We start from the raw sequence: 72,089 nt of genomic DNA on the forward strand, positions 1-72,089 counted from the left end.
AACTGTATTTAATTTGATAATTTAACAACTGCTTATTTTTTCTTAAATATATTTTCATAGAGAGTATTCATGTTAATCAACTGCTCTTATACAAGTCAGGAAATCAAAACCAATGACAATCTGATGACAGAACACAAGGACGGAAAATGAAGCAAAACACCCACTTTCAACCTTCGAAGGTAGATAACTCCATCAGGCAAGTTGTGAATGGGAATAAATGCGTGATCCATGTCATTTGACACAAAGTAACATTACTAACAACGATTGTGAAATATGTTTTTTCATTGCCAACAATTTTACATATGTAGGAAATGAATTACTTTGTTCACAAACGGATAAAAACGTAAAAAAAACAATTTTCATAAATAGAAATAACAACAGTGTCTTCGGTTTCGAGGCCTTGACGTTTTGCCAAGATCCGAGATTAACCATTTAAAATTCCCGCCACTTGCAATATTCCACCAAGGAAAAATGTGAGTGGATGCATTCATAAAAACATTGCAAGTAATTTGTCAGCATATCGCCACTTCTAATACAACAAGCAGTATGAACGAACCTTACAGAAACTGAGCTACCGAGATTGTCGATAGGGCACCTGCTGATAAGCTGTTGACATCAAACTTTCACCATAGTAAAATACTGCAAGGGAGGTAACTCTTCTATACCGGTGATTTTGTAATTTGTTCCCCATACAAAAAAAGTTATATAATTATGACTCCTTTAACTTTAATTATGACTCCTTTAACTTTTAGTGAGAGAACGGAACAAAGACATATAGTCTTTTATTACTTACGAATTGAAAACAAACACTAAATAGCAGGCAGCGCTAACTGCAGACACCGAAGCACAGACATATGCTTTGTATTTTCAAAACGGTCAGCATACGGCCGTTTATTATAATAAAATAATAATAATAATAATAATAATAATAATAATAATAATAATAATAATAATATGATTATACGATAGTATTTGAACCGGATAGATTTATATTGAACTCAGATACACCACATTTATTTGTTTGCACTACTAGTTTGTCGTGAGTTAGTGTTTAGACAGGTCTTATGCTTTTGTCTATTGATTTTAGTAAACTAATATCAGTAGTGACTTAATTCTACATGTAATTAAGATAATGCACAACGCGCTCTTGATATTGACTGGGCGCCTTCATGAATGAAGCTTGCGGCGCATAGCAACAGCGGAGACAGTTTATTCGTGGTAATATTAGTCTTTGATGTCGCGTGATTATTCCCGTCTGTGTTACATGTTACTGTTGACGTCAACACTAGCCCAGGTTGCATATATTGAGGATGTCGGTGGTTGACGCCGGTACTTTGACGGCCACACAACTATGTACACTGTGAATAGGGGGAGGCAAGACAATGGGTGCTGGAGGTGCGGTGATCATGTTGATGCACAGTGTAAAACATTCACCCAAACTAGTGGTTTGTTTGTTTGTTTGTTGTTTAACGCTGCACTCAGCACTAGTATTCCAGCTATATCACGTCGGTCTGTAAATAATCGAATCTGGACCAGACAACCCAGTGATTGACATCATGAGCATCGATCTACGCCATGGGGACACGATGACATGCATCAACCACCTCTGTGTCTGATCATCCGATTCCGTTAGTCGCCATGGGTTACTGAAGAAGACCAGGTCTAACCCGGATGTTCTCGGGGTTCCAAAATGAGGGCAGGTGCCACAGACTCAATGACAACGTTCACAACCACCCAGACGTCCCAATCGTTCTGCACGATGCGTTCAAAGCGAAATTAATCAGCAGATTTCTTAAAAGAAAACCCCCCAAAAAGTTTCCACCTCTATTCGTCAGGATAAAAACATGGTGTGTTGGAGTAGAACTCCAGAACACACACATCCTGATCGAAATATAAATAAGGAAGAAATAAAAAATACAGGCTGGTTCAGGCGATTGAACATATATAAATACATTGTATATATTATGGTTAAAATATTAAGATTATTTGGATGATTATCATAAAACTTTTACACCGGTTTGTTCTATGAGAGGTGTATGAAGCAGTAGACACGGACTCGTAACAGTTGTAAAAAACAGGGTCACATTTGAGGAGGGAAATCCTTTTTGCAAGCTCTTGACCAGAAACTCGATACAGTTTAACACACACCCTTCGATAAATGACACTCCAGTTTTTTTATTAATTCCAACTTGATTACAAATTCTGGTGGACAGTAAATACTGACAATCGAATCTGGACCAGACAATCCAGACAATAATATATTTGTTCCAACTTGATTACAAATTCTGGTCGACATTAAATACTGATTCATATTACTCCCCCCCCCCCCCCCCCCCACCGCCCCCACAGAAATTATTTATTATTATTTATAACTAAATAACAATAGTCTATAGTGTTGGAAGTTATGAGAATTGAGCCTATTCGCATAGCTTACCTTGCAAATATTCTACAACATTGCCATGGTTACCCTATAGAATATATATGAGTTGATATATTTGTCGTATAGGCGTGGTACTCGGTGCGTATATAACGTGCTGAGGATACTGATAGGGACACATCAACGTTGTACATCCTCGCAACGAACGGCACTGTCCACACGCAAGGTAAGTTGGCCGTAGTTGGACACGGTACGTTTTGTTTCTACCGATATTAAAACCGGTTATTTTCATTTTGTTCTCTTCCTCACAGGCAGTCTGGTTTTGCAATCTTAAGTATTTATTTCTTTTGATTCTGATTTGCAAATTGGGCATGTTTAGATTTTCATTATTAATTTCTGCAATTTTGTCATCTATATTTTGTGTTTACATTACGTTCGGAAGTAGTCGTAGATATTTTTGGATGTATTTAGATTTGGTAAAATCTAGCGCCGTGATATTTTCGATGACCATGCAATTCGGGCTAGAGTAACTCACAGAATTGCTGATTCAGCGAAAAATATGCTTGGCAAGCATCTTTTCAGGAATATTGTTGAATACTAATTATTTTCCGTTGATAAAAACAACAACACTAGGAATAAGGAATGAATTAATTTGTCATATCGGTCTAAAAATATCACACAAATAATTTGTGACTGTTATCATGATCACACGGAAGGCTAGAAAATTGGAGATAATAGTGTTTGTTGCTGGTAAAGAATAGTTTTCCCCCCTATACACTTCGTTCAGTACATGTTCTGTTTAAATGCTGCATTATGTCCAATAGTTATCAATATTTCATTACCAAATATGAATGAATACGTTGCCTAAAGTTTAAAACTCACTGTGATAAAAGCGACGAAAACCTTTCCCTAAACATAGGAAATTTCTGCTAAAAGCAGTGTCCACTGTATGATTCCAACGATGTCATGTTTGTGAACCACCATCAAACAGTGGTGATATCAGGTGTTCGCGAAAAGGTGAACGTATCCTGCCCCACCGGTGGCGACCGTCACAAACACATTCAAAGGCAAGTCAACTGTCTACCATTAAAGTTTTACAGGGGCCTTTTATGTAAGTTACATAACAATAAGGCTTTACTTGTTGTTTACCATCGGCTGGTGGAAGGGGGGGGGGGGGGGGGGGGGGGCTGAGTGTGATGGAGAAAATTAATTTACAAATATAAACACCATTCTACCATGAATTCGGAAATTACTCGTCTCTGATTGGTCAATCAGAGGCTATTAAATCACAATAAACCGGTTACTACACTATTCATAGGATGTGTGGCAAACACGATAGAAATCTACAAAGAGAATATATTTTAAGCTTGGAATTCCCACCCACCCACCCACACACCAACCCTAAAATAAAGTTGGCACATCAAAGACAAAAATGTATGTCTTGAAACGCTGTCACAAACAGAGATCCCATATTCATTCGAAACGCATTTTTGATTTTTGTCCACACGACCCTTATTCAGAGACTAAAAATATTTGTCTATGAAAATGTCCATGGCATTAGTATGCAATATGATTCTACTGACTCAGCAGTATATATATATATATATATATATATATATATATATATATATATATATATATATATATATATATATATATATACACACACACCCCCTAAAATATTGTTTGGCACATCCGATCAAAGACAAAAATGTATGTCTTGAAACGCTGTCTCAAACAGAGATCCCATATTCAGTCGAAACTGTCTATGAAAATGTATGCAATATGATTCTACTGACTCAGCAGTTTATATACATATATATATTAACTGCGCGTGATCAGACTACGTCTACATGACACACACTGGGCGTGGTACCGTATAGCCGTGACCGGTTCACTTTCTGTGCAGACTTGCTTCCTTTAGACATACAAGGGACCTAGGTTTGCGGGTTCGATTCCAAAGTTCACCAATATTACGTTTCAAAGTTTGCCATCACCACGCTCGTGGGTTTCACCAGATTCACCACATCTGACAAGCCGCGCTGTAAGTAAAATACTGTAAGTAAAACCACCCTCACACACTTTCCGTGAACCCTGAAATGGAACTCGAAAATTCCTAGAAACACTTAAACATGCCCCCACTAAGCCAGTGAAATTATGAAAGTATGAAAATATGGACAAACAGTTCATACCTCTACATTCTCCAGGCATTTACACACATTTTCCATGCTGCATAGAACACTGACGATAAGGAGTTTACCATCTCATTAAAGTCAGATTTTGATTATCGCAGCGAGAACTGGGATCTGATCTCAAATAGACTGAAGATTTTATGCCATAATGATTTACAGCCTCTGCAGCCATTTTAGGGACAGTCTTTTCTTTTCTTTTTCCACGTCTTGATATGGCAGGTGCGCAGTGTGTAGCCTCAGCTGTCTTCACTGCCATGTCTGATGTTTTCATATTATTATCAATATCATATTCGACGTAATAAGCACCCAGGGCGCTCTCAAAATTAGGAATAGGGGTCTCTTATTAGAATACTATTTTGGTGAAAAAAACAGAGTTGAAAGATAAATTTCGTGGTTTATAGTGACAGCCTGAAATGTTTATGTACGACAGATATATTTTTCCGGAATTAAATTCCCCATAATTAAGGGGAGTGTGTATTATACGCGAATAAATAAGTCATGTGTACATTGATCAATCGGAAGGGGTGCTAATTGGGATTGTTCACTAGCCAATGTATTAGCAAATATCACCATGGGCGGTTTTTTTAGAGCGGAGCGCTTATTACGTCGAATACGGTAATATTATTCTTATTTCATAACATTATCAACGATTTCTACGTGGAACTATGTCGGTAGGTCAGTAAACAATATTAATTATATTAGTCTGTTCTTACATATTGTGATTGACAGCCAAACTTCGTGAGCGTGTTAGTGCTGTATTCTAAAAAGAACATCTTCTACGTAGATAAAAGTATAATATTTCAGATAAAGTATCATCGACTAGGTGAGGTGAAGGTGAAATGGGGTTTAACGTCGCGTCCAAGTTTATTGCACTTACATAGCGACGTGCATGTACGTTTGTGTGTGTCTTTTTGTACTTTGGCCGGACTGATGCCGATTTATAGTGCTAGCTCACTGAGATACCATGCCGCAGTTTAACATGAATACCCCACTCAGACACATTATACTGACTCCGAGCCGACCAGTCCTTGTTTTAGCCCCTTAATGCCGAGCGCCAGACAGGGTAACAACAAGTACCATCTTTTCACGTCTTTTGGTATGACGCGGCCGGGGATCGAACCCCGGACCTTCCACACTCCGGGCGGACGCTCTACCACTAGACCACGGAGGCGGTCTCGTCGACTAGGAAGATAGTATATATTAGAATGTGTCACTCACTAATGCGCTTCCATACGAAACAGTGGGATGACTAAATATTTCAGATATTTGACACATTATTGTACAGGATATGTTTCCAAATATTCTTTTTATTCAACCGAAAATTCTTTTTACCTATTTTAATGGTTTTTCTCTTTCAGTATATAAAACATTTCCGCTTTTATCTTGTTCTATGAATGATAAAATGGTTTTGTTAATATTTTCATACTAGCATTTGAATACAGGAAATGATTCAGACTTCAGATTATCATTCGGTGCGTTCCAGCTGCGTACATACAAACCACCGGGGCTGTAAATGAGCTGTTGAAAACAGCCCCCACGCTTCAGAATTCAAATGAATGCATTTCAGAGAAAAAAAGCAAATCAAATTTATTTTTTTCTTCTCTATAGGCAAGTGAAATTCTATCACCATGATCGGGAGAAAAAGCATTGGGAAACAAGCAGGAATAAGCCTAGTCAGCGCTCTGGAGCCACAGGTACGTGAGAAGTGACGCCGCTTTTAACAGTTTTCCAGTTATATCACGGCGTGTCAGCTTAATGTGGGATGAAAGCCCGAAGTGATGCAGGTCTCAGACTTTTACCACTTCGGTGAAACCCACGAGCACGTGTATGGTGTTGACAAACCTAGAAACATAATCGGGGCGAACCGGGATTCGAACCCACAATCATAGGTTTCTGGCGTGCCCAAGGGACGCAACTCTGCACAGCGAATCGCAGCGCCTTAGGCGACTGGGCCACCCGTGCCCCCGGTACGTGAGAAGAGCTGTATCACATGCACATGTTATATATTGTGTAATCTCTGGAGCAACAAGTTTCGAGATAAAAAATGTTGTTTACAGAATAATGTTCGTAGTGTATGGGTTAATCATATGTTTATTTCAGTAATATATATGTTGAAATGAGTAGCTGGAAAACGAATTTGATGGCTGAAATGATGACACATTCCTCACTAAAATAACAACCTTTCTTGAAATCTCAATAGATTTGTCTAATGCTAATAGTTTCTGATTGACAATTAACCATCAATTCCCTGTGTAGAGACATTCGGCAATTATAGATTTGAATTCTTATTCAGGATGCTGTTGAAGTTGCTATAGTAGAAGACGCCGTCGGGAATGTCGTGGTCGAGGAAATCAAGAGTGCTGGCTGTGGAATCAAATCAGCGCCTCAGGATGCCGTTGAAGTTGCCGTTGTGAAAGACATAAGCGGAAGAAAAAGCATTGGGAGGGTAGCTGGGAAGAGTATTGGAAAACGTGCAGGAATGAACCTGGTCAATGCTCTGGAACCACAGGTATGCAATGATAGCTATATCCACGCTCTTGACATCTTCCCGAGGCAAGGGAGTTAAATGACTATGAAAGTCCAGTTTCCACCCTTGTCAAACTAAGTTAGAATTCCTGAGCTCGACCGTAGCTCCACCAGTGGTTCTTGCGAGTTACGTCCCTTATAAGCCTCTCCTATGGACTAATCAGATTCCACCTCTCGTATCACTTGCATTTGTTTCAAACAAAATGGCGGCCCCCAGTCAAGACGATCTGATCGATACTCAAGATCTATGTTGTGATAAAACGGGTCTTACATCCAGAAGTGTATCAAATCACGTGTATGGGCGACCATTCGGTCCAAAGTTGAAAAAAAGGACAAATGTACACAATAAAGGTCATATATTTCGAATGAAGAATTAAATGTTTCTAATAAAGGTCAAAATACAAAACAAACAGACGCCGGTTAAACAAATACAAAATTGAAACAAAGGTCGAAAGTATTAATATTAATAGTCAAATGTCGTAAGAAAAGACGTCGTAAGAAAAGAAAGAACAATGTTTTCGAAAAAACGTCAGTGAGCACGAAAGGCCGTTTACAATAAAGAACGTCATTGAGGACGAAAGGACGTTGACAATAAAGAACGCCAGATGGCTATTGGAAATATCTAAAATTATTGTTGAATTTTTATGCAGGATGCTGTTGAAGTTGCCGTTGTAAAGGACATCACTGGAAGAAAAAGCATTGGGAGGGTAGCTGGGAAGAGTATTGGAAAACGTGCTGGAATGAACCTGGTCAATGCTCTTGAACCACAGGTATGTAATAATAGCTTAATCCACACCCTGGATGACAACCAGGTTTCTCTAGAACCACAGGTATGTAATGATAGCTATATACACGCTCTGGATGACAACCTGGTTTAAGTAGGACCACAGGTATTTACGAACAGCTATACCACAAACACATTTTTAATCTCGTGAAACCACGTTATTCTAGACAGTATTGTTACTTGTAAAAATCGTCCTGTTTAACAAGTTTGGGGTTAAAAGAGTGCTGGGCACGGAATTGTGTTCGCTGTACATATAAAGTAATTGCCGTTTCTAACAGCAATATAGTAGAGCTTCTCCAGAACCACAGGTGTGGGAAAGAAGCTATAAAATCCTCTGTTTTCTAACTGAGCCATTTGTGCAGGTGGTGACAGGTTGTGCAGGAATGAACCTGGTCAATGCTCTGGAACCACAGGTATGCAATGATAGCTATATCCACGCTCTTGACATCTTCCCGAGGCAAGGGAGTTAAATGACTATGAAAGTCCAGTTTCCACCCTTGTCAAACTAAGTTAGAATTCCTGAGCTCGACCGTAGCTCCACCAGTGGTTCTTGCGAGTTACGTCCCTTATAAGCCTCTCCTATGGACTAATCAGATTCCACCTCTCGTATCACTTGCATTTGTTTCAAACAAAATGGCGGCCCCCAGTCAAGACGATCTGATCGATACTCAAGATCTATATTGTGATAAAACGGGTCTTACATCCAGAAGTGTATCAAATCACGTGTATGGGCGACCATTCGGTCCAAAGTTGAAAAAAAGGACAAATGTACACAATAAAGGTCATATATTTCGAATGAAGAATTAAATGTTTCTAATAAAGGTCAAAATACAAAACAAACAGACGCCGGTTAAACAAATACAAAATTGAAACAAAGGTCGAAAGTATTAATATTAATAGTCAAATGTCGTAAGAAAAGACGTCGTAAGAAAAGAAAGAACAATGTTTTCGAAAAAACGTCAGTGAGCACGAAAGGCCGTTTACAATAAAGAACGTCATTGAGGACGAAAGGACGTTGACAATAAAGAACGCCAGATGGCTATTGGAAATATCTAAAATTATTGTTGAATTTTTATGCAGGATGCTGTTGAAGTTGCCGTTGTAAAGGACATCACTGGAAGAAAAAGCATTGGGAGGGTAGCTGGGAAGAGTATTGGAAAACGTGCTGGAATGAACCTGGTCAATGCTCTTGAACCACAGGTGTGTAATAATAGCTTAATCCACACCCTGGATGACAACCAGGTTTCTCTAGAACCACAGGTATGTAATGATAGCTATATACACGCTCTGGATGACAACCTGGTTTAAGTAGGACCACAGGTATTTACGAACAGCTATACCACAAACACATTTTTAATCTCGTGAAACCACGTTATTCTAGACAGTATTGTTACTTGTAAAAATCGTCCTGTTTAACAAGTTTGGGGTTAAAAGAGTGCTGGGCACGGAATTGTGTTCGCTGTACATATAAAGTAATTGCCGTTTCTAACAGCAATATAGTAGAGCTTCTCCAGAACCACAGGTGTGGGAAAGAAGCTATAAAATCCTCTGTTTTCTAACTGAGCCATTTGTGCAGGTGGTGACAGGTTGTTCAATGTTGCCTCTCATGACTTCAGTTGTGTGCATGCTTCACGTGGTTTTATTTTTTCCAGTATATCTTGCAAATAGACGGTTCATAAGTTGGATAAAACGATCCTCCTCGGTTTTGTTGAAAAATGTAAAACTCTCGCTCAGGGTTTTCCATTTTTTAAAACAAAATATCGGAGTAACTTCAAAGCTCACACTGGGTTGAAATTACTATAATCGTCTACAACAGTCTTATACATTTCCCAAGAAGATCCGGGTAAGCAACCCATACCTGTCGCACGAGGTGACTAACTGGATCAGCGGACCTGGTTTTATGCATGTCACCGTATGCCAAATGCACAGATCAATGTTCTTTTTGTCAATGGCATCCTTCCTCTTACTAGAATTATGCGACGTATATAAATTGTCCCATATTAAATCCATCCATGTATTGCCAATAGAAAGACATACAATTATTATTGAACTTTTATGCAGGATGCCGTTGAAGTGGCCATTGTAAAGGATGTAGTGGGAAATGTTGCTGTCGAGGAGATCACTGTTGCTGGCGTAAAAGGATGTGGAATCAAATCAGCGCCTCAAGATGCCGTTGAAGTTGCCGTTGTAAAGGACATCGGTGGAAGAAAAAGCATTGGGAGGGTAGCTGGGAAGAGTATTGGAAAACGTGCTGGAATGAACCTGGTCAATGCTCTGGAACCACAGGTATGTACTAATAGCTATATCCACACTCCGAACGACAGCCGTGTTTCTCTAGAACCACATAAAGTACAGGTATGTGATAATAAACTGTATCCATGCACTGAACGGCAACCAGCTTTTTATAGAACCACAGATATGTGATAATAGCTATATCCACGTTTAGAACGGCAACCAGGTTTTTATAGAACCACAGGTATATACTATAAATAGCTATATGTATGTCCTGGACGACAATCGGATTTCTCTAGAAGCACAGGTATGTGATGATCTGTATATCCACGCTCTGAGAAGACAATCAGACTTCTCTAGAACCTTAGATTTGAGGTAATAAGTATATCGTCATTTTGGAAAGGCAACCGTGTTTCTCTGGAACCACAGGTACATGTATGTAATAATAATTATATCCACGTTCTGGGTGACAACCTGGTTTCTATCAATCAATCAATCTTTATTCATGGTACTTATGAGGCCAAAGGCCTATAGTACAATGTGTGGTGCATGTTACAAATTCATACATTTTCTTAGTTTCATGGCATGATAAATGAACATTGATAGATTTCTAATAGTTTCTGTACAATCACAAGTCATTAATTTACAAAATTTGTTACCGTTTGGGTTGCGGTAGAAATAGTTATTTAGATATTTTGCTCTTAAATCTTCATACACTGGACATACACATAAAAAGTGATATTCATCTTCAGTACAATCAGTTTTACAAATCCTACAAGGTCTGTGTTCTCTTGCAATACCTTCATATCTACCTGTTTCAATAAATAGATCATGTGAGCCACAACGGAATCGACAAAGAGCTGTTCTAAACTTATGTAAATTTACACTTAATAGATAAGGTTCTAGTATAATAGTAGTCTTAAATGTAGTGTAATAGTTTGCTTTTCTAGAACTAAGCAAAGAACAATGCCATTTTTGAATGTACATATCTTTTAAAGTCTGTGTCAAACGGGAGAAGAAATGTTGTGGCATATCTACATGTTGCTGTAACCAAATATAACCATATCCGCATTCGTATAACATGTTTTTAACTTTTGATGCCCAATTTTGTTTCCCATGGCTGTCGTAGAGAAGCATCATATTATAACATTTTCTATAGGACCACGGGTATTTACCTACAGCTATACCACATACAAATTTAAAATCTCATGGAACCCCATTAATCTGGACGGTACTGTTCCTTGTACAATCGTCTTGTTTTACAAGTTTTGGATAAATGAGTGCTGGGAACGGAATTGTGTTCGCTGTACATATAAAGTAATGGCCGTTTCTAACAGCAATATGGTAGAGCTTCTCCAGAACCACAGGTGTGGGAAAGAAGCTATAAAACCCTCTGTTTTGTAACTGAGCCATTTGTTCAGGTGGTGACAAGTTGCTCAACTTTGCCTGTCAAGACTTCAGTTGTGTGCATGCTCCACGTGGTTTTATTTTTTCCAGTATATCTTGCAATTAGACGGTTCATAAGTTGGATAAAACTATCCTCCTTTGTTTTGTTGAAAATGTAAAACTCTCGCTCAGGGTTTTCCATTTTTTAAAACAAAATATCGGAGTAACTTCAAAGCTCACACTGGGTTGAAATTACTATAATCGTCTACAACAGTCTTATACATTTCCCAAGAAGATCCGGGTAAGCAACCTATACCTGTCGCACGAGGTGACTAACTGGATCAGCGGACCTGGTTTTATGCATGTCACCGTATGCCAAATGCACAGATCAATGTTCTTTTTGTCAATGGCATCCTTCCTCTTACTAGAATTATGCGACGTATATAAATTGTCCCATATTAAATCCATCCATGTATTGCCAATAGAAAGACATACAATTATTATTGAACTTTTATGCAGGATGCCGTTGAAGTGGCCATTGTAAAGGATGTAGTGGGAAATGTTGCTGTCGAGGAGATCACTGTTGCTGGCGTAAAAGGATGTGGAATCAAATCAGCGCCTCAAGATGCCGTTGAAGTTGCCGTTGTAAAAGACATCGGTGGAAGAAAAAGCATTGGGAGGGTAGCTGGGAAGAGTATTGGAAAACGTGCTGGAATGAACCTGGTCAATGCTCTGGAACCACAGGTATGTACTAATAGCTATATCCACACTCCGAACGACAGCCGTGTTTCTCTAGAACCACATAAAGTACAGGTATGTGATAATAAACTGTATCCATGCACTGAACGGCAACCAGCTTTTTATAGAACCACAGGTATGTACTATAAATAGCTATATGTATGCCCTGGGCGACAATCGGATTTCTCTAGAAGCACAGGTATGTGATGATCTGTATATCCACGCTCTGAGAAGACAATCAGACTTCTCTAGAACCTTAGATTTGAGATAATAAGTATGTCGTCATTTTGGTAAGGCAACCGCGTGTCTCTGGAACCACTGGTATGTAATAATAGTTATATCCACGTTCTGGGTGACAACCTGGTTTCTATAGGACCACAGGTATTTACCTACAGCTATACCACATACCAATTTAAAATCTCATGAAACACCATTAATCTGGACGGTACTGTTCTTTGTACAATCGTCTTGTTTTACAAGTGTTTGGATAAATGAGTGCTGGGTAAGGAATTGTGTTCGCTGTACATATAAAGTAATGGCCGTTTCTAACAGCAATATGGTAGAGCTTCTCCAGAACCACAGGTGTGGGAAAGAAGCTGTAAAACCCTCTGTTTTCTAACTGAGCCATTTGTTCAGGTGATGACAGGTTGTTCAACTTTGCCTGTCATGACTTCAGTTGTGTGCATGCTTCACGTGGTCTTATTTTTTCCAGTATTTCTTGCATTTAGACGGTTCATAAGTTGGATAAAACGATCCTCCTTTGTTTTGTTGAAAATGTAAAACTCTCGTTTAGGGTTTTCCATTTTTTAAAACAAAATATCGGAGTATTTTCAAAGCTCACACTGGGTTGAAATTACTATAATCGTTTACAACAGTCTTATACATTTCCCAAGAAGATTCGGGTAAGCAACCCATACCTGTCGCACAAGATGACTACTTGGGTCAGCGGACCTGGTTTTATGCATGTCACCGTATGTTCTTTTTGTCAATGGCATCCTCCCTCTTCCTAGATAGATGTATGCGACGTATTTCAATTGTCCCCTATTAAATCCATCCATGTATTACCAATGGTAAGACATACAATTATTATTGAACTTTTATGCAGGATGCCGTTGAAGTTACCGTTGTAAAGGATGCAGTAGGAAATGTTGCTGTCGAGGAGATCACTGTTGCTGGCGTAAAAGGATGTGGAATCAAATCAGCGCCACAAGATGCCGTTGAAGTTGCCGTTGTAAAGGACATCGGTGGAAGAAAAAGCATTGGGAGGGTAGCTGGGAGGAGTATTGGAAAACGTGCTGGAATGAACCTGGTCAATGCTCTGGAACCACAGGTATGTACTAATAGCTTTTCATACCCTGGACGGCAACCAGGTTTCTCTAGAACCACGGGTATTTGATGACTGGTACATCCACTCTCTGGAAAGACAACCAGACTTCTCTGGAACAATAGGTACTAGTTTGTGATGGTTAGTATGTCCCAACTCTGAGAAGACAATCAGACATTGCTCGAACCACAGGCATGTGATAATAAGTATAGCCACATTCCGGCAGACAACTGGGTTTCTCTGGAACCACAGGTATGTAATAATAAGTATGTGACAATCTGGTTTCCATAGGACCACATGTATTTACTAACAGCTATACCACATACCAATTTAAAATCTCGCGAAACCCCGTTAATCTGGACGTTACTCTTACTTGAATAAAATGGCCTGATTTGCAAGTTTTAGGATTAATTAGTGCTAGGTAAGGAATTGTTTTCGCTGTACGTGTAAATACAGGACGTTTTTAACAGGAATATAGTGGAGCTTCTCCAGGACCACAGGTATTAAATAGAGGTGAGGTGAAATGGTGTTTAACGTCGCGTCCAAGATTATTGCACTTATATAGCGACGTGCATGTACGTGTGTGTGTGTGGCTGCTTGTACTAGTCCGGACTGATGCCGATTTATAGTGCTAGCTCACTGAGATACCATGCCGCAGTTTAACATGAATACCCCGCTCAGACAGTATACTGACTCCGAGCCGACCAGTCCTTGTTTTAGCCCCTTAATGCCGAACGCCAGACAAGTACCATCTTTTCACGTCTTTTGGTATGACGCGAACCCCGGACCTTCCGCACTCCGGGCGGACGCTCTACCATTAGACCACGGAGGCGGTCGGTATTGAATAGAAGCTATATATCACACTCAAATTATAAGGTCAACAAAAGTCTGTAATTCCAGACGTTGCTGGGAAGGGAGCAATACCAGCTCTGCATGTTGACGTTTGTAACAGCACACGTCAATATTAACGACGTTTCACCAAATATAAGAAAACTTAAAAACATATGTCATGTGATGTCGACTGCCCACATGACTGAAGAACATTTTGTGTCATCAGAATTTGATAGATTGTGGATTGGGTGACGCCTCGATATCACCATCGCACGTCAAGGCTCACACCGAGATGTGATAACAATAATCGTTTTCTACATCTCACACATTTCCCAAATCCGAACCCCCCCCCCCCCCCCCCACACACACACACTCATGAAGATCCGGGTTAGAATATATCCTCAGCAAACCATGCCTTTCGTACGAGGCGACTAACTGAATCAGGTGATCAGGGTTGCTGATTTGGTTGATGTCAAATGTATACAACGATGTGCTTGTTGTTACTCAATGGGCGGTCTTAGCCCAGACTCGATTTCTTACAGACTGCCGCCATAAAGCTGGATTACAGCTAAGTGCGGCGTTAAACAAAAACAAACCCGGCAAACAATACTTTTAACAAGGCATTTTCATTAGATTTGGAATAATCATTTCACTTAATTTGGAATCAGCTTTTACACCAGACCACATTTACTGGAGCATTTCTTTCCGTCATTAAGGCAGTTATTTTTCCGTCAGGAAGGCGGTGTTGATGCTATCAGTAAGGTTGTGTTGTTTCCGTCAAAGACAGCATTATTTCCGTCAGTTAAGCAGCATTGTTTCCGTCAGTAAGACATTGTTGTTTCCGCCAGTAAGACAGTGTTGTTTCCGTCAGTAAGACATTGTTGTTTCCGTCAGTAAGACATTGCTGTTTCCGTCAGTTAGACATTGTTGTTTCCGTCAGTTAGACATTGCTGTTTCCGTCAGTAAGACATTGTTGTTTCCGTCAGTAAGACAGTGTTGTTTCCGTCAGTAAGACATTGTTGTTTCCGTCAGTAAGACAATGTGGTTTCCGTCAGTAAGACAGTGTTGTTTCCGTCAGTAAGACATTGTTGCTTCCGCCAGTAAGACATTGTTGTTTCCGTCAGTAAAACATTGTTGTTTCCGTCAGTAAGACATTGTTGTTTCCGTCAGTAAGACATTGTTGTTTCCGTCAGTAAGACATTGTTGTTTCCGTCAGTAAGACATTGTTGTTTCCGTCAGTAAGACTTTGTTGTTTTCGTCAGTAAGACATTCTTGTTTCCTCAGTAATGCAGAGATTATATTTAATCATGTCTGATTTCATCGGTACGGCAGCAGTGAGAGACACCGGAAGTTGTTACGTAGTTGAAACAAGCCACCTATCAGGCTATACAAAATGCATGTTTTGTCAGCCAGTAGTGTGCGTCGAACGTGAGTAGTGGGTAACGAATATACCGTTGAAATTAAATTCCTGTCTAATATATTAATGTACGCGACGTATATTAATTGTCCCATATCAAGTCTAACCATGTATTGCCAATGGAAAGACATAAAAAAATATTATGGAACCTTTATACAGGATGCCGTTGAGGTTACCGTTGTCAAGGATGCAGTGGGAAATGTTGCTGTCGAGGAGATCACTGTTGCTGGCGTGAAAGGATGTGGAATCAAATCAGCGCCTCAAGATGCCGTTGAAGTTGCCGTTGTAAAAGACATCGGTGGAAGAAAAAGCATTGGGAGGGTAGCTGGGAGGAGTATTGGAAAACGTGCTGGAATGAACCTGGTCGATGCTGTGGAACCACAGGTATATTTTAATAGCTATATCCACAACCTGGACGACAACCCGGTTTCTCAAGAACCACGGGTATGTGAAAATAGGTATATCCACTTTCTGAGAAAATAAGCAGACGTCTCTGGCACAGCAGGTTTGTGACAACCTGTCTGGCAGACAGCCGGGTTTCTCTGGAACCTCAAGTATGTGATACTATGTACACTCTTCAAAAAAATGAAACGACAGGTAGATTGTTAGTAAATTAATTGTACCTTATAAAGTCGATATATTTAATTTAATATCATAGATACAAATATGACATTTTGGAGCTCGATAGTCACATGTTGTCATTGTTCAAAGGCATTGAAAACTGTTCATTGTCATGTCACATAAGGCCACAAGGTTGCGCTGAACTCAGTATCTCATGTGACCACCCCGGGCAGCAATCACGGCTCTGCATCTCCTCGGCACTGACTGGATAAGTGTACGAATTCTGTCCTGCGGTGTGGTCTGATTCCCCTCTTTGGATACGTCCTATGGCGATGTTCCGATCGCCATCGCTGAGTCGCGGCATTTTCGAACTTGAAAATCGTTGACAGTTGAATGACAAATTATTGGCTTATGCTTGCCTTTTTATAGCCACTACCACGAGTTATGAATACCATAACCTGCACGCGCATTTTGCTTTACTGTTGTCATCCATGAAATTTTTTATCAAGTGTGAGTGAGTGAGTGAGTGAGTGAGTGCGTGAGTATGGTTTTACGCCGCTTTTAGCAATATTCCAGCAATATGACGGCGGGGGACACCAGAAATGGGCTTCACAATTGTACCCATGTCGGGAATCGAACCCAGCGTGACGAGTGAACGCTTTAACCACTAGGCTACCCGACCGTCCCTTGAACAAGTATGAAAACAATGCCGTTTAAGACATTGGAAATCGACAATGGCTGCATTTTGTCGCACCGTTTGTCGAATATCAGGCCAGCAACATTTTTCAATAAGATATATCCAATTAATATAGCCGAGTGGTTAAAGCGTTCGCTCGTCACGCCGAAGACCCGGGTTCGATTCCCGACATGGGTACAATGTGTGAAGCCCATTTCTGGTGTCCCCCGCCGTGATATTGCTGGTATATTGCTAAAAGCGGCGTAAAACCATACTCACTCACTCACTCACCAATAAATATACAAGTTTGTTTGTGTAGTGAGGTTGAATGAACGACATGATACATGTGCGTTTCTTTTTTGAAGAGTGTATGTCCACGCTCTGAGAAGACAACCTGGTTTCTATGGGACCACAAGTATTTAAGAAATAGCAATACCACATACGAATTTCAATCTCGTGAAACCCCGTTAATTGTGACGGTACTGTTACTTATAAAATTGTCCTGATTAAAAGTAAGTTTCAGGATTAATTAGTGCTGGGTAAGGAATACGTGTAAATACAGGACGTTTTTAACTGCAATATAGTGGAGCTTCTCCAGAACCACAGGTATGGGATAGAGTGAGTGAGTGAGTGAGTGAGTGAGTTGGGTTTAACGCTGCTTTTAACAGTATTCCAGTTATATCACGGCGTGCCAGTTTAATGTGGGAGGAAAGCCCGAAGTGATGCAGGTCTGAGACGTTGACCACTTCAGTGAAACCCACGAGCACGGGTATGGTGCTGACAAACCTAGAAACATATTTGGGGCGAACCGGGATTCGAACCCACAATCATAGGTTTCTGGCGTGCCCAAGGGACGCAACTCTCCACAGCGAATTGCGGCGCCTTAGACGACTGGGCCACCCGTGCCCCCGGTATAGGATAGAAGCTATATATCACACACAAAGTAAAAGGTCAGCAAAAGTCTGTAATTCCGGACGTTGCCTGGAGGGAGCAATATCAGCTCTGCATGTTGACGTTTGTACCAGCACACGTCAGGAGTATTGACGTTTCACCGTGTAGAATACAATTCAAACATACGCCCTGTGACATCGACTGCCCAAATGATTGTGGAACATTTTGTGTCATCAGAATTTGACAAGTAGATTGGGGTCGGTTGGTGTTGTATCACTCAGTAAGGCAAAGTTGATTTTTTTGTCAGTAAGGGAGAGTATTGTTTCCATTTAACAGGATGCCATTGAAGTTGCCGTTGTAACGGATGTCGTGGGAAATGTCGCTGTCGAGGAGATCACTGTTGCTGGCGTGAAAGGATGTGGAATCAAATCAGCACCTCAGGATGCTGCTGAAGTTGTAGTTGTCGAAGATTGCGTCGGGAATGTTGTAGTTGAGGAGATCAAGGGTGCCGGTGTCAAATGCTGCGGAATCAAATCAGCGCCACAAGATGCCGTTGAAGTTGCCGTTGTAAAGGACATCAGTGGAAGAAAAAGCATTGGGAGGGTAGCTGGGAGGAGTATTGGAAAACGTGCTGGAATGAACCTGGTTAATGCTCTTGAACCACAGGTATGTAATAATAGCTATTTCCACACTCTGGATGACCAGGTGTTGGCGGAAAGAGTATTTTGGCAGTTTGCGTATGACAACCCACTGGGTTGAAATATATATGTGCCACATCAGCCAAACTTCTCAAGGTATTTAAGAAAGATTATGAAGACCCAGTAATTATATGAATGCTGCTGCCTCAGTATCTCGTATCGGGTCTTACACAATGAGAAACTGGTAAAGATGGTCTCAATTCCTTTTATTAGGCAAGGGTCGATTTGATCAGATTTGATATCTGGTTATGTTTGTTTGTTTGTTGTTAAACGCTGCACTGAGCAATATTTCAGCTATAATAATCGTGTCTGGGCCAGACCATCCAGTTATTGAAATCATGAGCATTGATCTACATAATTGGGATATAATGACATGCATTTTATTCAGGATGCTGTTGAAGTTGCCATTGTAAAGGATGCCGTGGGGAATGTTGTTGTTGAGGAGATCAAGGGTGCCGGTATCAATGGCTGTGGCATCAAATCAGGGCCTCAGGATGCCGTTGAAGTCGCTGTTGTAAAGGACATCAGTGGAAGAAAAAGCATTGGGAGGGTAGCTGGGAGGAGTATTGGAAAACGTGCTGGAATGAACCTGGTCCATGCTCTGGAACCACAGGTATGTACTAATTGCTATATCCACACCCTGGACGACAACCGGGTTTCTAAAGAACCACATGCATGTTATAATAGCTGTATCCACACTTTGGACGACAACCGGGTTTCTCAAGAACCACGTGCATGTAATAATAGTTATATCCACACTCTGGGCGACGACCGGGTTTCTCAAGAACCACATGCATGTAATAATAGCTATATCCATGCTCTGGAAGACAGTCAAACACCTCAAGAACCACAGGCAGGTTATAATGGCTACATAACATGACACATTCGAAATGTGAAACCCTCTTATTCTGGGCGGTACCTTGACAAGTAGAAACTTCTGGATTAACATGTTTGGAGACTGACAAAGCTGGGAAGAGCATTATGCTTTCTGTACGTGTATAGACGTTCCTTACAGCAAATCAAATTCCGTACAAACGGGGTTTTAATGTATAGCTTTAAAGTAACCAGTATGCCTCATATGTTAGTACTTACCTCACTGGATGCCGAACACTTTGTTATATTAGAAACTGACGAGTACTGTGTACAGAACGTCAATGACGTCAGAGACAAAAAAGACTTTTGGCAGTTTGCGTATTGCAACATGGCGGCCACCTACTGAGTTGAAATAAACTTGTGTCACATCGGCCAAACATCCCAAAGTATTTTGGCAAGATTATGTAGACCAAGTAATTATGTGAATGCTGCTGCCTCAGTATCTGGTACCAGGCCTACACAATGAGAAACGTGTAAAGATGGTCTTAATTCCTTCAGTTAACCTTAAGCCTGTTGAATTGTTTTAGCATATGGCGCTGTAAAGAGGGTGGGTGATTTCAAACAGTCGGTGCTTCATTATACAAGGGCAAATTGAAGAAATATTTTGCATATGTATTCTGATAGAAAACTACACATTACTATATAAAAATATTCTGATGTTTTCAATCATACAAAGGTTAAGACCAAAGCGAACACAAAATTTGTTAATTTTCTTGAACTTACCTGAATTACCTTATTGAAGGTGGTTTGTGTTTCATGTAAGGAACCTGTTTAAATCGTCAAATTTGTGCAAATTACTTAAATAATCATATCTTAATTTTAACTGAGTATAAATTCATTTTTTGTATTGGCAAATAACAACGCGCTGGTAAATTATGAATCGTTTCAGTAAATTTATTACACAAACGATAGACAGATAAAAAAATGTTTTCAAGCTCATCATGTCAGTTGCAGAAATACGAACATTCGGGTTAATCTAACGTGTCATTTTATTAAATTCGCAGGAAGGCTTTCTTGCAATGACAGCCCAATAATAATAATATGTTGTTATTATTATGGCATATCAATATGTTATATCCTCTCCACTGTCGTCGTTTTCAGAAAATAATTTTAAAATCATCGAGCCTGAAATCCATTACGGTTTCGGATTCAGACTTACAAATTTGATGGCGGCAATCACGAAGAAATATGAAACAAATAGGAGTGAAGACTGCTATGCAGATAATTAAATAGTAAACAGTTGACAAAAAATAGTAAATTATGTATTTTCTTTTGAATTTGAATGTATTTCGGATTATTTATGATAGCTTACCAACTTTGGCATATTTTGCTTCGGTGTGTGTCATGTGGTACTTGCTTCCGGTCTCAGAAATGATAGCTAAAATTGCAAGTATTTTGATTATTTTTCGTAAACTGCATTATTAAGCTATTGAATGGTTTACCTAGAATGTATACCAGTTTATACCGATTTTGCGTATCATCCAATATTTGTCATTATTCGGAGTGTTTGTTGACTTTGTTCAACTAAATAAATCACAAGTTAGGTCACGTCCAAACGTGTCACTGACGTTAGGCGGCTTGTCAATGTGTCCGAAAGTTTATCAAACAAAATGGTTTTCAAAGTCTATAAAAAATAGATAGCTTTTTTTACCAAGAACTAAACATCCGTGTCAATAATTCTACAATATTATGTTGGATGTAACAAAACTATTGTAATAGTCTTACGGGATCACTATGTATGTGGAGTTGTTTGTTTACCGCCGTTGCCATGATCGTACAAGTTCCATCCAATCGATCTTGTTACGATTCAGATTAGTTTTGTATAGAATTAATTACACCGAAATTTGCTATTTTTTAGAAATTAAGGAACTTGAGTGATTCCTTTTCGTCACCAAACAATAAATTATGATCGAATATGAAAAATGATAAAATGATAAAGACAATATCGGACTGAAAGCTGCTGAACGTGAAGTGCCAAAAGGCAACAATGGCCGTAGTTGTGTGCCGAGAAAGTAGGCAGATACTTTCTTAACTCGCGATGTTTTCGATTTGAGATAAATTAAAATTAACTACTAAAAAATCGAATATCTTGCAAGCTGAGAATTTATTCATACCACATGTAACTTAAATGATACGCAAAGCCTAAAAGCCCAAAACAGTTATTGCTAGTTTCATTTGGGGTGTCCTTCGACTTTGCGCCCGTCGACTGGGTTCGACATTAGCGTGGAGAACTTTGAGCAAAGACCTAATCGATCACGTTTCATATCTGGTACATACCTGGTCAGATAGAGTCGGCATCCCTCTTTCACAAGTGTAAAAAAGAAATCGGAAAAAAGTTGCGTAGTGGAACCAGTCAACTTTAAAGCCATAGCAAACAGTCTTTGGGTCTTTTTTGTTAAATTTGAGAATCTGGCGGATGATATTTGTTGAAATGACAACATTCCGTCATATCTCCAAACAACATTTCTTAAATGTGTGCATCCCATAGTAAATGTCTTGGATGAAATCTCACCATGTTTTCACTCAATGTAAGAACACTATTATAAAGTTGAACTTTTATTCAGGATGCTGTTGAAGTTGCCATTGTAAAGGATGCCGTGGGGAATGTTGTTGTTGAGGAGATCAAGGGTGCCGGTATCAATGGCTGTGGCATCAAATCAGCGCCTCAGGATGCCGTTGAAGTCGCTGTTGTAAAGGACATCAGTGGAAGAAAAAGCATTGGGAGGGTAGCTGGGAGGAGTATTGGAAAACGTGCTGGAATGAACCTGGTCAATGCTCTGGAACCACAGGTATGAACTAACAACTATATTCACACCCTGGACGACAACCGGGTAAGGCAGGGACTATATTTAATCATATCTGATTTCATCGGTACGGCAGCAGTAAGAGACACCGGAAGTTGTCCGTCAGTAAGACATTGTTGTTTCCGTCAGTAAGACATTGTTGTTTCCGTCAGTAAGATATTCTTGTTTCCGTCGGTAATGCAGGGATTATATTTAATCATGTCTAATTTAATCGGTACGGCAGCAGTGAGAGACACCGGAAGTTGTTACGTAGTGGAAACAAGCCACCTATCAGGCTATACAAAATGCATGTTTTGTCAGTCGGTAGTGTGTGTCGAACGTAAGCATCGGGCGACAAGTTTACCGTTGAAATGAAATTCCTGTCGATAATATCAATGGTATTCTTTCTCTTGATATAAATACCCGACGTATATTAATTGTCCTATATGAAGTCAAACCATGGATTGCCAATGGAAAGACATAAAATTATTATGGAACCTTTCTACAGGATGCCGTTGAGGTAACCGTTGTAAAGGATGTCGTGGGAAATGTCGCTGTCGAGGAGATCACTGTTGCTGGCGTGAAAGGATGTGGAATCAAATCAGCGCCACAAGATGCCGTTGAAGTTGACGTTGTAAAGGACATCGGTGGAAGAAAAAGCATTGGGAGGGTAGCTGGGAGGAGTATTGGAAAACGTGCTGGAATGAACCTGGTTAATGCTCTGGAACCACAGGTATAAATTTTTTCACACAAATATTGGGCATATAGTACAGCAAGTCTTATTAGATTATGTATAGAGAAATAATGGAACATGTACATTTTGTACATTACCTGTAGATATGTAGACTATAGAAAAAATCACGAAAACAGAGTTTCCACATTAAAATGGTTTCATTGTATTGCACAATAGTTAAGAAGCTAAGTTTACCACATTGGTCGCACAACATATTGTTGTATAAAAAGTAAGCTCTTTGCGCTTCGAAACTTCAAGCGCCATAATGAATTGAAATTGTGGTACATTTTACATCTCTTGCATCCAGAAGATCTAGAAAACATGGAAGTTCAATCCTGTTGCCTCGTATTTTGTGAATCAGATTTCAAATCATGACAAACGTGTAAAGATTGACATGTTTCTTTCAATTATGCAGTGATAAATAATTTTATCGTGTGTCATACCTGCTTCAATAAGTACGATAAAGTTGGCATCCCACTTGCACATTTAACACTAAGAATGAGCCGAAGTATCAGGTGGTTAAAACAAACAATTTCCATATTAAATATCAAACTTTCTTAGTTTCTTTTGATGGATGTATGCATTTCATATTAATTATTCCAGATTGAAAATTAACCATACGTTTCCTGTTGGGGGGCATTAGCTATTATAGACTTATAAAGATGAACTTTTATTCAGGATGCCGTTGAAGTTGCTATTATAAAGGATGCCGTGGGGAATGTCGTTGTTGAGGAGATCAAGGGTGCTGGATGTGGAATCAAATCAGCGCCTCAGGATGCCGTTGAAGTTGCCGTTGTAAAGGACATCAGCGGAAGAAAAAGCATTGGGAGGGTAGCTGGGAGGAGTATTGGAAAACGTGCTGGAATGAACCTGGTCCATGCTCTGGAACCACAGGTATGTACTGATAGGCACATCCACGTCCTGGTTGACAACCGGGATTCTGCAGAATCACTGGTATGTGATAATAGCTATGTCCACTCTCTGAACGACATCGGGATTTCTCTAGAATTAAATGCATGTAATGATAAAACAGGCTTGGAAGAATCTGTCCATGCTGTGGAAGACAACCGAGTTTTATCTATAACCACAGGTATGTAATAATAGCTATATCCACGCTCTGGATGACAACCTGGTTTCAATAGGACCACAGGTATTTACTAACAGCTATACCACATAAAAGAAATAGTCTCGTGAAACCCAGTTAATCTGGACGGTACTTTTCCTTTTAAACAAGTTTCAGGATTAATGAGTGCTGGGTAAGGAATTGTGTTCGCTGTAAGTATACATTAATGGCTGTTTCGAACAGCAATATAGTAGAGCTTCTCCAGAACCACAGGTGTGGGAAAGAAGCTGTAAAACCATCTGTTTTCTAACTGAGCCACCGGGGCAGGTGATGAGAGGTTGTTCAATTTTGCATGTCATGTCTTCAGTTGTACGCATACTTCACGTGGTCTTATTTTTCCCAGTATTTCTTGCATTTAGACGGTTCATAAGTTAGATAAAACGATCCTCCTCGGTTGTGTTGAAAATGTAAAACTCTTGCTAAGGGCTTAAAATTAAAAAAAAATAAAATCTCAGAGTAACTTCAAGGCTCACACTTGGTTGAAATTACAATAATCGTTTACTACATCTTACACATTTCCCAAGACGATCCGGGTCACGAACCCACACCTGTCGCACGAGGCGACTTTCTGGTTCGGCTGACCTGGTTTTATGCATGTCACCATATGCCAAATGCATAGATCGATGCTCTTGTTGTCAATGGCATCCTTTCTCTTACTAGATGTACGCAACGTATGTTAATTGTCCCATATTAGATCCATCCATATATTGCCAATGGGAAGACATACAATTATTATCGAACTTTTATGCAGGATGCCGTTGAAGTTACCGTTGTAAAGGATGTCGTGGGAAATGTTGCTGTCGAGGAGATCACTGTTGCCGGTATCAATGGCTGTGGCATCAAATCAGGGCCTCAGGATGCCGTTGAAGTCGCTGTTGTAAAGGACATCAGTGGAAGAAAAAGCATTGGGAGGGTAGCTGGGAGGAGTATTGGAAAACGTGCTGGAATGAACCTGGTCCATGCTCTGGAACCACAGGTATGTACTAATTGCTATATCCACACCCTGGACGACAACCGGGTTTCTAAAGAACCACATGCATGTTATAATAGCTGTATCCACACTCTGGATGACAACCTGGTTTCAATAGGACCACAGATATTTACCTACAGCTATACCACATACGAATTTTAAATCTCGTGAAACCCCGTTAATCTGGACGGTACTGTTATGTAATGATAGCTGTATCCTCGCCCTGGACGACAACCGAATTTCTCTAGAACCCCATGTGGTAATGGTAAAACAAGTAGGGAAAAACATAATTTACGCACTGGAAAACAAAAGATATCTCCAGAACCGCATGCCTGTAATAATAGGTATATCCACAACCTGGAAGACAACTGGGTTCCTCTAATGTTAGCTATGTCATGATATCTATTCCCATGCTGTGAAAGACAACCGGACTTATCTGGAACCAAAGGTATGTGATAATAGCTACACACACACAAGAAGCTCAGGGAAACCCAGTGTAATCACCCTGATTAACAAATGTCCGGATTAACGATGCTGGATAGGGAATATTGTTAACAGGGTTAAAAATAATGCGATGTTACTGTCTCAGACAACCATTCATCCTAAACCATAACCTATAGTGCTTGCTTCATTGACACCAGAGCACATGGTAAATATGACAACTTCAGGATACCCTCTGCATTGAAACAAATATTATCTTTCTATGTTTAGAACAATTCACATGGCTTATTTAGATTTAGGGTATTTAGTAATAAATCATGCTGCCTCCATACTTGCCAATCACATTATCACAAAGGTAATGGTTTTGTTTCTGCGAGTTACGACGATGGAGGAGATGGCGGATGCTGTTAATTGTTGAAAAGACATCAAGTTCACTAATATAATTGACCCAGATTGAATTTAATCTTGCATACCAATGGAAGACATATTGTGTTCAGGACGCCGTTGAAGTCGCTGTTGTGAAAGACACCACGGGCAATGTCATTGTTGAGGAGATCAAGACTCCTTGCGTGAAAGGAGGCGGAATCATATCAGCGCCTCAGGATGCTGTTGAAGTTGTCGCTGTCAATGCTGTTGGAGATGTGGTTGTCAAAGAGTGTACATCGGTAGCACCACAGGGTGTTGGGATTGTGAAGACGGTTGAGGTGCCTCAGGTTGGTATACTGAATATTAAGACAGCCCTTCACGGCCGGGTACACACAGTATGTCTCGTCTTGTCAAATAACAAAGTTGAATGTTCCTGATAGAGTTGATTTTTAACTACCGGCTGCGCTAATGTCTCGAATTTCGGAACATGAACAGTTCTCATGTGCGCGGTGTCATAATATATACAACTTTAAAAAAATATTTTCAGGGCATTGGACATGCAGCTGACCAAAGTGGTCCACCCGTGGTATACACACTGGAATGATGGACGAGCTGAAACCCCAGGGGGACTGTCCCAACGCACGGGGAATCATCTATATCTCCACGCTGTTACGATAACCTCCACCAAAATTATGTATAGCATGTTTGACGTCAGATCGTTTATAAGTTTTATTCATACAGGTAGCCGAGTGCCCACGCCAGTCAAGAACAACACTGTATGTTTTATGTATGTGTGATTGTATGAAATATTTGTTGGTCAATAGAAGCAGTTATCAGCCGGCATTTTCTGGCAGTTACGAGGAACAACATGGACACTGCAAAACTACTCTGATATATAAGTACAATTCATGCTTCTAAATTTTATTTTGAAGGAACTGTAATTATGATTCACGCTATATCGCAATAAACTCACAGATCACGGTGTTGGTTGTAATACTGTGTAATGAATTTAGCAGCGGTTAAACCTAAGATTTTCTCATATGGTTAAGGGGTTTGCTGAGCCATTTAATATCCAACACCAACTTCAACAGGAGATGTCACTTGCAAAAGATCGATGTAGTTCAGAGGAGATATTCCCCTTCTGAACATGCATGGTGGATTGACAAAAGCATAAGCTTGAGGTTTAAAAGGTATTCTATTTTACACGACCTTTAACTTGATTCATTTCATTCTGCAAGTGCCACTGCATCGGACTATGGTTAGGCTTAACGATGGACTGTTTTAAAAAAATAATATTTGAATATTAGGGTGAAAAGTAGGCGATTTACATGCAGCTCACTCTGCATTCAGAACAGCTTTCTCTCCAATGGAATCCCTTTTTCGGTTGATTAAACATAATTGTATCACAACTTTCTCAACGGATTAAACATAATTGTATCACAACTTTCTCAGCGGATTAAACATAATTGTATCACAGCATCTCTCCGTGATCTTTCAACCCTGATGAAGACATACGTTTTAGAGTATTCTTGGACGACCGCATATCTAAGTATTACTTTTACATCAACAACTACAGCTACTGCGCTTCTACTTACATCACTTCTAATGTCAACCCAGAGACAGTTCAATAACTACGACTACCACTACTACTACGGCTGCTACTACTACTACTGCTACAACTACTGCTCCTGCTGCTATTGTATTCCTTCTACAACTGCTATGACCCGGGGTAGAATAGGTCTTCAGAAACCTATGCTTGTCAAAGGTGGCTATGCTTGTCGTAAGAGGCGACTAACGGGATCGGGTGGTCAGACTCGCTGACTTGGTTGATGCTTGTCATAGTATCCAAATTGTGTTATCAATCACTGGACTGTCTGGTCAAAACTCGATTATTTGCAGACTGCCGTCACATAGCTGGAATATTGTTGAGTGCGGTGTTGGTGAGGTGAGGTGAGGTGAGGTGAGGTGAGGTGAGGTGAGGTGAAATTGGGTTTAACATCGCGTCCATGATTATTGCACTTATCTAGCGACGTGCATGCACGTATGTGTGCACGTGTGCACGTGTGCACGTGTGTGTGTGTGTGTGTGTGTGTGTGTGTGTGTGTGTGTGTGTGTGTGTGTGTGTGTGTGTGTGTGTGTGTGTGTGTGTGTGTGTGTGTGTGTGTGTAGTCCGGACTGATGCCAATTTATAGTGCTAGCTCACTGAGATACCATGCCGCAGTTTAACATGAACACACCACTCAGACACAGTATGCCGACTCCGAGCCGACCAGTCCTTGTTTTAGCCCCTTAATGCCGAGCGCCAGAGAGGGTATCAACAAGTACCATCTTTTAACGTCTTTTGGTATGACGCGGCGGGGGATCGAACCCCGGACCTTCCGCTCTCCGGGCGGACGCTCTACCTCTAAACCGCGGAGGCGGTGCGGCGTTAAACAACAAACATACAAACAAACAAACAAACAAACTACTACGGCTGATACTACAGCTACCACTACTGCAGCTTCTACTACTACTGCTTCTACTACTACTGCTACTGCTGCTACCTGTACAACTACTACTTCTACTATTACTACTACTACTACTACTACTACTACTACTACTATTCCTACTACTACTATTCCCACTATAACTGTTACAGCTATAACTACTACGACTTGTACTATTCCTACTACTGCTGCTGCTACTACTACTACTTCTGCTATTACTGCTGCTACTACTACAACTGCTACTACAACTGCTACTGTTACTTCAACTTCTACTTCTGTTGCTACCCTACTACTACTACCATACCTACTACTACTATTACTACTATTCCCACTATAACTGTTACAACTATAACTACTACGACTTGTACTATTCCTACTACTACTGCTACTACTACTACTACTACTACTACTACTTCTACTAACTTCTACTAACTTTTCGTTAACTAAATTTTTCTTCTGAGATCAGGGGGCACGGGTGGCCCAGTCGTCTAAGGCGCCGCGATTCGCTGTGCAGAGTTGCGTCCCTTGGGCACGCCAGAAACCTATGATTGTGGGTTCGAATCCCGGTTCGCCCCGATTATGTTTCTAGGTTTGTCAGCACCATACCCGTGCTCGTGGGTTTCACCGAAGTGGTAAACGTCGGAGACCTGCATCACTTCGGGCTTTCCTCCCACATTAAGCTGACACGCCGCGATATAACTGGAATAATGTTAAAAGTGGCGTTAAACCCAACTCACTCACTCACTCACTCTGAGATCACTTCACCTCCAATCAATTAAGGAGTGTAATAGTCTTGGGTTCCAAAGTGATGACACCAGGGTAATCAAGCTGGGACACGAGCTGGAGATTACCACTGTGGATGAAACACAAAGATGGGCAGAGATGCAGGACTATCTGACCCCCTGTAACATGCCCTTCAAATCAACGGAAGCACAATTACAGTCAGTTAGAATTCAAGCAAATACTGAGTTTACGGTACGAGTCTCAAGGTCATGTCGTTCTATCTGTTTCATATTTAGAGCAATGAATAAATATTTAGAGTGACAAAGAGCTATTCACAAAACTGTATGACAAGGGATGACAACAACTTTCAAACAGTCACATTTCCCTAAATGTCGAACAAAATTGCAGCAGCCAAAGCCTTTGGTGTCTACATTTAACACATTTTAAGGTATAATTGTAAATGTTCATTCTGGGACCAAAATATCGCGAGCAGCCTCCTACGAATTGGGATTTTAAATCACTTTAACATGACTTTAAAATCATTATGGATGCTGTCGAAGCATATGCCAAACAATGGGTCATTGGTAGAATGCACAACCTGGACAAGAGGAATCAGAATTGGAGTAAACCCAACAATTTGAAAAAACAACTTGGTATGAATGATATATCACATAATGTCATAATATCACAAAAAGGCCAGTATGTTAACCGAGGAAGAACTCTGCCCAAACCAAGCATCAGGTCCATCAACCTTTGGCTTGACATGTACATTTCTCCTTTGTACTAGATTCCAAAGCTCCATAAACATTCTTACAAAAAGAGATATGTTGCTGGGTCCAACAAATGTACCACCAAATCCCTGTCTCAAACATTAACAATACTCCTCACTACAATCAAGAAAGGGGTTTCTTTATATTCACAGAAAGTAGTTGACACAAGACAAATTAATTCCATGTAGATTCTCAAAAACTCAAAGGATATGCTTGAAACCTCAGAAAAGAACCAAGTTCAAGTCTGTCACAACATTTGTTTTTTTTAACTTTGTACACCACTATCCCACATGACGCACTTAAGGAAAAACCTCATTCCTTGATCCATGGGGCTTTTGTTACAAAATGTGGTGACCACAGTTACTGTCGTCCGCGAGGCCCTTCATCTGTTATGTGTATTGCGCAGACCTCCTTGTAACAACAAGCGTTAAAACACCAACAATTACATGAGAGTTTGGTAAACAACCTTTTCTAGTTGGTATGAACAAATGAATAACTCTTAAGCCATTTCAGATGAATTGTTGCTTCGGTATATACATATTATTTTGCATTTCATCTGTACGATTTTGCAGCAAACGAACTATGCATATATATCTTCAGAGGTTCAGGTAATTGTGTCAAGAAATAAAGCAAATTCAACCTGAATATTACTGAGAAAACAATATTTGAAATGCTGGACTTCCTCATTGACAACATCTATGTAAAAGATTGGGGTAAGACATTTAGGCATTAGACATCCCCATGGTTACCGATTGTGTTCCCCTCACTCGCTGATCTGTTTCTTTGTGCAAATGAATCGGACTTTCTGCGCGGATTGACAAAGTCAAAACAAGGTAATTAGGGCAAGAAGTTTAACTTGTAAATTGAGAGCCATTAAATAGTACATTTCACCTTAAATACGTTTTTTGCAAGTCATGGCTTCCAAGAACACAGCCACCTAACCCCTGGAGAAAAAGGTGAGACAACTAAAATTCGACTGCCAACATGGTGGGAGGGTCCAGGCCGACCAGCGTGGCGAGTTTCAAGTCGTTATGCCAATTTTTAACCGCTGGAGAAAAAGGTTAAACATCCAAAGTTATCAAAGAGGCTTCGGACAACAGGAGAGCAATGATGGGTGAAATAGCAAGGGATCTTAATAATTTGTCTCCTGTGGGAGAGAAAGTAAGCCTTGGCTGTACAAGATGGTGCAGGAAAATGGTGGCTTTGTTTCCGTGGATGGGGAAATGGTGTTTACAGGACATGCCTCTCTTTTCGCTAACCTGGTACCATCATTATCTGAGAGTGAAACATAAACACATGCTTATGATATAGTCAGAATCATACAATATCTTATAATTATGGAAAGTGTCTTGTTGCGTTTATCTATACAACAGTAGTCGAACATTCAATACCAACATGTGAGGCAGCACTTGATGGCTGAAATGTGTCCCTGAACTGGGAAGAATTTACTCATTTATTTGGAAAATATGATTGTGTGTGTGGTATTATCAGTATATATACTCAACCATAAAAGTTCCTGTGACACCAATATTTTAGTGTATTTTTCAATCAAGTAAAGTTTGATTTTCAATATTGTAGTACATGTATGGAATCAAGTCACAAAAACGCAACTGCTACAGAAACGCATGCATTCCATGCAAAAGTTGACTTTTATCCAAGACCCATGCATTTCACTACCCAAGAATGGGTATAAAAACGTGTGCGTCAACGAGATTCCTATCGTTTTTTAGCATCGTGCTGACACAAGTGGTATGCTTGAAGCAGGATCGAGTCAACGTGATGTTGCAAGACAATTTAACGTCCACAGAAACACCATTTGGTGTTTATTGCAACGTTGGCAACAGACGGATGTAGTCAGAGACCATCCTCGGAGTGGCAGGCCACGCTAACCAATAATCGACAAGACAACTGGATTCGAACAACACACCTGCGAAATCAATTCCAGCCAGCAACAGTGACTGCAAGAAGAATCCCTGGTCTTCGACGAATATTTTCTCGCCTCAGATGTGCAGAGATTGTCGCCAGAAGACCCGCCAGACGTCCCATTTTGACAGGAAACCATCGTCAAGCACGTCTACAGTGGTGCAGACAGCGGCCATGCAGTGGAGACAAGTTCTATTCACTGACGAGTCTTGTTTTCACCTCAGCCACAGCGATGGACGGATTCGAGTGTACCGACGTCGAGGTGAAAGTTACGTCAATCATTATGTCATGGAAGAAGATCGGTTCGGGGGCGGCAGCGTTATGGTATGGGGATGTATCACAGCAAGACAGAGGACCCGTTTGATAGTTGTAGAGGGAAATCTCAATGGATAGCGCTACCGCGACGAGATCATCGGCCCTGTTGTTCCACCGTTTTTGCGTTGTCATGGCCCAGGCATTACCTTTCATTACATGACAACGCCCGGCCTCAGATTGCTCGACTTGTTCAGTATTCTCTTCAACAAAACAACGTGAATGTCACCCCTGGCCGGCTCGCTCCCCTGATCTCTCACCAATCGAGCACATGTGGGATGAGATGGATCGGCGCCTTCGACGTCAACCACGTGTTCCACAGACACTCCAGGAACTTCGAACCATGCTCCGGCAGATATGGACAGATATCCCACAGGACTGTGCGAAGATGTGTTGCTTGCATCGCAACCAGAGGTGGAGACACACGCTATTGATTTGTAAATTGACATTTTGGCATGTTCATGTTTTTTTATAATAAAATCCCGCATTTTCTGAGCTCAGTATGGCAAATTAAACCATTTGAACACTGACAGGAGTCTTTTATCTGTTGCAAACCGAAATTGTTTCAGATTTGGTAAAAAACATAACTTTGCATTTAATCTTATTCAATGTCACAGCAACTTTTGTTGTTCAGTATATATAATGCATCAGAAGGTAGGTTACGAGTCCGTCGGACAGTGAAAACAGTCAATATCGTTCCATCGGAAACCTGTTTCTTATACAGTAGCGTAACAAGAGATAGGCAAAACAACACTTGCCTACACAAATTGTTTGTACTAACCTTTCGCGGCAATCCATCAGTCAACTGTATCAAAAGGACGTTACTCTAACCCTAGTCTATGAGACGTCACGCCTGTGCTGTCATAACGTTACAAATGTGCACACAACGACAAAAGAAAACAGTGTAACAATTCGTACATATTTCGGCAAAATCCAGACTGTTTTAATTTGTGAAAAGGTTCCAAGCCGCAGATGTCTACAAGCAATGACATGGAAACTGATCACGCTACTGGCGCTAGGCTATTGGCCTCGCAAAAGTGTTTCGCAATTCATATCTCCATAGTTGCCAAAACTTGTAAAATGCCTTAGCTAAGTAAACATCAGACACTGATATTCATTATATAAGACGATTCTTTGATAATGATAGCAATACCCTGTTGTTTATCCAGATTCCCGATGGTGAATTCTGACTCGATCGCCCAATGACAAGGGCGTAGCCATGTTTGTTTGTAAACACTTAATATTTGATATTTGCATCCTTATCCACATACGACCCCAAAGCATATCGTTTGTATCCGTTGGCTTTATCCTGCCGAAAAACCTACCCACTATATGATGAAGAATTATATCTGTTTTATATTTAAATTTCAAAGCGTCTTATGCTACTATTTAACAGCAAGCATACACACATAATTATGATAGTTGGAATATAGCAACAGGCTTTTAGAGGAGATAACGTTGGCTATTGAAAGGGCCTTTGACGCTTTTACTTACATCTGAATGCATCTTTAAAAGATATCTCCTTCCTTCTTCTCGGTCTTCTTTGGGTTATCTCTTGATAAAGGACGGGTTAAAGTTTCAATATCATATTCAAAACTCCCTGTTCGCCATGTTCAGTACATTTAACTGGCACAGCTTGATGCCAACGTTCCTGATAGTGACAATCGTCTCAGGGCCACACTGCTGCATGCATCAAAATAACTGTTAATACCAGGCGCAGGTAGAAGGTGAACAAAAGACTATAGACATCAACGTCTGGAGACTAAAACAAGGTTGACAGTAAACACAAGACTATAGACCACAACGTCTGTAGACTAAAACAAGGTTGACAGTGAACACAAGACTATAGTCCCCAATGTCTGGAAACCACCAACAGGTAGACGGTGAACACAAGACAATAGACCCCAACGTCTGTAGACTAAAACAAGGTTGACAGTGAACACAAGACTATAGACACCAATGTATCGAAACCACCAACAGGTAGACGGTAAACACAAGACTATAGACCACAACGTCTGTAGACTAAAACAAGGTTGACAGTGAACACAAAACTATAGTCCCCAATGTCTGGAGACGAAAACAAGGTTGACAGTTACCAACTAGTAGACGGTGAACACAAGACTATAGACACCTATGTATGGAGACCACCAACAGGTAGACGGTGAACACAAGACTATAGACCCCAACGTCTGGAGATTAAAACAAGGTTGACAGTGAACACAAGACTATAGACCCCAATGTCTGGAGACTAAAACAAGGTTGACAGTGAACACAAGACTATAGACCCCAATGTCTGGAGACTAAAACAAGGTTGACAGTGAACACAGGACTATAGACCCCAATGTCTGGAGACTAAAACAAGGTTGACAGTGAACACAAGACTATAGACCCCAACGTCTGTAGACTAAAACAAGGTTGACAGTGAACACAAGACTATAGTCCCAAATGTCTGGAGACTAAAACAAGGCTGACAGTGAACACAAGACTAAGACATCTATGTATGGAAATTACCAACAGGTAGACGGTGAACACAAGACTGTACACACCAACGTCTGGAGACCAAAACAAGGTTGACAGTGAACACAAGACTATAGATACCTATGTATGGAAATTACCAACTGGTAGACGGTGAACTATAGACACAAATGTGAACACCAGAAAACAGAAGACAGACAAGGATGTCCTGAGATCACATCCACGAAGTTGATCAACCCACAGAACCTAGCGTCAGCAGATTACTTTCATCAATATGCGGAGAGTACCACTCGATTGTTTGTGCCTGACTTTTAATAGTCAAGGGACACCACGTGACATGACACGTGATTGGTTTGCTACATGACAGGAAAACAAGAGCATAAATCAGTCTTTGTTCTTTTGAGATTGACAATAAAATTTATTTTTTCATTATTTTTTAACTTTTAACAAAAGTTGCGGCGATTTCACGCTCTCGACAACTGAACCTCCAATTGAAACCTCGGCGCCTCAGACTTCCGAGCTTACTGAAACATTGCCCACTGAGTAACCCTCACCTCAGACCACCGACTTCCCCAAACCTTAGACCACTGAGTTACCCTCACCTCAGACCGCCGACCTCCTCAAACCTTAGACCACCGAGTTACCCTCACCTCAGACCGCCGACCTCCCCAAACCTTAGACCACTGAGTTACCCTCACCTCAGATCGCCGACCTCCCCAAAACTTAGACCACTAAGTTACCCTCACCTCAGACCACCGACCTCCCCAAACCTTAGACCACTGAGTTACCCTCACCTCAGACTACCGACCTCCCCAAACCTTAGACCACTGAGTTAACCTCACCTCAGACCACCGACCGCCGCAAACCTTAGACCACTGAGTTACCCTCACCTCAGACCACCGACCTCCCCAAACCTTAGACCACTGAGTTACCCTCACCTCAGACCACCGACCTCCCCAAACCTTAGACCACTGAGTTACCCCCACCTCAGACCACTGACCTCCCCAAACCTTAGACCACTGAGTTACCCGCATCACTGGGCTCCCTCTACATTAGATCATTGAGCTAACCACACCTTCGACCCCAGAGCAACTTGAACCTTATACCACTGAGATACCCGCAACTTAGACCACAGAGCTTCCCGCACCTTAGACCACAGAGCTTCCCGCACCTTAGACCACTGAGCTACCCGCAACTTAGATTTATTTTGTTGGTTTTTCGTATGTGTTGATATTCCAGCTATATAAATGCTGTCCGTAAATGCGGTCCGTAAATGCGGTCCGTAAATATTCGAGTCTGAACAACTGAGCTACTCGCACATTAGATCATTGATGTACTTGCACCTTCGACCACAGATCTACCTGCACCTTAGACCATAGAGATACCCACACGAGCAAAAAGACAGTATTGAGTTGATACTTGTAGCTAACAAAATATAAACGTAATCAAAACGTTACTTGGCTGAAACACTTCAGAACTTGAGGGCCAAATCACAACGGCGATACCCGTATCGATTACATGACCTTCGAAAAAACATTTCTCATTTTATTTTTTTAGCCACCATCAAACATGCAGTGTACTCGAACTTTTTTGCCCGACGATATATTTCTCCACTGAAAAATAATTCTGTCCACGACCACGTTTTGAAATTTGACTGTAAAGGTTAGTTCTGCTAAGTGTACTAAAATCAGTAGATCAACAGTTTCCGAGCAAATGCATTCAATATGTACGGATCTGTCTGCCGCATTTCTGTGTGGTGCATCAGTTGTTGTCTATCAGAAGATCAGAGACAATGTCGTGATTCAGAGCAATAAACCTGCTCTTCTTTGGAAAACACCATGGTAAGAAATAACACATTCCAATTCCTGTTTTGATGTCTGTGTTGACGTACATAGGGATACTTGAAACGTTTTATCTATTTTCTAAATAAGACCGCCTCCGTGGACTAGTGGTACAACAGACAGGCCAAATGGCTTTGATGCACTGCACGAAGATGTCGTATATGAGGTTATCACGCGAGTAATAGTAATATCCTGCATTAGGAATAAACATTGTATTTAGCGAGCCTTGGCTTAGCAATTATCCCTGTAGTTTATCCAGATACCCGATGGTTAATTCTGACTCGATTGCCGAATAACGAGGATGACGCCATGTTTGTTTATAAACAGTGAAAGTAGTCCCTACTTGACCTTTGATATTTGCATCTCTATCCGCATATGACCCCAACGGATATCGTTTTTATCCTTTGGCTTTATACTGCCGAGAAACCTACCCATTATATGATGAATTGGTGTACATACACATTAAGAGCATCAATGCGCAGCATCTACTCCTAAATACGTAACTGTTGTTTGCATGGATAGTTTCGGAAGAAGGGATTTAGTATATAAATATAAACCACAAAAAAACATTAATCATAAAAAAATCCTACCAGAGGAGTGTCCACTGAACAATTCTGAGATAACACCACGGTGGGAGGGTCAAGGTCGACTCGCCTGTCGAGTTTCACACAATGGGTGTTATACTTATCTCCGAATGGAAAGCATGTGCATTCATTCAATGTCTCCGTATTTTAAAAACGCAAGCAGGTTATACGAACATTGTTTTATTGCTATTGTTGTACCCGGACCGTGAAAATGTGTCAGTATTTCACCTCAACTCAAGAAGTGTACACAATAACTCAAATTGTCTAAGTGAGTATTGTTCCGACTTTCACATTGTTTGTTTCACTGAAACTCACTTAGATGATACAGTCATTAATGATGCCTTACGATGGCAAAACTAACACGATCCGATAAGAAAAGATAGAAATACATTTGGGGAGGAGTCATAATGAAACTTTAGCATATAAAAGATTGAATGCATTAGAAAATGTTCTTGATGAAACAATATGGTTACAGATATTTCTATCACAAAAATCCCGAATTTTGTGTGTTTTGTACAGATCAGAGTATAATAAAAATAATTTCTGGAATCTCCTTGACGACAGTATTGATAATGTTGTATTGATATTACATGTAATTTAGTAATTGTCGGAGATACTAATGAAAATGATTCGTCTGCAAGAAAACTTCATGTTAATGATTTGTTAGACAGAAAAAAATATGCAATTTGTTAAATGAACCTTCTTGGATTTCTAAAACAACGAGTACTTTTACTAGATCCGATAATTGTAAGTGAAGATGAAGATGAAGAGTGATATATTTTCATAGTGGGATTAGTGATCATAGGGGCACGTATATATCAGTGAAAGCACATTTATTAACCGAATCATCATTTACTAAAGATATATGGTGTTATGGAAGAGGTGAATATGATAAATTAAACAGCCTTATTCAATCAACAGATTGGAATGACATTCCATCAAAAGTTTATATATGGAAACGTCCTTGGAGCCCTTATCAGAGCGTAGGAAAAAAACGTAAATTGTGTTTATTTTATAAAATATTTAACGATATGAGACCTTCAAACCTTGTCGGGACAAACGTGACATACAACCTTAGAACTGCTCACAATATATCTATGCCTTTATTACGTACTAAGTTATCTGACTCCTCGTTTATACCATCCGCTATCAAATTTTCGGAATACATTACCTATTCAGCGCAGGAATATTGCAACCTTCTCTCATTTTAAATCCAGTTTAAGAACAGACAGATCTACAGTTCCATCATATTCTCATATTGTTAAAGGACAATTAACATAAAACATACAAAATTAAGATATGATGACAGTGAATTAAAAAATGAAACAAAACGAGGATAAAAAATGCCGATGTGGTAGCCCATGTGAAAATTCATATACTTTTTCTTTGAATGTCCTTTATTTTAATCAGCTAGAAACGAATTGATGCTCTCACTATTGTTAATTGTGAAAGGTACTTGTTATGTAAATATTGACCCGATGCTAGTTGGCAATGCAATTTTACCTAATCATGTGAACGAAAGCATTTTTAGGAATGTATAAAGAAAACCAACAGGTTTGAATGAGCAATGCGAATATATTTACAATTCTTTGATTCCTTTCTTTCCTTTCTGTCATTTAATGTATTAATTGTAAATAAACATACATATAAATCTATGGGAGAGGGCGTTCTAAGCATCTTTAATGACTACTCAGACACTTACTTACATCCTGCTACCGGAACATATTCGTCATTAGACCTGCCCCTGGCGGATTCAGTTTTGTTAAATGAATTCTCATGGTGAGTCCACGATGACCTATGTGGAAGTGACCATTTCCCCACCGTGCTTAAACCCATTGATCCCACTGATGTTCCTCCTTCACCTCCATGGAATTTTATAAAGGCTGATTGGCTTTTATTTCAATCATTATGCAAAGCTAAATTACAACCTGCGTCTTTTCAGAATGTTATCGACCCAATTCAGTTATTTTCAGATCAACTGAAGGGAAATGCGGTTGAATCAATTCCTAAGTCCTCTGTCAACCCATGTCTTCGTAAACCATAGTTTGATTATTATTGCAAACAATCTAGGAAATTTCGTTAGAAGGCGGATAAATACTTCCGGAGACATTCTACTGTCCGTAACTTAAACACTGTACAAATTTCAAATGCTAAGGCAAGACGTCTATTTAAACAAAATAAACGTCAATCATGGAATAATTATGTCTAAAAAATAAACTCGCGTACCCCAATGTCCAAGGTATGGAACATGATTAAAAAGATCAAAGGCAAGGGATTCTACAGTTAACTATCTAGAGTATGGCGATACTTTGCTAACTGATAAATCTGATATTGGCAATAGAATTGGGAAAACTTTATCTCAACATTCATCTTCATCTATTTACGTTCTTGAATTATAAAAAAAATATCACCTCCAACAGGAAAAAAACAAACAAACCCATTACACCTGATAATGGTGAAGATTACAATGAAGTACTACATGAGCTATACAGGGCAAGTTCATGATACGGCAGCAGGCGCTGATCATTTTCATTATCAGCTACTCAAACACTTGCCCGAATCATGTCTTGAAACTATGTTGAATATACTCGATGATATTTGGACATCAGGGACCTTTCCACCTTCATGGCATAATGCCATTGTTATCCCCATACCAAAACCTGGGCGGGATCATTCTGATCCATCAAGTTAACGACCTATATCTCTCACTAGTTGTGTTTGTAAAACTATGGAACGCATGGCAAATAATCGATTAGTGTGGTACTTGGAAACAAATGATCTTATTGCCAATTCACAATGCGGTTTCCTGAAAAACCCCAGAAGTAATATCGATCATTTAGTGCGTTTAGAATCGTTCATTAAAAATTCCATTGTGAATAGACAACAAGCTGTATCGACCTTTGATGAAACATGGAAACAAAGTGTTTTAAAAGATCTTCATGACTTTAGATTAAGAGGCCGTCTGCCTCATTTTATATCTCAGTATTTAACAGACAGGCAATTTCAAGTCCGAGTGGGTTCTGCCCTGTCTGATCATTAAAATCAGGATCAGCTTGATCCACAGACAGTCTTTTATTTAGTATCAACATTAACGGTTTGTCAAAAGTTTTAACTAATTCAATAGATGGATAACTTTTTCTGGATGATTTTAATATGTCTTGTCATGGTAAAAATATGCAAACCATAGAAAGGCAATTACTATTATGTCTAAATAAAATTCACAAGTGGTGTCTTTATGCGAATGCTCTCTATTTCTAAACCTGTATGACCGAAATTCCTCTAAAATACTCATAAATCAATCACCCCTGAAATGCAGTGACACTGTCAAACAATTGATGACTTATCATGTTCCCTTGACAACCAAATCTTCTGGTTAGCAGACAAATAATACAGGAAAAGTTGTTTCAAAGATCAACTAAACTCAATACATGATGAATACAATATTTGAATCACAAGCTTAACCATAACTTCAAATTTATATTGTTGAACAATTGTACTTTTTCCAAAGTTTGAAATCCCCTTTGACAACGTTTTTCAACCAATAAAATGACGACACGCTACATCTGTTTTACGATATAAATGGATGTCATGACAAGTACTGTTTGAATCTTTGCTTAGTTTTGTCGATAGATGCCTCGAAGCATCAAGTCAGATCTTTCTAAAAATACTGGCAATATTATTGAATACAAATACTTACACTCGGCGTATCTTCTTCTTCTTCTTCTTCTACCCTGTGAAGTAGTAAACACATGGGACTAGTAACATTTCCATACCCATAAGAACTTTCTTCTGAAATAGTAAAGACACTTGGTGAAGTCACATGATTTCAATTGCGTCACGCTGGACTTTCAACAGACCAGTGCGCCTCATTTTATACAAACAGTTTTGATGTAAAAGTGTCTTTGCAATCAAACGTAACTGGCGAACCGTCTTACAAGTACTTTTCAAACCAATCCATCACAACTTCAACGAACGTTGTTTTCCGTTTTCTTGTAGTTCAGAGGATGAAGACAACGTGAAGACTTTGAAGTTTGAATTCAACGTGTTTTTAAAGAAACGCGTATGGTTTTGCTAATGCAATATTCCAGCTTTATAACGGGGGCCTGTAAATAATCGAGTCTGGACAAGGTGAAGACCAATTATAACCCGAATCATTCTGAGTCGTTTACAGAGACGAATGGTCTTTTACTGAAATAACATCACTGTAGAGGACCCTTGAAAATGCAATGCTGAATATTGAACGATTTTGACTAAACTATCGTGTGAATGTATGGCGTGGATATTTATATTTTATATAGACCATTCCATTCTGATGTTTAATTTTTAAAATTTTCAGTTTAACATCAAGGCGCAAAGGGGTTTAACTGAACATTTCAACGATGGAATATTGGATCCGATCCGACTCGGTCTTATCAATTGGAACCCTGGCCAACATTCATTCAAAGAACACTAGCATAAAAAATGTTAAATCTAAATTGTTTTACCCCATTAAAAAGACTTTCAAGAATTCCATTGTTACCTGTGGGAGAAGCCCATGAGAAATGCACGTGCAACTTGAAGACCACTCAGAGTAGAGTGAGTGAAACGCTTAAACATCTCATCTGAACGGTCTAGGCTATATAAACTGACGTCCAAAAGAAACTTTACCAACTGAAAATATAAATTTCAGACAAAGTATAATTTATTTTCGATGTAGTCTATCTAAAACACATAACCTAAATACGACAATAGTGTATGGAGAAAATGTTAATCGTCTGTTACATGTTTGCGATATAACACGCGAAAAAGTGAAAAACACGTGCACCACGGACAACTGCAAATGCACGTGCGGGTAAGGGTATAAAACGATTGCAACGGCCAGTCAGACATCCACAGTGATAAAAAAACACACAAAAGAAATGCCACAACTCACAGTCGAACAACGTGAACGAGCCTTGGGTATGGTACAGATGGGAGCCACCCACGCCCATATTGCACGAAATGGTTGCTCCCGTGTTGCCGTTACCAACTTGATACAACGTTACAGACAGACAGGGCGGACAGCTGACAGGCCAAGAACAGGCAGACCCAGGGTGACCACGCCCCATGATGACCGGTACTTGCGTACCTTGCACCTCCGAAATCGCTTCCTGACAGTGACATCATCGGCAACAAATGCCTTTTGTCATAGGGTTAGTCGACAGACAGTGGCCCGGAGACTCAGGGCTCATGAAGTCATAGCTTTTAGACCATACAGAAGACAGCTATTGACAGCGCAACATCGTCGTCTGCGATTGAGATGGGCCCGGACTGTACGACGTTTGCAACGACGTGACTGGCAGAGGGTTGTCCTCACTGACGAAAGTATGCATAGGGCTGATGGAAGACAACGTGTTTACCGACGAAGTGGTGAACGAACGGCGGCGTATTGCGTGCAGTAGGTCGTATAATATGGTCGAGGGAGTGTCATGGTGTTGGGAGGGATCTGTGGGCAGGAGAGGACACCGCTGGTCATCGTTGACGGAAACCTGACAGCTCAGCGTTACATGGAAACCATTCTTCGTCCAGTTGTCCTACCATTTCTCCGATAGCAGCCACGTGGTGTCACTTATCAGTATGACAACGCTAGAGCCCATACAGCCAGATTCACTAACTTCCTCGCAGCCAACAACGTCAACGTCCTGCCGTGGCCTGCACTCTCACCCGACATGTCCCCCATAACACTCCTCTGGGACTTTATTAATCGTCGTGTTCGACAACGACCACACTATCCAGCCAACCGGCAAGAACTGATCTTGGCCCTCCAAGAAGAATGGCGTCAAATCCCACTTGACCTCATCAGACGACTGACTTTTTCTGTGCGTCGAAGAGTTTTTGCGTGTATTGAGGCATTTAGTGGTCACACACGCTACTAATGACTTGTTATTGAACGTGAGCGATTGTTTATGTACCCTGCCTATTGTCTATGATTCTGAAAGCTCGAGTTTTGTACCACACCCATCTTTGGGGTGCTCTGACGTCATTCTCGGTCGCGGTATGATTGTCATTTTTAGTGTTGATTACGATCTTGATCAATACACTTTACTTCATGCATGTATGTTTTGTGGTTTTTGGGCAAGAGTGATTTCAAACTCTGGTAAAGTTTCTTTTGGACGTCAGTTAATAATTATTTCTGCCACTTCTATCTGTGTGCCACATGTTAGTAGGTCCATATGGTCCCAGCAAAATCAGTTGAATAGAAGAATACATCGGTAAGAAAGTGCCATCAGACGTAATTGAAAATGCACCATCGTGTGAATAACAGCGACTAAACCCTTTCCATATTCATAAGAAATCTCTGCCGAAAACAGAGTCGATTGTGCCATTGTGACATTATCAGAAGCATGTGTTTAGGAATCACTCTCAACCGGTGATGATTTCGCGGAACGGTGAGCGTATCCGATCCCACCAGTAGCACCCGTCACAAACACATGCGACTATAGTGTGACTGGATTTCTGGTCCATCAGGATTCTCTTAAGGATACTTTCACTTAAAATGAGACGCTCAGTAATTTTGTTTCGAGGAGAACTGCTCATTTCCTTGCTGTGAACACGTTCAACGTAACTCATTTCTTTGTATGTTGACAATCCTGAAATTAAAGTATATGCTTGACGAGCACTTTCTTCCCACGCGACTACCAAGACGTTGTTTTGATGAGAAAATAGAGACATCCAGAAGTTTTTTTCTGAAAATAAGTGTAAAGTGTTTCATCAAATTGTGATTCCCCATAGAAGTCGTGTCAGGATGTGTCACAGTTTTGTAAATACAAGCGAGAAAACCCTTTCCATATTCATAAGAAACATCTGCCCAAAACAGAGTCGATTGTACGATTCCAACTATATTACGAGCATGTGTTAATGAATCACTACCAAATAGTCATGATACCAGGTGTTAACAAAAAGGTTAGCGTATCCTGCCCCACCAGTTGCGCTCGTCACCCATCTCCCGTTACAAACAGCACAAGGATAATTATCCGTTTCTGTTTATGAAACAACATTAGGAATGAGAATTAAATTAATTTATAATATCGGTTTAAAAAACTTCAAATAAATAATTTGTGACTATTTGGAGATAATAGTGCTTGTCGTCGCTGGTAAAAAGAATAGTTCCCCCCCCCCCATACACTTCGTTTAGTACACGCTCTGTTTCATTAATATGGATACCATGCCTAAAGTTTAAACCTCACTAAAGCAAAAGAGACGAAACCCTGTCTCGAATCATAAGAAATTTCTGCTTAAAGCAGTCAATTGGTCGATTCATGAGCATGAATCACTACCAAAAAGTGATGATACCAAAACTTCAAGAAAAGGTGAGCGTTTCCTGCGAAACCGGTGGAACCCGTCACTCATCACAAACACATACAAAGGCAAGTCAATTGTTCACGTGAAAAAAACGGGAACACGTGGTACAAGTCAAAATAGGAAATGCATCGGACATAAGTTTTGTCGCTGATGCGTCAAATTTGGAAAGGTGCTCCACATACCTACCATAGAACTTTTTGAATGTTTTGAAAACTTTGACGAGGCCTTGAATGTTGTATCCTTGATAAAACAACTTTTGAGCAAGCGTTATATGATGCTCTCTGAAATATTGGAAGATTGAGCATGCTCGATTGTGCCTCAAAAGTTGTGAAATGTAGACACCATGGGCTTGTTTTGAAGATCATGTGGTTGGAAAATATAATCAGACAATACCACCTACCCTTGAAACCTAGCGTTTGAAGAGCCATTCAAGTGGGTCATGTTTGATTGTGTAGATCATGCCTGTTTCACAACCTTCGACAGTGACAAAAGTTTGTTTGAATATTATTTATTGATCAATAACTGATATTGAGTGGTCATTTACTTATTATATAATTCAGTTCTGGGATAACATATTTCTGGGCTAACATCGGTGACTAAGTGGCATCCTAAGTTTTGTCAAAATGTCTTGGAGATTCTAGCTGCAAGTCCGTACAACTGTGTGATGATCCTAATTGTGGATCCCAGGCTACCTGAGACATCAAATGGATCGTGGGCCAACTTGCATACGGCCGCTGGGTGAGACTTTCTGACGCCGTCGAATACTTAGATGCCTCCAACCAATGGAAGGACATGTTTCATGACACAATGTTGTTACGTTGTTAAATTATACAACTCCGTTCTATTATGAACTACACATTCATCAAACCGTCTTTCAAAGTCCGTTTGAAACTTGATTGATGTATTCAAACTATTTTCAAACATCACATTTACATCACAATTACATCAATCACCCATACTCAGAACAGAAGTTTTTAATATTTTCTTACCTTTGAATCAGAGAACTTAATTGTGTTGGCGCCGGACGTCAAAAGGTATTCTATAGATAGTTCCCATTGGTTTCCATCAGGGTGTTTGTTTGACTCTGTGATTGGACCAATAGTTATGAGCTGGCTTCGTGTGATCAGAGAGTGACTGTGATTCTACAGAGACATGGTCGGAGAAGAATTTGGTCTCAGTTGCAGCAAGAGGAGAGTGAAGTAGTTCAGAAGCCTTTTCTTGTACAGTTGACGGTGATTTGGAAGCACGGACAGAATGAAACTTTATATATCTGTCATTTTGCTATTTATCAGTTATTGTTCCTGTTCAGGTTATTTCCGAAGTGAACTTTTCACAGCAATGCCCGGGTGTTCTGAAGATGTCATTCTTCCGGTGACTCCTGTCAACTCTGATTTTGTTTCATCTCGAGGTCAATGTTTGGCAAACTGTCTTGGCGATTCCAGATGCGTGTCCGTCAACCTCTGTGAGGATCCCCAGAGTGGACAGGTGTGTCACAGACTACCTGAGACGTCAAACGGGTCGTGTTCCAATCTGCAGGCCGCCGTTTGGTGTGTCCATCTGGAGCCGGTGAGTAACTGTTAAATGTCTCCAATGTATTTCCCCCAAGTCTTCTTTCAGTCGATTTATTGGTGATTGGTCCGTCAGCGGTATCGAATCTAGGATTTTGAGGATGACCATTTTACCGCGAATGTATAGATTTTTTCATATTTGTAAAAGCGACAAAGCTCTTTCCGTATTCATAAGAAATTTCTACTAAAAGCAGAATCGATTAACGATTCCAGCTATCTCACGAGAATGTGTTCACGAATCACTATGAAATAGTGATGATAACAGGTGTTTACCGCCCGAGCGTTTGCACCCGTCACAAATACCTGCAAGTCAAGTAAATTGCTCATCTGAAGAAATATGGGAACATACAGCATTGGGAATTGCATCGGACATCAATTTTGATAATGAAGCGTCAAATTTGGGAAGGTCATCCACATGTCTACCATATACCTTCTTAAAAACGTTACTGAGGACTTTTAAGCCAGGGTCGTTTTTCGCCCTTGAAATCTTCATAGAAAGAAAGAGGATGCCCGATTATGCCTCTAAAGTTGTGAAATGTAGACACTATAGGCTGGCACAAGGGGAGATCTAACTATTGGAAAGTAAAACACATCTCTCTTGTCTTATCAAGTCTTGTGGAGAGATCCTTATCACTCTGAATCACAGAAAGAAGAAAAGAAACTGGAATGCGTTTCATCCTCAGCTGGTTCTATTTCAGGCAAATGTGTGCCAGCATGGAGGGACTTTCAACGATGCCCTGTCTAAATGTGACTGTTATGATGACTACACAGGAACCTACTGTGAGAGACGATACACAGGTGAGTCGATACACGTAGATATTATGTCGAGATGATGGGTTAAAGTTGGTGTATATATTAATGTATATCACGTATATGTATCAGTGGTGTGCACACGGACGACATTGATCGTTGAATTTGGTTGAAATCCATTAATATTTGTTAAAGGTATGGTCAAGAGAACAGACTCTGTCCAATTCAACATGTCTGGTATTAGTGAGTGAGTTGGGTTTAACGTCGTTTGTAACAGTATTCCAGTTATATCGCGGCGTGTCAGCTTAATGTGAGAGGAAAGCCCGAAGTGATGCAGGTCTTAGACGTTTACCACTTCGGTGAAACCCACGAGCACGGGTATGGTGCTGACAAACCTAGAAACATAATCGGGGCGAACCGGGATTCGAACCCACCATCATAGGTTTCTGGCGTGGACAAGGGACGCAGCTCTGCACAGCGAACCGCGGGGCCTTAGACGTGTGGGCCACCCGTGCCCCCATGTCTGGTATTACACACAAACTCTTAATTCAACCACAGACGATATGGTGCACATACGTTGATCACAATGCAGTGTAAACTCTTCTAGTAAGAGCATTCATAACACAAATTATTACCTAAACTGAAATACATTCTTCAGCTGTTCAAACACACTCCACGGTACTGTAAAATGCATAATTGAATGGCATATAAAAGACAGCTGCATCATGGAGTATCAAAATCATCGGTGTCTGTGGGTGAGCGAGCATGCCTGTGTGTGCGTGTATGTATTGCTATTGGAGTAGGTTAACTGTGGACAGTAGTATTGATCGTAAATGGCAGCAATATGATTGTCAATCAATCAATATAATTTATTCAGAATGTAGGTCATAATTGATTGAAACGCTTGTAAAATATAGTGAGCGTGACGGGTCAGAATTTAGAGTAGAGCTACCTCCCTTAGTTATGGTTTACAGTCGTAAATTCAGTTCACTTCAGAGAGACTGACTTAACTATCGAGATGTTCCGTTAGGTAGCAGTTTCTAGAAGGGTATATATGTACCTATATAAGTTAGATGTGATGGCGATGTCGAAGCCTTAGAACTGATCTACTTGAGCAGTACCTACATGTATCTGAAAGCACCGTCCTTTCTGTCTTATTTCAACACTGTTTCCTGGGTTCCAAAACAGACCACGTGTCTCATTCAAGACCATTTGGGAATCAATACGAAACAGTATAGTGTGTGTTTGTATGTGTGTGTGTTTGTCTGTGTTTGTATGTATGTGTGCGTGTGTATGTGTGTGTCTGTCTGTGTTTGTATATGTGTGTGTATATGTGTGTGTGTGTGTGTGTTTGTCTGTGTTTGTGTGTGTGTGTGTGTGTGTGTGTACGTGCGTGTGTGCTGTGTCTGTCTGTCTGTTTTCTCTGTGTGTGTCTGTCAAACACTGTTATGTCGGTGTGCCAAGCTTACGGTTGTCTCGAAGTATAAGCTTGGTTCTGCATATTCCTTCCTTATTCATAATTGTCGGTTGTGTCGAACCTCGGATAACGCGATGTATTTACGTAGGTTCCTTCAAGTTGGGAGAACGTTGTTTGACAGTACACTAGAATACAGATAGATAGATTTATCAATGTGTGAGTGAGTGAGTGTGATTTCCGTCAGACGTTTCTTGCTCTAGATGTTTTCATCATCATTGAAACATAAAGGTAAAAATATATCGATGCGTGTGGATAGCAACTGAGAGTTTTGAAACATGCGAGGGAAACATCAGCATATATGAATGATACCTTATAGATGAAGGTGCGCCCACACAGGATAGGAATGTATTTGGATGTAAGTGCTGTTGGTTTGGTAATTAACAGCAAGAGTACTGAGACAGCTATCTTATTTTTTTTAGACTGCACGGAAGCCTTCGAGGGTGGAATGCGTGCAGTGACGTCCAACAATCGACACGTCATCATCCGTCCTCTTAACGCTCCCCGAGACTACCTGGTGGAATGCCTTCTGTCAAACGGAGGCTACACAATACTTGAGACACGGCCGTCGACATGCAACGACTACAACAAGACGTGGGCTGAATACAAGACTGGTTGGGACACCTCGTGCAGCAGATGGTTGGGACTTGAAGCTCTTCACTACATCTCACACCAGGGCAACTGCACCCTTGGTATATACGTGAAGGGTGCTGGCGGACTTGTTGGCCTGTTTTACTACAGAGGGTTCAGGGTAGACGATGACGCCAGTGGATACAAACTGAGTTTTGGCAACAGCTTTAAACACCCCACCAGTGCTGTAGGGAATGGTTTTGAGTATGGAGTAGCGGGCAAGGGCATCAATGGACAACGGTTCGCCACGTGGGACCGCCCCGACCCCTCGGGATGCGCAGTACTTGATGGAGCAGGGTGGTGGTACGGGACTGACTGCCCTGATACAAATCTCCACAAAAGCTTCTTCATGGTGAAATGGCCAGATGACAGTGGAGTTATTCGTATAGTATGGTCACTGAATATACAAATACGCGTCATTCGGCCTTAGTTGCCGTATCCTCTCCATTGTTAGATTTCTTGAAGACGACGTCTAAGGTTACAACTTTTCTGGACATGGACCCCCCCCCATCACTACACACACACACACACACACACACACACACACACACACACACACACACACACACACACACACACACACACACACACACACACACACACACATAATAAAAGTATGACATCGCCATCATATTTGAGCCAAGGAAATTAATAAAACAGATGAAGTGAGGCACATCCTGGAAGTTTTCCACTTTGGCGAAACCCACTAGCCTGGGTTATGGTTCTGACAAGCAAATGCTCTTACATCTTTGCGAATCTTGGATAATTGCACCATCACACGCCAAACAATACAACTCTGCACAGCAAATTGTTGTGTTATAAACGACCAGTACGGTGCCACCGACTGATTTTTTAGGATGTACCTAGCTTCTTGGAAAGTATCACAGACAACAAGCCAGTCGAAGTTCTGAATGACTAAAACGAGTGTTTTCTTTCTTGCAATAAATATGTAGAAATAATTATCAAGCCTCTGTTTTACTGAAAATAATGCATCACCTTTTTCTGACAAAACTGCCGGGCAAAAGTAAGGATAGACTTGTGAATTGGATTTCACTAAAACATTACAAGGTTTTTACACACACAAAATAATTACAAATTACAAAGATCAAGGTTACAACATTCAAGGCTTCAGTAATGCTTTCAAAAAGGTTTGATAGTAGACATGTTGAGGACATTTCCAAATTTCAAATTCCAAATTTTGACTTGATGTACCCGTGTTTATTTGGTTGTACAATTGACTGGCCTTAGCATGTGTTTGTGACGGGTGCCACCAGTGGCGAAGGAACACCTGGTATCATCACTAGTTATAGGGATTCCTAAACAGATGCTCATGATACCGTCGGAATTGTACATTGATTCTGCTTTCAGCAGAGATTTCTTGTGGCCATGGAAAGAGTTTTGTCACTTTTATTTGCAAGAACACCTGGTATCTATAGTGATACATAAACACATGCTCATAATATAGTCAGAATTGTAAATCGACCGTGTTTGGGGGCAGATTCAGATTTGATCATGGAAATATGTCTGGTCTCTTTTAATTATTGCTATAAATGGCTAAAATCGTTTTTCCTCCATGACATTCTAAAGACGAGTCTTTGAACGAAGCAATTGAAAGTCGGCTCTCTTGGTGACCATTTACTATGGATTAGAACATTGTATAGTTTTGTTCATGTTCCAACACAAATGCTTTATTGAAACCATGTACCGTTCTGAATCATTACAAATAAAAATAAATTGTGCCTTTTATTAGTACCGCCTTATCATCAAATGTAACTAATTACAGAAAGTTGCTTTATTGATTAATATATATGTCGATTCAGGTCCATGGTATACCGAGTTTTACACTTTTTCACACAGCCCAAAATACTGTTATTACCATGTAAATAATGCCTAGAATAGATAAAAGGATAAGAGAAATGTAATTGAAAAACTCAAGAAAGCATTTCTGAATACATAATTTGCAAACAATTCTTTGGCATTTGATTGGCCAACCAAGAATTGTATTTTGCCATAAATCGAAAAGACATGATTAAGCAATGCCCACTTTCCAACTACTGTTTCCTGAAAGACTGACAAACAGAATGGACGGGGTTTGTGTTGCATGATTGCTCTGAACAATATCACTGACATGGTACTGTTGTCTCCAGGTTTGTTATCTTCAGATAAGCAATCTGTCAAATAATTATTGTTGACACATTTATCAATAAGAATTGACATCTATGTTGTTTTCGTTATGGAGGTATAAACGTATAAATTGGGGTGCACAACACATTTTACGTTGATCCCTCCATATTTTAAGCAAACAATCCTTATGTCTCAATATTGTACATATAATTAAAGAATAAAATATCTTGGTAAATTGAATACGGTTCGCCTAACAGACCGGGAACATGTCGTGTGTGTATTAGAGTTCTTATTACAGAAATATGGATGAATTTAAGATTAATAGTAAAACAAATGACCAGCTTGTAAAACAACGTAATGTGGTGTCAGGAGAGGGATCGCACAACCATGCAGCACCTTAACACAGCTTGTTCATAACAAGCAAAGTTAACTGTGAATTCTCTACAGAAAACAAGACGATCTAAAACCGTGGGATAAGATAGAAACGCGCGAGGATTCGAATTCAGACAATAATCTCCCTGATTCACTAATCTCAAACGTTCATTGATCCGGGGTAGAATAGGTCTTCAGCAACCCATGCTTGCCGGAAAAGGCGACTATGCTTGTCGTAAAAGGCGAATAACGGGATCGGGTGGTCAGGCTCGCTGACTTGGTTGAAGCATGTCATCGTATCCCAAATGCGTGGATCGATGTTCATGATGTCAATCGCTGGATTGCCTGGTCCAGACTCGATTATTTACAGACCACCGTCATATAGCTGTAATATTGCTGAGTGCGGCGTAAAACAATAAACCAAACCAAACGTTCATTGTTATCCCCCAATAAAAGGATCAGATAAACCCAATCTTCGCTGACAAAGATCCCCAATTAATTACATCAGAGCAAATACACAAGTGGCTTAGCTAAGCAAATGTATAACAGCAATAAAATGACAGTAGCTAAAACAACACTCTTGAAAAGATACCGACCAGATACGTAGACAATCATTTAAATCGGCTGTGACCAATTAACAACTGAGTCAATTAACTCCACACTCTCATGCCTGAAAAACGTCGGTTGGGTAAACTGGGTTTCTAGGGAGACCATTTAAACGGCCTTACGAATCCTGTGGGGTACAGACCCAAGAACTGACAGAAGTACCTATGTACAGCGAGCGGACGTCAGAAGTGATAATCTCTCTTGGATAGCTGGGGATTACAATAACCTGAGGGCCAAAGGAAAACTGTGTTTCTAAGCACCTGGAAAACACGAAGAGCAAACTAACTGCCATATCTCACAGCAAAAAAAGTGTAGTTTTCCGTTTTCCCCAAAACCTTCCAGATACCTTCTCCTTTTGAATCCGCCCCAGACACCTTCCGGAAACCTTCCCCAAAAATGTCAAAATTTGGGGGTGCATTTTGTGAAACACATAAAAAAATATTTGAAACTTACCAAGGAAATTGAAGATTGCTGAAGGTATCCAGATGTAAATTTTCTTCATGTCTTGTTTCTAGTAAATAATGTTAGCCTGGGCATATCAGGTAGCCGTTGTAATATTCTGTGTTGTTTTACTTGTATATCCTCCTGAAGGTTAGATCGGTTGGTATGTACTTTTGGAGAAGACAATTTTTTCAAATTGATATAACGTTCAATTTAGATGTTAAGAATATTTAACGAACAAACATCAGTTCTAGTATGGTAATATCCTTAAATTCCATGTTCATATTATCAGTTTGTTCTGAGAAAAAGGGGCAGTTGGGGTAGCCTAGTGGTTGGAGCGTTCACTTGTCACACCAAAGGCCCGGGTTTGAGTCGTCACATGGGTACAATGTGTGAGAAGCTTATTGCTTGTATCACCCACCGTGATATTGTTGCAATATTGCTAAAAGTGGCATAACACCATTCTCAGAGAAAATGGAAAGCTATGTGCTTTGGCATTTGGCTCTTGTGAAATTAAAAGATTAGTTAGGAACGGTATCAGTACTTGTTATATCTGGACAGTCTAGTTTCACTGAAGTTCGAAACAGAATACTACTGCCCCAAATAGGTGTATAAGAATGATGACATCCATAGAAAAAACGAAACAAAGTACATAATAAATATCAATGTCATTTTTCTACTAACATGAAACTAAAACCTTTGTTTAGTGAGCTGTATCAATGAGAGAGAAAAACATTCAGTGCATTGGTATATTTGATATATGTTCAACACTTATGTTAGGGCTGATCAGTATTATATTTCTTTATGCTAATGAAGCAAAACAAATAATGTTTTTAGAAAAAAAATCATATTTATTGATTATATGACATCTCATTGGTACATATCACAAATTGAAATTTGATCAAGCAAGAAGAGGAACTAGCATAAAGATACCATTGGTGTTTGCTAGTACTTACAATGTCTAAATAAACAGATTAGTCAAATCTCAGAAGAATTTCATGGAAGAAGAATATCTAAAGTCAGTTATGTTTCTGCTGTCAACCACAAAAGTCATTCAGATTTGTATAGTCAGCATTTCAAATCAATATCTAATGCTGTGAAAACATTGAATTCCATTATAATTTCTGCAATTAAAGTTTAACAGCAGATAGTGATATAAACGGATATGATCCATACTGTTTCAAGTGATTTATTACTTAGTGTTTCTTATTATCTACAGCTCTCACTTGCAAATAATTCAAAACATTAATCGAGCCAGTGATCCTACATAATGGTGAAATCTGGGGTATAGAATCAATCCTCAAAAACAACTGTGATTCATTCAATGATTCTCGAGAAACTGCAGCTCAGATTTGGTAAATCCATGACTGAAGGATTTGTAACGGATGTTTAGTGCTCCACCATTAAAGTGCTCCAGTGATTTGATGCACTTCGCGAGGTAAAGCACCTACACGTACAATAACAGCAGTCGTGGTGAATAGGTAACACTGCTCATAAACCGACATGCATGGATTGCTCCTTGTTTTGTCGGTATGTCACTGATAGTTCTCAAGGTTCCGTTTCAATGTTTCGTAGTGCAGCCCGCTTCTCCAATGCAATAAACCTCTCCTGGCTTTGGATTGCCGATTGTTTACATAAAAATCACCATCGGGGCGTGGGAAAAAATCTCGAATGTGATGCACATGACCTCAGCAAATTATATATCTAAATTAAAATATAGATGTGAGCAGCAATGGCAGGTTCCAAGTGTTGTCCATACAAACGTACGCAAAAATATTCGGCCATATTCGAATCCTAAAGTGGTTTGCTTGTCCGAACGCCGTCAAACGTTAGGCACCGCTTGCGCTTACATCGCCGCTATGAAATTGGTGTGTGTCAGAGCATCCTAGGGTTGTTGTTATCCAAAGTCAGATATCGACCTCTCACCGCGTATCGCCTTCATGCGAATAAATAAAATTAAAAAAAATTGCCTTCGTGCCAAAAGACCAGCACAACACGTGGCTGTAAAGGCATTGGATAACGTTAAAGTTCTATACTTTGGATGCCCAAACAATAAGGTTCAAACCACTAATGTATCAATTGGCGAAATGCATGTTCCACAAACGAAATCTATTAAATATGCAGGTGTACAAATAAATCATCACTTAAACGTACAAAATCTGCATGTGAAAAGTTACGTGTACTCATCAACAGTAACCATAATAATGGGTTGTACTTTGGTGGTCTGAATCTGCAGCACGTATCTGGGAGAGGGTAATCTTATCATGTGCCCTCTGTGGATGCAGCGTATGGGGTAAACTTCCTCTTAAAGAGTATGAAATGCTTGAAGTTGTACAACGTCAGTTTTGTAAATAAGTTCAGGGACTACACAGGCGCACTCACAGTATTGTTGTATTGGATGCTATCGGCATCATGCCACTACAGTATTACATAGATAAAAGAGCATTCTACTTCTTAGGAAAGCTATGTAATGCAAAGTACAACTGTGTTTTTAAAGTAATGTTTCTAGTTCGCCTGGGTCAATTTATGTGTACAGATAGTTTTACATTCAATGTATGGAGTAGAAAATCTCCGATATATAATATGCTACAGCTTGTACAGAAGTATAACCTAAGTGATACACTTGTTAACTATGTCAATAATTGTCAATTTATTAATAAGAAATGCTGGTCCAAGGCCGTGAATGATGCTATTAAATCTCATCGAGATGATGTATTTTATGTCCATCTTAATTCAAGACTCAGTCTGTCAAGATATGTTAGAATAAGATCAAGTATTGAACACTATCTCTGGAAACTAGCCTTGGAGAAGTACGACCATTTAACTAATATTGCAAGCCTTGTATTCTTTGGATCAGCTGAAATTGTCTCTAGAGAATGCTATTGTAAAACTGTTGCCAATGATATTGTAAAGCACGTGTTTATGTCCTGCACGATCAATATGAATGACCGAAATTTACTTTTTAACACCATATGTGATATCCTGGATGTAAAAGTTTTTGTTAAGACCTGGGAGAAAGATGATGATGTTATTCTTGCGTTCTTACTTGGTGGATGTCCAATAGAATGTATTATGGAACTAGAAAGAGATGTGTGGGCAGAAGTAATAATTAATGTAAGCCGCTTTATAAGGAAATGGCGATACCTGCTAGAAAACTTGTATGTTTATGCACATGTGTAAATATACCCCCAATTCATGTTAAACATGTAACATAATCATACATGCATATTGTAATCTTCATTCAATTTGAAGAAATAAAGAATATCTATCTATCTAAAAGGGACATAACTCGTAAAAGCAATTGGTGGCGCTACGATCGAGCATGGTTTGGCAAGGGGGGTGGAAACAGGACTTTTATAGTCAGTTAACGCTCGTGCCTCGGGGATATGTTAAAAAAACCTTGAAGATGTCATAATGCGATGATGTGGTATTGGTCGTTCCCCCTACACTCATGAATACTTATTGGAAGGTGAGGATCTTCCATTCCATCAAGCATGTCCTGCTTGGCTGTGTTGATTTTGTCCCTCACAAGGGATCAATATTTCAAAACATCAAATATCAACGATCTTATAAGTAGTATCAATTCTCGTTTAATTATTCGTTTTGTAAAGAATACAGAATTGTTTAAATAATCTTGATTAATATGTTTTGATTTTGTTTACTCAATTGATAAAATAAATTCGCAGCTGAGATTGTTAGTGGTTGTATCCTCGAAGGGGGTTAAGTACAGTAACATTATTGTTCCCCTGAACAAGTAGATATAGAACTATGACATTTTAATCGTAGTATTTTTGTTAGTTTAGCTCGTGACTAAACTGACTACAATCGCCAGCAGCTGACGGGATGATGTGAATCTTGCTGGGGAACCGTGCAAGTAGCAGAAGCGTCGTAAATTCCCTACGGTCCCAAGTATGATGGTCTTACTTGGGAATCATAGTTTCTTCTTTTACATGCTCTCAAACTAGTTTTAAATAGAATCTGTGAAAATCCTTGCTTTATCCTCTCAATGCCAGGAGATTACACTATAGTTGACCGCCTGAACTATATGTTTTTATTTGGTTTTAACGTTACACTTTGCAACATTCCAGCGATATGATGGAGGCTTGTAAATATTCGAATCTGGACCAAACATCCGGTGAATGGCGCTATGAACATCAAGCTACGCAATTGGAATACGATGGCGTAATCATAGTTGGGCGGTTTAGGCTAAAATTGTGCACTTTGGGTTAAAAGCACCAGACTTGGCACACTTATACATTGAACCGTTCCGAACATGTTTGGATATGGATCCACCTCAGCAGAGCCCTCTGGGACTCGTATATCACGGTCCAAGCGATGTCTTTGTGTTGATGAGCTGGTGCACCGAGATTTCACGCTTTGAAGACAAGATGTTCTGAGATACAGTAAACTATGTTTATAATGAACACGCTTATAACGAACTGGCGGAACTGGTTTTTTTTGTCCAAGCCATTTGCTGTATATATACGTTTATAACGAACTACGGTTACAACGAACTAAAACTAGTGGTCCCTTTGAGTTCGTTATAACCGTAGTTTACCGTAGTTTTGTTCATACCTGGTCCTACAAATTTTATTCTGTCTAGAGCTTTCAAAGAGGCAGGTACATACTGTTTATGGCAGTCAGAAGGAAATGTTCCTCTGAAAGTTTGTTTCAACCTTAAATCATGTCTGTGGATAAGTGTTGCTCGTTTAGTTAGCCTTAATGATTCGAATCAAAAAGGCATATTTCAGTGCTGGTCCAATATCTTTATCACCTTCCAAGTTCAGTTACCGAATTTTAACAAAGTTCATGCAGTCCAATATATTCCCCAGATCTGCCTTACGGAATACAGATCATGCTTCAAATGAATGAATTTTAGTACCAAAAGCTTAAACATTCAGTAAAGCATTACTTGGAATTGTTTTAAAGCCATGTTTGATTGAAATGATCGCAATGAGCAAATGATGCTGATATTGTGGACAAACATTTGACATTTTTTGAAGATTAAGTCATTTTGGTGGCCATCTTGGATATTCTTTGCCACCAGTGGGTGGTGCATATTAGATTTGGCTTATATACAACATTGACACAATTAATTTTATATAAATGACTAAAATTTACAAAATAATGATTATATATTCAACATAAATTGACGTCATAAGAGATTTTAACCATTTTGGCGGCCATCTTGGATTTTCTACCACCAGGTGGCGCTGCTGAGGTGGATCCATATCCAGAAATGTTCAGAATGTTTCAATGTATAAGTGTGCCAAGTTTGGTGCTTTTAACCCAAAGTGCACAATTTTGACGAAAATACAACCTTAACCGCCCCACTATCAGGGCTTACCGGGATTCGAACCCACTATCATAGGTGTCTTAGGGACGCAACTTATTATTGCTGACGCCCCACTGCCCGACGAAAGGCACCTTATGGACGTTTATCCCTTTGGTAGAGCCCACCAGCCTGGGTTCTGACAAGCTAAGGCTCTTCATCAGTGCGAGGCAGGGATACACTTCACAATTATTGTACCATGACATGCAAAATAACGCAACTATGCACAGTGAATTGCAGTGTCGTAAACGACTGGAACAGTGCCACCGACTGATTTGTTTTGAAGAACAAAACCTCTTGCAAAGTAAGAAACACAGACAATAAACCTGCCGAAGCATAATCTGAGTTCTGACTGTGATTGCGAAGTAGGTTAAAAAATAATGTTGTTTTTTTCTTGCCAATAAACACTAAAATATTAATCAAGCCCCCGTTCTAGTGTAATCAATTTACATACGCCCCGCTTTTTTTCTTGCAGGCTTAACTGGCGGGCAAAAGAAAGTATACACTTAAGAATTGGATTTGACTAAACAGTTACAAACGTTATCAAAAAGTTGCCAATCTGTAACTTGAGGTAAAAATACACACAAATGATACCCGTATCAAATACATCACCATCGAAAACCATTTCTTTTTTGTGTCACTTCTAGCCACCACCAAACATGGGTGTGTACGTTCTTTTGCCCTCCATTTTACATTAAAGTGGCCAAAGAATACAGTTCGTTAATGCTGTAATAATTGAGCATATGTATCAGTTTGAAAAGATAATTGATCTCCTGCACATTGAAAAAGAAAATGCTGATCCAGAACCCAAATCCTTTTGTAGCAGGTTTTGCACTAACACGAGTGAAGCACAAACACATCGTTTTAACACTAGACGTAAAATCCCATAAAAAATTATCGAACATATAGATTGCCCCCACTTTGCTCCCTCTTCACATAAATATGTCTATGTATTTAAGAAATAAAATCAATATTTTAAATGGATAAGGAGTTTTCTCTTTAAAGATCCTCAATCAACCTTAATGTCATCAGGACAGTACATACTTAAAAACATGAAAATGACTTCCTATGATATGAAGGCGGCAGGCGGTAGAGGTAGCCTTATTGTTCAAGCGTTCGTTCGTCATGCCGAAGCGATGTATTGGATTCCCCATATGGGTACAATGTGTGAGTGAGTGAGTGAGTGAGTTGGGTTTAACACCGCTTTCAACAATATTACAGTTATATCGCGGCGTGTCAGCTAAATGTGAGAGGAAAGCCCGAAATGATGCAGGTCTCAGACGTTTACCACTTCGGTGAAACCCACGAGCACGGGTATGATGCTGACAAACCTAGAAACATAATCGGGGAGAACCCGGATTCGAACCCACCATCATAGGTTTCTGGCATGCCCAAGGGACGCAACTCTGCACAGCGAATCGCGGCGCCTTAGAAGACGGGGCCACCCGTGCCCCCTCGCATATCGGAGGACTTCACAGAAAGAATGAGTTGGCTTCGATCACAGTTGACAAAGCCCGGAAGGAAGGATGTACCGGCTTTTTTAGCTACGACAAGCTTATTATACACGGCAGTGTGTACATTCTAGATGAATCAACGACTGAGCTGCAACAAATTGGGCAGCGACGTAACTGGGTAACTTGGGTGAAGCGATCGTCCCCGCAAGCCCATTCCCATAGAGATAGTCAACATGCAGATACGGCAAGGGGAGATAACTCGGACAATACTTCCTTTGAAGGGAGACAACGCGAGACACCATAGGAGAACGGCCGTGGCTCCAATGATAGGCAGAGCTGTGATGTCCCTCAACCAGTATCTCCCTTTGCTACTGTCCCCACAAATATGTTATCAATTTGCACATGGAACGCAAATGGTTTCCGATCTACTCTCTCCTGCAATGATGTTGTATCTTTTTGTACAAGTTTTGATATATTTGGTTTCGTAGAGACGATGTGTTGTGATGCACAAAATCTATTATGTAAAACTTTTGATGATTATCTTTGTTTTACTTCAGAGACAAAAAAAATGTGGAATTTCTGTTTGGATACGCCAAGCATTAAAATCATATTTCAAGAGGATTAAATGTAACTGTGGAAATTGTGTCATTTTTCAATTACTTAATGCTAATTTGCCTTTTCCAATGTTCCTTGCATTCTTCTATATACACCCGGCAGGGTCGACAGAGTATGACTATTCAGAAGATAGTGGTGTCGACCTATAAGAAGATAAACTGAAAGAGTTAAAACATGAATATGGAGTCGATTCTTCGTTTTATCATATGTGGAGATTTTAATGCTAGAACAGCCACTGAACCAGATTATATTCGGGACGATGACCCCAAGTATGTACCTGTTGATGAGGAATTATATCAGGAAGATTCGTTTGTTAAACCAAGATTATCTTGTGACAATGTTGTAAACAATTATGGAAAACAACTTCTTGCTCTGTGCAAAGCCATGACTATGCATAGTGTTAACGGTCGTACAAACGGCGACACTCAAAGTAACTTTCAAAGTTCGGATTGTAATTTAATGAATATTCCTGTTGAGTGAGTGAGTGAGTGAGTATGGTTTTACGCAGCTGTTTTCCAGCAATATTACGGCGGGGGACACCAGAAATGGGCTTCACACATCGTACCCATGTCGGGAATCGAACCCGGGTCTTCGGCGTGACGAGCGAACGCTTAGAGGATAGTGGTAAATGAGTTTATTTCAGAATCCTAAGCAGGTTTGCGTTCTCAATATTCTACCATTGATCATATCTTTACGTTGCATGTATTATGTTCCAAAAATGTCTATAAGCCAAAAGGCAGATTTTATTGTGCATTCATTGAGTTTAGAAAGGCGTTTGATTTTGTTCACAGGAGAAATGCTATATTTGCTCCTACAAAAAGGATGGTAAAATGTACAATTTGCTAAAATGTATGTATGCATCTGTAAAAGCAGGTGTCTGGTGGGGTAAGACAAGGCTGCTTTATGAGCCCTGTCTTAATTATATTCTTTATTAATTAGCTTTATTGATGTATGCTGCCTGCGATCGTCGTATATTGGATACCCCCAAATATTGAAGGTCTGAAGTTACTCTTATTTGCCGATGACATTGTACTTTTCTCGTATACTGTTCGGGGCTTGCAGAGACAGCTAGATCTTTTAAATGCATATTGCTTGAAATGCGGATTGTGTGTAAATCTTCATAAATCCAATGTTATTGCATTAGAAATGGATGAATAATAACTAAGTATGAAGCATGGACACTAGATAATGTGAAGATAAAGACTAACGTACTATAAACATCTTTGAATTATCTTCTCCTCACGGTTAATGTGGTCTAAAGCATGTGAAATTCCTCTCTTGCATGCACGGAAGGCAATAGGCCCAGTTTTTCATGTGTTTAGGAATAGCAGGTTTATAGATTTCTCAACTGTTTGTAAAATAATTGACAGTAAAATTAATGTATGGTTCGGAAAAATGGGGAATAAAATATAATGATACAATTGAAGTGATACAAACATCTTATTTTACATGTTTTCTTGATGAGAGTAAATTTGCAGCAAAAAAAAACTATTCCGGTGAAACTGGACGTTATTGTTTGTTTATAAATACACAAATAAGGGTAATTAAGTACTGGATTAAGCTTTTTCGAATGATACCCCTTCCCTTATGTTTTGCTTAAAGTATTAGATGAGAATGTAAAAGTCAATTGGGCATCGTATGTAAGACAAATGTTATTTAATAGCGGTTTTGCGTATGTGTGGCTATTCCAAGATGTTGGTCATGAGAAAATGTTTTTATCTGCATTTAGAAGACGCTTAAGAGATATATATATTTCCAATCATGGTACCACAGTTTAGAGTCGTCTACCTTTTTAGTGCATTACGTAATATAAATGTTCAATATATCTCATACAGAATCTATATGTAAAGAATGTGACCTTCATTTAGTAGAGGATGAATACCATGTCTTTTATGTATGTAAGAAACATATTCACTTGAGAAATTTCTTTTTACCTCATTACAGAAATATTAATGTGGCCCAGTCGTCTAAGGCGCCGCGATTCGCTGTGCAGAGTTGCGTCCCTTGGGCACGCCAGAAACCTATGATTGTGGGTTCGAATCCTGGTTCGCCCCGATTATGTTTCTAGGTTTGTCAACACCATACCCGTGCTCGTGGGTTTCACCGAAGTGGTAAACGTCTCAAACCTACATCACTTCGGGCTTTCCTCCCACATTAAGCTGACACGCCGTGATATAACTGGAATACTGTTAAAAGCGGCGTTAAACCCAACTCACTCACTCACTAACTATTTAAATCATGTGATGTTAATGTACTACGCGAGATAGCTTTATATTTATATGAAATATTAAAAATGAGATCGACAGAGATGTAACACTATGGACAGGGGATCTAAAATGTACTTTTTCTTACAACTGTACTATGATCCAATGGCCTGAATTACGAAATAAACTTTATCGAACGTCAATTCCTAATACGAGATATTTACCATCGAAACACAAACAATCCGGGGACATTCTATTGACGGTGGATCAACACACAAGACGTTATCAGTGCTTACATAAGTAAATGTATACATTTACATCAACTTGCAATTATGTCGATTAATGAACGAAGAACTAAAACCATTTACCGAGTAAATACGGGCGACGGTTCAAGTACCAATGCTAACCAGAGTGTCTGTATCGTTCTTTGTTTGAAGCAGTGTTATGACGAGTTGGATGTTATAAATACCAGAGTACATGTACGAGTGATTCTTAGCTTTGTCCAATTCAGCTCAGATCAGAAAACCCACGCAGTTGAGGAGGACGACGCCAACAGTTGAGGAGAAAAGGAAAGAGGGTGCGTCAGTAAAGATGGATTCAATTGCGTTGGAGAAGCGATGTTAAACATATTGTCTGCATCGATCTTTTTTTAAAGCAATGTTAGTGACGAGTTGGATGTTATAAATACCAGAGTACATGTGCGAATGATTCTTAAGCTTTGCTCAGTTTTGCTCAGATCAGAAAACACGCAGTTGAGGAAGACGCCAACAGTTGAGGGGAAAAGGAAAAAGGGTGCGTCAGTAATGATGGATTCAATTGTACAGATCAGATATCAAGCTGGCTCACGTGCGCCCGTTATTGTTGTTTTGGTATTAATTGTTGTCTGTTCCTGTTCGAGTGAGTTTCAAGGGGAACTTTTCACAGCAATGCCCGGGTGTTCTGAAGATGTCATTCTTCCGGTGACTCCTGTCAACTCTGATGTTGTGGCATCTCGAGGTCAATGTTTGGCAAACTGTCTTGGCGATTCCAGATGCGTGTCCGTCAACCTCTGTGAGGATCCCCAGAGTGTACAGGTGTGTCACAGACTACCTGAGACGTCAAACGGGTCGTGTTCCAATCTGCAGGCGGCCGTTTGGTGTGTCCATCTGGAGCCGGTGAGTAACTGTTAAATGTCTCCAATGTATTTTCCCCTAAGTCTTCTTTCAGTCGATTTATTGGTATTGCTCAATGATTGGTCAATCAACACAGGAAAGGACAAACATAGTTTCAGACATGGGGCTGCCATCGTGATTAGTCTCGTGGATTTGCGTGTAACAGATACCTGTTCGAGGTTTTACCAGGACATCGAATCACATATGTGACGTTCTGTTGTTTGACAATCTAATTTCCTCAATTGGACAATAGGCTGTCAGTTATGTATGCCTTCATTATCGTTTGAACCCCTATTTCAGTTAATGCACAAATGTGACAGAACTATTTTGACAATCAAGTGAATGATTAAACATTTTGTTTGAAGATATGTTTGTTTGGGGCCAGCCAGGCTCGAGCACTTATCGTACTTTGATGCATGTGCCATACCTGAGGAGAACACATTTCACTTGACAGACACATACAGCAAAAATACAGACTACAAAGTGTTCTTTCTTTTTTTCAATTATTTTACATAAAGAAATGTTTTGTCAAAGTTTTAAAGATAAGGATGTATTTTAAGTTTGAGAAAGGAAGGAGTAGATATAGTTGGAGAAGATTCTCGTAACTGTCTCGAAATACCATGGAGGCGAATGAATGTATTGTTTCATCATGACATTTTAGAATCCTGCATTTGTGATTGGTCCGTCAGCGGTGTCGAATCTAGGATTTTGAGGATGACCATTTTACCGCGAATGTATAGATTTATTCATATTTGTAAAAGCGACAAAGCTCTTTCCGTATTCATAAGAAATCTCTACTAAAAGCGGAATCGATTAACGATTCCAGCTATCTCACGAGAATGTGTTCACGAATCACTATGAAATAGTGATGATAACAGGTGTTTACCGCCCGAGCGTTTGCACCCGTCACTAATACCTGCAAGTCAAGTAAATTGCTCATCTGAAGAAATATGGGAACATACAGCATTTGGAATTGCATCGGACATCAATTTTGATAATGAAGCGTCAAATTTGGGAAGGTCATCCACATGTCTACCATATACCTTCTTAAAAACGTTACTGAGGACTTTTAAGCCAGGGTCGTTTTTCGCCCTTTGAAATCTTCATAGAAAGAAAGAGGATGCCCGATTATGCCTCTAAAGTTGTGAAATGTAGACACTATAGGCTGGAATATTGCTTGGCACAAGGGAAGATCTAACTATTGGAAAGTAAAACACATCTCTCTTGTCTTATCAAGTCTTGTGGAGAGATCCTTATCACTCTGAATCACAGAAAGAAGAAAAGAAACTGGAATGCGTTTCATCCTCAGCTGGTTCTATTTCAGGCAAATGTGTGCCAGCATGGAGGGACTTTCAACGATGCCCTGTCTAAATGTGACTGTTATGATGACTACACAGGAACCTACTGTGAGAGACGATACAAAGGTGAGTCGATACACGTAGATATTATGTCGAGATGATGGGTTAAAGTTGGTGTATATATTAATGTATATCACGTATATGTATCAGTGGTGTGCACACGGACGACATTGATCGTTGAATTTGGTTGAAATCCATTAATATTTGTTAAAGATATGGTCAAGAGAACAGACTCTGTCCAATTCAACAAGTCTGGTATTAGTGTGTGAGTTGGGTTTAACGTCGTTTGTAACAGTATTCCAGTTATATCGCGGCGTGTCAGCTTAATGTGGGAGGAAAGCCCGAAGTGATGCAGGTCTTAGACGTTTACCACTTCGGTGAAACCCACGAGCACGGGTATGGTGCTGACAAACCTAGAAACATAATCGGGGCGAACCAGGATTCGAACCCACCATCATAGGTTTCTGGCGTGGACAAGGGACGCAGCTCTGCACAGCGAACCGCGGGGCCTTAGACGTCTGGGCCACCCGTGCCCCCATGTCTGGTATTACACACAAACCCTTAATTCTACCACAGACGATATGGTGCACATACGTTGAGCACAATGCAGTGTAAACCCTTCTAGTAAGAGCATTCATAACACAAATTATTACCTAAACTGAAATACATTCTTCAGCTGTTCAAACACACTCCACGGTACTGTAAAATGCATAATTGAATGGCATATAAAAGACAGCTGCATCATGGAGTATCAAAATCATCGGTGTCTGTGGGTGAGCGAGCATGCCTGTGTGTGCGTGTATGTATTGCTATTGGAGTAGGTTAACTGTGGACAGTAGTATTGATCGTAAATGGCAGCAATATGATTGTCAATCAATCAATATAATTTATTCAGAATGTAGGTCATAATTGATTGAAACGCTTGTAAAATATAGTGAGCGTGACGGGTCAGAATTTAGAGTAGAGCTACCTCCCTTAGTTATGGTTTACAGTCGTAAATTCAGTTCACTTCAGAGAGACTGACTTAACTATCGAGATGTTCCGTTAGGTAGCAGTTTCTAGAAGGGTATATATGTACCTATATACGTTAGATGTGATGGCGATGTCGAAGCCTTAGAACTGATCTACTTGAGCAGTACCTACATGTATCTGAAAGCACCGTCCTTTCTGTCTTATTTCAACACTGTTTCCTGGGTTCCAAAACAGACCACGTGTCTCATTCAAGACCATTTGGGAATCAATACGAAACAGTATAGTGTGTGTTTGTATGTGTGTGTGTTTGTCTGTGTTTGTATGTATGTGTGCGTGTGTATGTGTGTGTCTGTCTGTGTTTGTATATGTGTGTGTATATGTGTGTGTGTGTGTGTGTTTGTCTGTGTTTGTGTGTGTGTGTGTGTGTGTGTACGTGCGTGTGTGCTGTGTCTGTCTGTCTGTTTTCTCTGTGTGTGTCTGTCAAACACTGTTATGTCGGTGTGCCAAGCTTACGGTTGTCTCGAAGTATAAGCTTGGTTCTGCATATTCCTTCCTTATTCATAATTGTCGGTTGTGTCGAACCTCGGATAACGCGATGTATTTACGTAGGTCCCTTCAAGTTGGGAGAACGTTGTTTGACAGTACACTAGAATACAGATAGATAGATTTATCAATGTGTGAGTGAGTGAGTGTGATTTCCGTCAGACGTTTCTTGCTCTAGATGTTTTCATCATCATTGAAACATAAAGGTAAAAATATATCGATGCGTGTGGATAGCAACTGAGAGTTTTGAAACATGCGAGGGAAACATCAGCATATATGAATGATACCTTATAGATGAAGGTGCGCCCACACAGGATAGGAATGTATTTGGATGTAAGTGCTGTTGGTTTGGTAATTAACAGCAAGAGTACTGTGACAGCTATCTTATTTTTTTAAGACTGCACGGAAGCCTTCGAGGGTGGAATGCGTGCAGTGGCGTCCAACAATCGACACGTCATCATCCGTCCTCTTAACGCTCCCCGAGACTACCTGGTGGAATGCCTTCTGTCAAACGGAGGCTACACAATACTTGAGACACGGCGTTCGACATGCAACGACTACAACAAGACGTGGGCTGAATACAAGACTGGTTGGGACACCTCGTGCAGCAGATGGTTGGGACTTGAAGCTCTTCACTACATCTCACACCAGGGCAACTGCACCCTTGGTATATACGTGAAGGGTGCTGGCGGACTTGTTGGCCTGTTTTACTACAGAGGGTTCAGGGTAGACGATGACGCCAGTGGATACAAACTGACTTTTGGCAGCAGCTTTAAACACCCCACCAGTGCTGTAGGGAATGGTTTTGAGTATGGAGTAGCGGGCAAGGGCATCAATGGACAAATGTTCGCCACGTGGGACCGCCCTGACCCCTCGGAATGCGCTGTACGTGATGGAGCAGGGTGGTGGTACGGGACTGACTGCCCTGATACAAATCTCCACAAAAGCTTCTTCATGGTGAAATGGCCAGATGACAGTGGAGTTATTCGTATAGTATGGTCACTGAATATACAAATACGCGTCATTCGGCCTTAGTTGCCGTATCCTCTCCATTGTTAGATTTCTTGAAGACGACGTCTAAGGTTACAAGTCTTCTGGACATGGACCCCCCCCATCAGTACACACACACACACACACACACACACACACACACACACACACACACACACACACACACACATAATAAAAGTATGACATCGCCATCATGTTTGAGCCAAGGAAATTAATAGAACAGATGAAGTGAGGCACATCCTGGAAGTTTCCCACTTTGGCGAAACCCGCTAGCCTGGGTTATGGTTCTGACAAGCAAATGCTCTTACATCTTTGCGAATCTTGGATAATTGCACCATCACACGCCAAACAATACAACTCTGCACAGCAAATTGTTGTGTTATTAACGACCAGTACGGTGCCACCGACTGATTTTTTAGGATGTACCTAGCTTCTTGGAAAGTATCACAGATAACAAGCCAGTCGAAGTTCTGAATGACTAAAACGAGTGTTTTCTTTCTTGCAATAAATATGTAGAAATAATTATCGAGCCTCTGTTTTACTGAAAATAATGCATCACCTTTTTCTGACAAAACTGCCGGGCAAAAGTAAGGATAGTCTTGTGAATTGGATTTCACTAAAACATTACAAGGTTTTTACACACACAAAATAATTACAAATTACAAAGATCAAGGTTAATACATTCAAGGCTTCAGTAAAGCTTTCAAAAAGGTTTGATAGTAGACATGTTGAGGACATTTCCAAATTTAACGCAACTATTTTGACTTGATGTACCCGTGTTTATTTGGTTGTACAATTGACTGGCCTTTGCATGTGTTTGTGACGGGTGCCACCAGTGGGGAAGGAACACCTGGTATCATCACCAATTATAGGGATTCCTAAACACATGCTCATGATACCGTCGGAATTGTACATTGATTCTGCTTTCAGCAAAAATTTCTTGTGGCCATGGAAAGAGTTTTGTCACTTTTATTTGCAAGAATAATGGTTCGCGAACACCTGGTATCTATAGTAATACATAAACACATGCTCATAATATAGTCAGAATTGTAAATCGACCGTGTTTGGGGGCAGATTCAGATTTGATCATGGAAATATGTCTGGTCTCTTTTAATTATTGCTATAAATGGCGAAAATCGTTTTTCCTCCATGACATTCTAAAGACGAGTCTTTGAACGAAGCAATTGAAAGTCGGCTCTCTTGGTGACCATTTACTATGGATTAGAACATTGTATAGTTTTGTTCATGTTCCAACACAAATGCTTTATTGAAACCATGTACTGTTCTGAATCATTACAAATAATAAGAAATTGTGCCTTTTATTAGTACCGCCTTATCATCAAATGTAACTAATTACAGAAAGTTGCTTATTTGATTAATATATATGTCGATTCAGATCCATGGTATACCGAGTTTTACACTTTTTCACACAGCCCAAAATACTGTTATTACCATGTAAATAATGCCTAGAATAGATAAAATAATAAGAGAATTGTAATTGAAAAACTCAAGAAAGCATTTCTGAATACATAAATTGCAAACAATTCTTTGGCATTTGATTGGCCAACCAAGAATTGTATTTTGCCATAAATCGAAAAGACACGATTAAGCAATGCCCACTTTCAAACTACTGTTTCCTGAAAGACTGACAAACAGAATGGACGGGGTTTGTGTTGCATGATTGCTCTGAACAATATCACTGACATGGTACTATTGTCTCCAGGTTTGTTATCTTCAGATAAGCAATCTGTCAAATAATTATTGTTGACATATTTATCAATAAGAATTGACATCTATGTTGTTTTCGTTATGGAGGTATAAACGTATAAATTTGGGTGCACAACACATTTTACTTTGATCCCAAACAATCCTTATGTCTCAATATTGTACATATAATTAAAGAATAAAATATCTTGGTAAATTGAATACGGTTCGCCTAACAGACCGGGTACATGTCGTGTGTGTATTAGAGTTCTTATTACAGAAATATGGATGAATTTAAGATTAATAGTAAAACAAATGACCAGCTTGTAAAACAACGTAATGTGGTGTTAGGAGAGGGATCGCACAACCATGCAGCACCTTAACACAGCTTGTTCATAACAAGCAAAGTTAACTGTGAATTCTCTACAGAAAACAAGACGATCTAAAACCGTGGGATAAGATAGAAACGCGCGAGGATTCGAATTCAGACACTAATCTCCCTGATTCACTAATCTCAAACGTTCATTGATCCGGGGTAGAATAGGTCTTCAGCAACCCATGCTTGCCGTAAAAGGCGACTATGCTTGTCGTAAAAGGCGACTAACAGGATCGGGTGGTCAGGCATGTCATCGTATCCCAATTGCGTGGATCGATGTTCATGATGTCAATCGCTGGATTGCCTGGTCCAGACTCGATTATTTACAGACCACCGTCATATAGCTGTAATATTGCTGTGTGCGGCGTAAAACAATAAACCAAACCAAACGTGCATTGTTATCCCCCAATAAAAGGATCGGAAAAACCCAATCTTCGCTGACAAAGATCCCCAATTAATTACATCAGAGCAAATACACAAGTGGCTTAGCTAAGCAAATGTATATCAGCAATAAAATGACAGTAGCTAAAACAACACTCTTGAAAAGATACCGACCAGATACGTAGACAATCATTTAAATCGGCTGTGACCAATTAACAACTGAGTCAATTAACTCCACACTCTCATGCGTGAATAACGTCGGTTGGGTAAACTGTGTTTCTAGGGAGACCACTCAAACGGCCTTACGAATCCTGCGGGGTACAGACCCAAGAACTGACAGAAGTACCTTTGTACAGCGAGCGGACATCAGAGGTGATAATCTCTCTTGGATAGCTGGGGATTACAATAGCCTGAGGGCCAAAGGAAAACTGTGTTTCTAAGCACCTGGAAAACACGAAGAGCAAACTAACTGCCATATCTCACAGCAAAATAAGTGTAGTTTTCCGTTTTCCCCAAAACCTTCCAGATACCTTCTCGTTTTGAATCCGCCCCAGACACCTTCCGGAAACCTTCCCCAAAAATGTCAAAATTTGGGGGTGCATTTTGTGAAACACATAAAAAAATATTTGAAACTTACCAAGGAAATTAAAGATTGCTGAAGGTATCCGGATGTAAATTTTCTTCATGTCTTGTTTCTAGTAAATAATGTTAGCCTGGGCATATCAGGTAGCTGTTGTAATATTCTGTGTTGTTTTACTTGTATATCCTCCTGAAGGTTAGATCGGTGGGTATGTACTTTTGGAGAAGACAATTTTTTTCAAATTTATATAACGAACACACATCAGTTCTAGTATGGTAATATCCTTAAATTCCATGTTCATATTATCAGTTTGTTCTGAGAAAAAGGGGCAGTGGGGTAGCCTAGTGGTTGGAGCGTTCACTTGTCACACCAAAGGCCCGGGTTTGAGTCGTCACATGGGTACAATGTGTGAGAAGCTTATTGCTTGTATCACCCACCGTGATATTGTAGCAATATTGCTAAAAGTGGCATAACACCATTCTCAGAGGAAATGGAAAGCTATGTGCTTTGGCATTTGGCCCTGGTGAGATTAAAAGATTAGTTAGGAACAGTATCAGTACTTGTTATATCTGGACAGTCTAGTTTCATTGAAGTTCGAAACAGAATACTACTACCCCAAACATGAAACTAAAACCTTTGTTTAGTGAGCTCTTTTAATTAGAGAGAAAAACATTTAGTGTATTGGTATATTTAATATATGTTCAACACTTATGTTAGGGCTGATCAGTATTATATTTCTTTATGCTAATGAAGAAAAACAAATAATGTTTTTAGAAAAAAAATCATATTTATTGATTATATGACATCTCATTGGTACATATCACAAATTGAAATTTGATCAAGCAAGAAGAGGAACTAGCATAAAGATACCGTTGGTGTTTGCTAGAACTTACAATGCCATTTTCTAAATAAACAAATTAGTCAAATCTCAGAAGAATTTCATGGAAGAAGAATATCTAAAGTCAATTATGTTTCTGCAGTCAACCACAAAAGTCATTCAGATTTGTATAGTCAGCGTCGGTATACACAACCTGGATCATAGTCACAGTGTTGTGGCATAAATTCATTCAGACTTGATTAGTGTCGCAATAAAACCAACCACAGTCACACTGATGTGGCATTATTCCTTCAGAATCATCAGTTTCTGAGGTGAAACTGTTGGTTGTTCTGGGGAGGATTATTCATCATCCGTTGAGTTCTTGTTAAACATGTCTGAGCAGGATCTTCTTAAATGTAGCTGGTGTCACATTGTGAAATCCAGGTACCTGAAATATTTTTAGAAACTTATTATTCAAAAATAAGGAAACATATATATTTACAAAGAGTTAAAGGTTGTTTTCTCGAACAGTAAGGTATCGACAATTTATCATGCAACTGATATTTAACCAATCTTTGAACATGTAAATAAGTAAATAAGTAAATAAGCCATTGCAAACAGTAAAGTGTACCGAAAATACAAAATTGTATCCGGTCTTCTAAAATAATACCTGTAGAGCCACAAGGCTCTCCTGCATATTTCTCGAATGTTTGCATTACAACAAAATATAAGGGAGGGTAAACAAGACATTGCAAAACTAAGTAACATAGGTTATTCATAATAATCAAAACTTTCAATCACACACGTCATGTAAGTGATCTCAAAATACAATATAATGAGCGAGTGATTTAGTATAGTTTCATGCGACTTTTAGCAATATTCCGGCAATATCACGGCGGGGACACCCGAAATGGGCCTCACGCATTGTACCCATGTTGGGAATCGAACCCGGGATTTCAGAGAACGCTTTACCAACTAGGCTACCCTACCACCCAAAATACAACAGAAAGTACTTTAGCATTTCATACAACAGATAATTTTACCAAATTCATTAATTCATTATTGGAAGCTGTATTGAAATTCAAATTTTGACAAATTAGGATGAGACCGTAGAAGTATTTATCTTAGTTATTATGGATATTTAATATCTACCATTAATTGGTAGTCCAAAATAGACACTGATAAGAAATTCAACTGTAAAGCACAAACTGAACCATCAACTAAAAACTATGTATATTACATTTAAGGGACCGGTTATGTATAACCGGTA

The 72,089-nt window shown here is 39.9% G+C and overlaps 3 protein-coding genes across 3 annotated transcripts; all 3 read left to right on the forward strand.

The window, feature by feature from the left end:
* The first annotated feature begins 6,197 nt into the window (after positions 1-6,197).
* LOC139470444 (uncharacterized) lies at positions 6,198-26,526 on the forward strand. Its single transcript, XM_071252852.1, has 18 exons — positions 6,198-6,263; positions 6,863-7,078; positions 7,746-7,865; positions 8,242-8,292; positions 8,960-9,079; positions 9,941-10,165; positions 12,017-12,241; positions 13,341-13,565; positions 15,967-16,191; positions 18,272-18,601; positions 19,022-19,322; positions 21,080-21,102; positions 22,071-22,295; positions 22,798-23,022; positions 23,701-23,916; positions 24,897-25,121; positions 26,054-26,269; positions 26,470-26,526. The coding sequence occupies exons 1-18, from the start codon at positions 6,198-6,200 to the stop codon at positions 26,524-26,526; spliced, it is 3,291 nt and encodes a 1,096-aa protein (XP_071108953.1).
* Positions 26,527-45,610: 19,084 nt separating this feature from the next.
* LOC139470445 (fibrinogen-like protein 1) lies at positions 45,611-49,208 on the forward strand. Its single transcript, XM_071252853.1, has 3 exons — positions 45,611-45,922; positions 46,623-46,722; positions 48,571-49,208. Exons 1-3 carry the CDS (start codon positions 45,611-45,613, stop codon positions 49,206-49,208), a joined length of 1,050 nt encoding a protein of 349 aa, XP_071108954.1.
* Positions 49,209-62,729: 13,521 nt separating this feature from the next.
* Positions 62,730-66,985, forward strand: LOC139470446 (fibrinogen-like protein 1). The gene is made up of 3 exons (XM_071252854.1): positions 62,730-63,080; positions 64,402-64,501; positions 66,348-66,985. The coding sequence occupies exons 1-3, from the start codon at positions 62,730-62,732 to the stop codon at positions 66,983-66,985; spliced, it is 1,089 nt and encodes a 362-aa protein (XP_071108955.1).
* The last annotated feature ends 5,104 nt before the right edge of the window (positions 66,986-72,089 follow it).

This window comes from Haliotis cracherodii, unplaced genomic scaffold (genome assembly GCF_022045235.1).
Source record: "Haliotis cracherodii isolate W230 unplaced genomic scaffold, xgHalCrac1.p SCAF_20, whole genome shotgun sequence".
NCBI classification, from domain to species: Eukaryota; Metazoa; Mollusca; class Gastropoda; order Lepetellida; family Haliotidae; genus Haliotis; species Haliotis cracherodii.

What these genes read in the sequence shown, in the direction of transcription:
- LOC139470444 (XM_071252852.1), top strand. Translation starts at nt 6,198, where the DNA reads ATGATCGGGAGAAAAAGCATTGGGAAACAAGCAGGAATAAGCCTAGTC. An exon ending in TCAATGCTCTGGAACCACAG is followed by an intron (nt 8,293 to 8,959) that starts GTATGCAATGAT and finishes ATTTTTATGCAG; the next exon opens with GATGCTGTTGAAGTTGCCGT. An exon ending in ACATGCATGTTATAATAGCT is followed by an intron (nt 19,323 to 21,079) that starts GTATCCACACTT and finishes CACTGACGTTAG; the next exon opens with GCGGCTTGTCAATGTGTCCG.
- LOC139470445 (XM_071252853.1), top strand. Translation starts at nt 45,611, where the DNA reads ATGAAACTTTATATATCTGTCATTTTGCTATTTATCAGTTATTGTTCC. An exon ending in GGTGTGTCCATCTGGAGCCG is followed by an intron (nt 45,923 to 46,622) that starts GTGAGTAACTGT and finishes GTTCTATTTCAG; the next exon opens with GCAAATGTGTGCCAGCATGG. An exon ending in CTGTGAGAGACGATACACAG is followed by an intron (nt 46,723 to 48,570) that starts GTGAGTCGATAC and finishes TATTTTTTTTAG; the next exon opens with ACTGCACGGAAGCCTTCGAG.
- LOC139470446 (XM_071252854.1), top strand. Translation starts at nt 62,730, where the DNA reads ATGATGGATTCAATTGTACAGATCAGATATCAAGCTGGCTCACGTGCG. An exon ending in GGTGTGTCCATCTGGAGCCG is followed by an intron (nt 63,081 to 64,401) that starts GTGAGTAACTGT and finishes GTTCTATTTCAG; the next exon opens with GCAAATGTGTGCCAGCATGG. An exon ending in CTGTGAGAGACGATACAAAG is followed by an intron (nt 64,502 to 66,347) that starts GTGAGTCGATAC and finishes TATTTTTTTAAG; the next exon opens with ACTGCACGGAAGCCTTCGAG.